Source organism: Eleutherodactylus coqui, chromosome 5 (assembly GCF_035609145.1).
Source record: "Eleutherodactylus coqui strain aEleCoq1 chromosome 5, aEleCoq1.hap1, whole genome shotgun sequence".
NCBI lineage: Eukaryota > Metazoa > Chordata > Amphibia > Anura > Eleutherodactylidae > Eleutherodactylus > Eleutherodactylus coqui.
Window position 1 is genome coordinate 60523669 of NC_089841.1, and position 72089 is coordinate 60595757.

General features: G+C 41.9%; 1 protein-coding gene across 2 annotated transcripts; it reads right to left on the reverse strand.

The window, feature by feature from the left end:
* Positions 1 to 18926: 18926 nt before the first annotated feature.
* SLC14A1 (solute carrier family 14 member 1 (Kidd blood group)) lies at positions 18927 to 50233 on the reverse strand. 2 transcript variants are annotated; one of them, XM_066602617.1, is made up of 9 exons: positions 50202 to 50233; positions 32068 to 32242; positions 29526 to 29715; positions 26088 to 26216; positions 25715 to 25907; positions 23334 to 23481; positions 22838 to 22972; positions 21931 to 21980; positions 18927 to 20597 (listed from the first exon to the last, which is right to left on the reverse strand). In XM_066602617.1, exons 2-9 carry the CDS (start codon positions 32219 to 32221, stop codon positions 20421 to 20423), a joined length of 1176 nt encoding a protein of 391 aa, XP_066458714.1. In that variant the 5' UTR covers positions 32222 to 32242; positions 50202 to 50233; the 3' UTR covers positions 18927 to 20420. The 2 variants fall into 2 exon arrangements, with proteins under 2 accessions (XP_066458714.1, XP_066458713.1); XM_066602616.1 differs by lacking the exon at positions 50202 to 50233 and adding an exon at positions 36051 to 36257.
* Positions 50234 to 72089: the final 21856 nt, after the last annotated feature.

The window sequence follows — 72089 nt, forward strand, 5'->3', positions numbered from 1 at the left end:
CAAAAATAGAGTGATAGATCAAATTCCAGATACTGTAAGGAATCCTACATGGTACAAGAATAATTTATCCCTCCCTACACAACCTTGTAAATGCTTAGCATATTTGCACACTGGTATCCCACTCAAATATTTCCCCAATAAACGTAGTTTTCTAAGAGAGTGGGATAGAGATCTAAATATTTCTCTATCAAGGGAGGAAGTTTACAGGATCCTTAGCAACTCACGCGGTTTTTCTAAATGTATATTAATCCAAGAAAATGAATACAAACTCCTAACAAGATGGTACAGGTCAACTGACTACCTTTTCAATTAAAAGGGTTTTTCTGGGCTTTATTGATGACCTTTCCTCAGGACAGGACATCAATAAATAATGGGTGGGAATCTGCCACTTAGGATTCCTGCCAATCAGCTGATCGCCTGGGCTGCTGTTTGACTCTAATGATGTCCCATCTCATTGCACTGAGGAGGAAGTGTAATAGGCGGCTTCACTACCATTGAAATCAAGAACTATAATGTTTTGTTTTTTAGTAGTACAAGGGCTTGTATTTTGTAGAATGAGTTATAGTTTTTAACTCCTTCCCACTGAAGATCTTTTTTGTTTTATCGCTTTCAGTTTTTCTCCCTACTTTCAAAAAAAATTATAGCTACTTTTTCTTTCTGGCAAAATAGCTTCATGAGGGCTTGTTTTTTTGTGGAACAAGTTGTATTTTGCAATGGGACCCTTTATAATACTGTACAATGTATTGAAAAACCTTTACAAATTTCACTATTTTGGGGAGTTTGTTTTTACAGCATTCATGGTACAGTAAAAATAACATTTTATCTTTATTATGTGGGCCAATACGATTACAGCGATACTGTCACGTCCTTGCAGCACACAAGCACCTTGCTCAGCACGGACGCAGGGTGATGTTTACAACTGCTGTAGCTGATAATCTTATGCACTGAAGAACAGTGCGCACCTCAACTGAAGTATGTAACCCAGATGTAAAACCCTTGTGACACCAGAGTACAAGACTTAGCACGGCGACAGAGAACATACACACTGCTGGAAATAGCTGCACACCCGCTATGCTGATCGGTAACACCACTCCAGGGAGAAAGAAGCCTGGCCCTAACCTAGCAGGTCAGGGGTGAAGGGTCCCTGCCCAAAAGCAGAGTAATCGCCTCAATAGAGGCGGCCCAATGGTCTTCATCCTTGGCCCTGATTGTTCCTATAGAGGCCCCTGGAGAGATGAACCGAACAGCAAAGCAAAACGGAAATGAAAAACAGAAATGCAACTGAATAAGAAACAGCAGCAATTTATCTGGAAGTAGCAAATACACCCACCACAGAGGAGCTCCATTGCTCTACTATGGAGCGGAATAAGCAGCACTGAGCAGAGGGAGAGGTGAGAATATAAAGCCACTCCACACCTGGAGACTGGCAGAGTGAATAGAAAGCCACACCTCCACCCCTCTCTCATTCATGACTAATTCAGCATGCATCCATGCAGCAAAGAAAGACAGCACCAGCAGTCTCTACACATGGTGCATTAACCCTTGTCCTGTACAACAAGGTGACAGGTCTTGGCCTGTGTCGAGGCCACGACACTGTCGCGACTGACAAGCCGCGACAGATACTACATTTATATAGTTTTGTAATTTAGTACTACTTAAAAAATAAAACATCTTTTTAAAAAATTTTGTTGCCATCTTTTGATCACCATAACTTTTTTTTTCTGTCGATAGGGGTGTGCTCGCTTTTTTTAGGGTGACCTGTAGTTTTTATTGATACAATTTTGGGGTTCCCTTTTTTTGAAATATTAAGAAAACTTTTGTTTTCACCTATTTTTACTTTTTTTAGAGTCCAATAAAAAGACTTGAATTTGTGATCCTTTGAATGCTTATACAATATACTGCAGTACTTCAGTAGTCCAGTAAATGGTTTTCCTGCACATTTCGCAGGCACATCTCAATAGGCAGAAATATATGGCATATCTCAGAGCTTTCAGAAGTCCCTCAATTGCCATGACACCCGCAGGGGGCTTTTTCACACCCTGTTAAAGCTGATTGGGGCATTTAAGGAGATAACAGCCGCGATCGGTGTTATCTTTAATTGTGGTTGTTAATGTCAGCTGTAAAAGATGACCGATATCTGCTGTGTGCAGAGTTGGCCCGGATCCTGAGCTTGCTCTATAAAACACTCTGCATGCACTGTATATGTATGGCGCATGTCAGAGAAGGGTTAATGACACAATTTCATGTACCATTTCCTGCAGGACAGCTTGTATGAGATACCTTTAATGAATTGAATAGCTTTTATCAATGTTTTCCCCTGAATAGTATATATACAAATATATTTCACCTTGCACTATATGTCTTCTCCCACAGTATGTAAATCCCCTCCAACCTTCCCTCCCCCACAGTATATAAATCACCCTACTATATCTCTCCACAAGTATATATCCTTCCAACAAGTATTTTCTCTACCACTCAACACTTCTTCCCCACAGTATATGCCCCCCCTCTACCAGAGGTATATATCTCTTCTACGACATACGTATATGTATATACTAGCTGTTATACCCAGCTTCCCCGAGTTAATTTGGTAGAGGTTGTTCGCACGTAAAATATTATGAAGTCATAGTTACTTCAGAGGAACTGAGGAATAAAATATGTATACACATGGGAGCGTTAGATTCTCCTCAGACTGCATGTACCGATGTGCCTCTGCAGAATGTGCAGCCCCTCCCTTTTAAGATAATGCCTGTTTTTATTCCAGTTTAACCCAGACTGGAGCCCCTTTTAGCCTTAAAAGCATGCTCCAACCCTGCAGTCTATTGCCGCTTCCTTATGTACTTTACAACCTTTCAGTATATGCACACAGAGGTCAGTTAGATTCTCCTCAGTATATACACATAGAGGTGAGGTAGATTCTGCTCAGTATATATACATAGAGGTGAGGTAGATTCTCCTCAGTATATACACATAGAGGTGAGGTAGATTCTGCTCAGTATATACACATAGAGGTGAGGTAGATTGTTCTCAGTATATATACATAGAGGTCAGTTAGAGTCTTCTCAGTATATATACATAGAGGTGAGGTAGATTCTCCTCAGTATATACACATAGAGGTGAGGTAGATTCTGCTCAGTATATACACATAGAGGTGAGGTCTCATCAGCATATAAACAAAGGTGAGGTAGATTCTCCTCAGTATACAAATCATTTCCCTAGGCTTTATTCTTTCTGAGAAAAGAACTATGTCATGTATCGTGCATTTTCACAGTTTTAACACATTGAATATTGAAATTGCAACTCTTTACTTTTCCTATTAGGATGTAAAGAATGTTTGTGGCAAATTTCATGTTTGTGCAGTTAAGATGTTTATTATTAGTTACATCACATAGGGGGGTCACTTACTTTTGCACTTAGAATTGAATAATCAAGTAGTGACCCCTTTACTTTTCCTTTTTACGACCTAAAGAATGTTCGTACGAAATTTCAAGTTTATACAACACTGGAAAGTTAAAGAATTAGATTATGTATATAACATTTGGGGTCACTTACTTTTGCACTTAGAATTGAATTATCAAGTTGCGACCCCTTTATTTTTCCTACTTAAGATTTAAAGAATGGTTGAGCCAAAATTCAAGTTTGTACAAGTTACGTAACATAGGGAGTCACTTATTTTTGCACTTAGCATTGAATAATCAAGTTGTGACCCCTTTCCTTTTCCTATTTAGGACCTAAGGAATGGTCGTGCCAATTTTTAAGCTTGTATGACACCGGGAAGTTAGAGAATTAGATTAGGTACATTACATAAGGGTGCCAGTACTTTTGCACTTAGCTTTGAATAATCGAGTTGTGAACCCTTTTCTATTTATGTCATCAAGAGTGGTTGTGCCAAATTTCATGTTTGTACGATACCAGGAAGTTAGTAACATTGGTGTCGCTTACTTTTGCACTTAGCATTGAATAATCAAGTTGTGACCCCCTTACATTTCTTATGTATGACCTAAAGAATGCTCATGGCAGATTTCCCGCTTGCACGACACAGGTAAGTTACATAACATAGGGGTGCACTTGCTTTTATACTTAGAATTGTATAATCAAGTTGCGACCCCTTTAATTTTCCTATTGAGAACCTAAAGAATGCTAATGCGAAATCTCACCTTGTGTCCATGCCCTGATGCATCCACTTGACCCAACACCTCCTAACAGTCTGGTCACAACAGTCTAAGTGGAGGGCAATTCGTCGATATGACTATCCAGCTTCTCGCATTCCAATAATGCGCCCCATCTCAAACTCTGTTACTGGGCAAAATATCTTCAATTGCATCATAGAGGCATAACTAGTGGTCAACAAGCTCTGTACAAGCAAATTAGGTTCACTACACACAAGTAGCTTCTGAAAGTCTTTTTATAGGCCGAGGGTGGAACTACTTTTAGGGCCTGACTTTTAGATGACAAGTCCATTCATCTAATCACACCACAGCTCTAATCATTTGCATATCTGCCTAAGATGTAACTGCATGCCGGGTTTTGCAGCACACTGACAACTTATTCTAGGTTCTTTATTTATTTATTTTGTACACTGTTCTCATTCAAAGGGGCACTAACTTTTCAGACAACATATACTCATGTAATAGCCTGTGTGTGTCTCATCAATCTTGTAATATGATTTCTGTCTTCACCAGCTCACTTCCCTGCATTCACAGGCTGACAGATCAGTTTACAGTGTACACAGTCTCCGCAATCTCTGCCTTTTCTGTTCTCTTGCTGTTTGCTGATCCTGCTGTGATACAGCATCCATTTGTGCATGTGCAATATAATGCGTTTGCTCACCATTTGGCCATAATATCTCTGAATGCTCGAATCATCCTGAGAAAGCAGAGGGGTGGGCATCAATACAGCCTCTTTGCTGATTGGACCAGAGACAGAGCAATGCAGCATGTGAATTGAGGGAAAGAAAGTACAGTACAGTGAACTACTGACAGAATGGTAGGTTTGCAATACGCTTCTACTTAAAATAGCATTGCAAGAAACAAGGCAGCAGAAAAATTAAGAAGACCACCTGAAAATCAAAAGCAAAAAATGTGAAACAGTGAAAACAGCAGCAAATGAAACGGTAAGGAGAACCGTTATATTTTAGAAATCTTATTGAAACCTCAGGCCACTTTTAATCATGTTTAGCATTTTATTCTTTATACTGTACTATACTATTGTATCACATGTTTAAACCAGATTCAACAACATACAATGTCGTAGACATTTTGGATGCATGGTACTTGCCCTTTGCTGGAAAATCCAGCCAGTCAGCAAGGGCATTTCACTGGTAAAATCGCTGTATTACTGAAGGGTGTACACTTACTGGCTATATAATAGCACCTTTCTATAATATTGTGTGGTACTACATGACCTGTACTGCTCTTTACCAGGAAGGGCTGTTTTTTAGACACCAGGTGAGACTGGTTTCATATTATATTTCTGGTACACTTGCGGTGTAGAGACCTTCAAGAAGCTCTTGGTCCATAGAAAATGATTTACAAGATCTTCAAGCAGCTCTCGCTGACTGTTATATGTAAGGATTTGCTTTATCTGTATTAGTTAGTAGCGTAATTTCCTTTAATTTTCATTTTGTATTATTGGTGGATAATAGAGATGAGCGAGCATACTCACTAAGGCAAACTACTCGAGCAAGTAATGCCTTATTCGAGTACCTGCCCGCTCGTCTCTAAAGATTTGGCTGCCGGCAGGGGGCGGGCAGCAGCTGGGGAGAGCAGGGAGAAACGGAGGGGAGATCTCTCTCTCCCTCTCTCCCCCCGCTCACCCCTGCTCACCGCCGCAACTCACCTCTCACCCGCGCTGGCAGCCGAATCTTTAGAGACGAGCGGGCAGGTACTCGAATAAGGCACTACTCGCTCGAGTAGTTTGCCTTAGCGAGTATGCTCGCTCATCTCTAGTGGATAACAGTTTTGGGCTTTAGAATCAATTACCAGTTTTCTATAGAGTTCCGATTTCTACAATGTTTTCAACTTCCAATGCTCACCCCAGAACCATTTAATGCTGTGTTTCAAGGAATCACTGTAATAAGTGGCAGTCGCTTTGTATTTTTACCCTGCATAGCACCACTATCGAAAATGCCAAGAGTGGACAGAGAATTATCTACACCCCCAGACAATAAGGGTCATGGTTTTCTGTTACGGTTGTTGCTTTCTAGACAAATCTGAAATATGCAATGAAAAACTGGTAATATTGGCCGGTCGCTTTATATCTTTATGGCAGTTGAAAGCATTTGATAACAATTTAATGTTCTACAGAACATATTTTTCTGATATATACCGTAAGTGACCTCAAGGTCACAATTTCAAGGATATCGCTGCTTCCTTGTGAATTGATAAGCTTTGAACCATTAGGTTTCCACTATTGTGTATTATCCACAGCTACTCTTTAATCATGTATTGCTTGAACATAACCCAAAAGCGTCCAGACACCGCAGTACCAGTAATTGTATGAATGTTTTGAACATCAGTTTTTCCACATATTGAGCCAGCTTCTCTATGCCTGTGACCTTTGCACGGAGATGTCAGCAACTCCCCGCTAATGGGAAAAATGTGTCTCCAGAAATAGATTTCTTTGTTTGGAGAAGTTATGTGATTTCACTTAACTAGTTTTATCTAATACTATTCAGGTAGGGAAGAAGAAGTCGTTTTTGAACTAAAGATTGTTCTTACCATGAACTGAGGAGGAAGTTTTCTCTTTGAGGCCAATATATCAAACTTGGGGTATCTACATCTCAAGTATTTGGATAGTAACATAGTATGTCAGGTCGAATGAAGACAATGTCCATCCAGTTGAGCCTGTTGCAACCTCCTTGTTGATCCAGAGGAAGGCAAAAGAAAACAAGAGGTAGAAGCCAATTACCCCTTTTGGGGAAAAAAATTCTTCCCGACTCCCTAATAGCAGTCAGACTAATCCCTGGATCAACCTCTAATAGTTCCTACCTGTCTGTAAGACCCGGATCAACAACCCCGCTGGTCACCTTAAATTTATATCCTGTAATATCCTTCTGCTCTAGAAAGACGTCTAGTCCCCTCTTAAATTCCTCTATAGATTTTGCCATCACCACGTCCTCAGGCAGAGAGTTCCACAGTCTCACTGCTCTTACAGTAAAAAACCCTTTTCTGTGTTGGTGATGAAACCTGCTTTTTTCTAGATATAGAGCATGCCCTCTTGTTACCGTTGCAGTCCTGGGTGTAAACAGATCACGGGAGAGATCCTTGTACTGTCCCCTCATGTATTTATACATAGTTATTTGGTCGCCCCTTAGCCGTCTTTTTTCCTGGGTAAATAATCCCAATTTTAATAGCCTCTGTGGGTATTCCATGTATTAATTTAGTCGCCCTTCTTTGAACCTCTTCAAGCACTGCAACAGTTTCCTGAGTAGGGGAATCCAGAACTGTACACAGTATTCCATGTGAGGCCTGACAAGTGCCTTATATATAGTGGGAGGATAATGTTCTCGTCCCTCGCCCCTATACCTCTTTTAATGCACCCCCAGACTCTATTAGCTTTTGCAGCAGCTGACTGGCATTGGTTACTTTAGTTAAATCTACAATCCACTAGTACACCCAGGTCTTTTTTCATCTCACTTTTCCCTAGCAATACCCCATTCAGTGTATATTGGTGACATCCGTTTCTCCCGCCCATGTGCATAACCTTACATTTATCAATATTGAACTTTATTTGCCATTTTTCTGCCCAAGCCCCCAGCTTATCTAGGTCCGTTTGTAGCCATACATTGTCTTCAGATGCATTAATTATCTTGTATAATTTTGTGTCATCGGCAAATATTGATATTTTACTGTGCAGCCCCTCTACCAGGTCGTTGATGCTTAATACTGAACCTTGTGGCACCCCACTAGCGACCGTGGCCCAATCAGAGTATGAACCATTTATTACTACGCTCTGCTTTTTATCTCTGAGCCAATTCTTTACCCAGATACACATGTTTTCACCCAATCCGAGCTGTCTCATTTTATATATCAGCCTATTATGCGGCACGGTGTCAAATGCTTTAGAGAAGTCCATATATACGAGATCAATAGACTCTCCCTGGTCCAGCCTAGAACTTACTTTATCGTAGAAGCTGATCAGATTGGTCTGACATGATCAACCCCTCATAAACTCATGCTGGTGAGGAGTTATTCAGTTGTTCTTCTTGCAGGTATTGTACAATGGTGTCTCTCAGAAACCTCTCGAATATTTTTCCAGTTACTGAAGTGAGACTTACCGGCCTGTAATTTCCAGGCTCTCTTTTGGTCCCCTTTTTGTACATTGAAACTACATTGGCAATGCGCCAATCCAGTGGTACAACCCCGGTCTTGATAGTGTACATAAATATTAGAAATAGCGGCCTAGCTATCTCATCACTTAGTTCGCTTAGAACCCTTGGGTGTATTCCATCCGGGCCTGGTGATTTATTGATTTTAATTCTCTTTAACCGATTCCGCACTTCCTCCTGTGTTAGGTATGTAATATTTTGCGAAGGGGTTCATTTTATTCCCCTGCATCTCGTGTGACATTTCTTTTTCGTTTGTGAGTACACTTGAAAAAAAACTGTTTAATAGATTTGCCTTCCCTCCACATCTTCAATGATTTCTCCTGCATTATCTGTTAAAGGGCCAGTGCTCTCCCTGCAAATCCTTCTACTGTTAAAATACTTGAAGAATAGTTTAGGGTTGTTTTTGGTCTCTTTGGCGATCAGACTTTCTGCCTCCTCCTTAGCAATTTTGATCTTTTCTTTGCATAGTTTACTTTTTTCCCTGTATGATTTTAGCGCTTCTTCACTGCCTTCTTGCTTTAGTAGTTTAAACGCTTTCTTTTTTTCATTTATTGCCCCCCCCCTTACTGTCTTATAGAGCCACAATGGTTTCCTTTTACTTGTAGTTCTTTTATTTTTAAAGGAAATGAACTGCTCACATGAGGTGATTAGGATGTTTTTAAACTTTTCCCATTTGTCGTTTGTACTGATATTCTTGAGGGTGTTGTCCCAATTAATGTTACCGATAGTAGTTGTGAGCTGATCAAATTTTACTTTACTAAAGTTTATTTGTCGCTCCCTGATAAGGCTTCTTATTGAATGCCAGTTGGAAGTTAAGTATATTGTGGTCACTGTTTCCCAAGTGCCCCTCAACCTGTACCCCCGTTATTCGGTCCAGTTTATAAGTTAATACTAAGTCCAGAGTGGCCCTCCCTCTCGTTGGTTCCCGCACAAGTTGGGCAAGGTAGTTATCTTTAATTGTTCTCAAGAACTTATCACCCTTGTGAGATTTGCAGGTCTCGTTATCCCATATTATATCCAGATAAATAAAGTCCCCCATGATAATTACTTCATTGCGGTTTGACACCTCTTCTATCTGCCTTAATAGTAAGTTATCAGTTTCTTCTGTTGCTTTTGGTGGTCTATAGAAGACCCCTATCAGGATTTTGTTATTTCTTCCTTCCTGTATTTCTACCCACAGAGATTCCATGTGTTCATCTCCTGCCCCTATATCCTCCCGTAGTCTCGGCATTAAGTACGATTTAACGTACAGACACCCCCCTCCCCCTTTCTGGTTTCAACGGTCTCTTGTGAAGAGATTGTAAGCTTGTAAATTAACCGTCCAATCGCACTTATCATCAAGCCATGTTTCCGTTATTCCTACTATATCGTAGTTTTCATCAGTCATTCTCGCTTCAAGCTCCCCGACTTTGCCGATCAGACTTCTTGTATTTGTTGCCATACAATTTGTACGGTTGTTTTTGTTCTTTAAATTCATTTTTCTACTAATAGTACTATTGGCTGATCTGTAAGTTCTAACTGTACTAACCCCACCCCCTGCTCAGCTCCCATTCCCATTACTTAGACCCAGGTCACTAGCTACACTGGTTACCTCTTTGTTTCTCTTTTTGCCTTCCCCCCAGTCCCTAGTTTAAACACTCCTCCAGCTTTCTAGCCATCTTCTCCCCCAGCACAACTGCACCCTCCCCATTGAGATGCAGCCTATCCTTACGGTAGAGCCTGTAGCAGACAGCAAAGTCAGCCCAGTTCTCCAGGAACCCAAATCCCTCCTCTTTACATCAACTCAGGAGCCACTTGCTTACCTCCCTAAGATCCTGCTGCCTTTCTAGTGTGGCTTTAGGTGCAGGTAGTATTTCTGAGAAAACTACCCAGGAGGTCCTCACCCTAAGCTTGGACTCTAAGTCCCTGAAATCATTTTTGAGGGCCCTCCATTGACATTTAATTTGTTCATTGGTGCCAACGTGCACTATGATCCTCACCAGCCCCTCCCAGTAATCTGTCAATCCAATCCACAATATGTCGATCTCGAGCACCAGGAAGACAACACACTGTTCGACGATCCCGGTCTTTATGGCAGATTGCCCTATCTGTCCCCCTTATAATTGAGTCCCCCACCACTATGACCTGTCTAGCCTGCCCTGCGCTCCCCGTCCCCATCTCACTGGAGCAGTTATCCCCCTGGCGTTTCAAGGGCATGTCGTGCTGCAGCAATACTGGCTCTGTAATGGGATCCCCCTAATCTGCCAATGTTGCAGACTTGTTGGGTTGTGCCAATTCAGGACTAGCCTTCCTGTTTTTCTTCCCTCTACCCTTCCTTCTATCTGTCACCCAGCTGACTGCTTGCTCTCCCTGCTCTTCCATACTACCATTCGCCCCTGCCTCTACCCCAGCGAGCCTCTGCTCAGTGAGCAGCAAACTCCTTTCCATGATGTCAATGGATCTCAGTGTTGCAAGTTGCTTATTTAGATCCAGGATTTGGGCTTCTAAATGTGCAACGAGCACACATCTTGCGCAACAGTATGCACTCTCGATTGGCTGATCAAGGACCAAGTACATTGCACAAGTGGCACACTGGATGACATTGCCAAGCATGGAGCTCATCCTAATAGGGATCTTCAGTTTACTTGTAGAAGTAGTGAAGTAAAGATAGTCTTGCTCACACTCCAAATGTCCCTTCGCCCGTGCACAACCGCTGACACTTTGCCGCCCGTGCGCAACTGCTCACACTTTTTTAAAATTTAAATATGCTCACACTCTCTCAGTCACCCAATCCTGCTTCATTTACACCTTACACACAGACACTTACACACTCGCACTCTAATACCCCCTCACTTAGTCACAGACACACACCCTAGGACACACACTTAGGTTTACACACACGCACACACTAAGACACACTAGATACACAGAAAAGACACACACTTAGATTCACACACACTAAAACACACTAGATACACAGAAGATACTTATCGGCTCCTGTCGGCAGCTCCTCCGCAGCTCTGGTGACGTCACCTGCAGTCTCACCAGTAGGACCTCTCTCCCGGAGGCCACGCTCTCTGTTCTCCTGCCCCTCCGGGACCCTCTCCTCTGCTTCTTCCCACTGAAACTTCAGCGGGCAATCCTCCAGCCGCTCCCTCGGACTCCTGGTGGCTTTCGGGCGCTGGTACTGGCTCCTGCGCCGCTCCAGTGTCCCCTTCCAATCTGCTCCTGGCTAGCTTCTGGCACCTGTTTCTGGCATCTTAGCAGCTGGTCATTAACAAGGTTCCTTAGAGGAAAGAATGAGTTTTGTTGTGTGGTTTCTGCAGGTTGCAACCCTTACGTTTGTCCTACTAATGACGACAACTAAGGAAGTGGAAAGACAAGATCAAAAAACAGACAAAGAACCCCAAAAAGATATATGACATGAGCAGTTCTAAAAAAGTTCAGGTCTAGTTGACAAGATTCAAAATGAAGAGGAGTACTAGAAATGGAGGCAGGTTGGTAACTAAGATCAATAGCAGATGAGACAAGAGGATTTAGGACCGGATTAGCTCTGGTTCTCATGATATATTCCTGTGGTCAAACATTTTCAAAATTATGGCTGAAGTAAATGATCCTGGAAATAGAAGCCTTGGGACCTCATAACATAACCCAGATTTGGACTCCCTCAAGCCCCGCACAGCATATATATTTTCCCTCCTTCATGTCCTGCACTCAGTACAGTATGCAACAGAATTGTGGGAGGCATTAGGTTATGGTCCGTAAAGCGCCAGGCACCATCAGAAAATACACTATAGGTAAAGAAATTAGTCCTACTGCTTCTCTCAAGAGTTTCCTTGCGAGGGCCCTGCGAATTGATGTTGGGACAAGAGAGGTGCAATTCAACCATGAGCCCCCGCTACCCCACAAGCCCCATCGAAATAGTCTGCCTACATTAGTGGCATGCCACTACCCTTGGGGTTATATTGTTATGAACAGATTATATGGATTTTCCAAGTCTAAGATATTGATGACCTATCATCAATATCAGATTTTGGGAGTCCACTGCTCAGGACCCTCCCTGATTAGCTGTTTGAAGTGGTCTTGGTGCATGGGTGATTCAGTTCTTACCAGGCACAGTGCTATAAATTGTATAGTATCTGTGCTTAGTATAACAGCTCCTTCACATCCACTTGAGTTAGACTGAGCTGTTCTGAGGTCACGTGACCAATAAACATGACATCACAGTCCTGAGAAGAGGCCGTTGCTCTTGCGTGACTGTCGCAGCCTCTTCAAACAGGGGACCCTGAGCAGCAGACATCCCACGAATATGATATTGATGAACTATCCTGAGAATAGGTCCTTAATATCTTAGTCCCAAAAAAACATTTTTAGAACGCTGATTAGGTGGCTCCAAGCTTAGCCATTTCTTTGGTTTCTCCCACATGTCGCGGCCTGTTCCTCCTGTCACTGTATCAAAATAAGAATAAGTGACAGAGTAGTCTGCGATCATTCCTATTTGTGAGTAAGAATTTGGTAGAACTGTATTAACTTTTTTGCTACTTTACTTTTTTCATGATACAGAATGTTTTGGTTTTTTTGCTGTTGTAAGGGATAGCAGTGCCTGTTGTATGGGATAGCGGTAGTAGCGGTATTGGTATTTTGGATGGACTTTACTCAAATCAACTATGATATACTCTAGCCTACCACCAAGGCTATGAGCTGCCGGCCTTTTCTTTAACCCTCTATCTGTTTGCTTGTGAGGGGAACCTTTGCTGAAAAAGGGGACAATATGTTCTATAAAGCCAGCAAAATCTAGTACTGTTTAGTAAAGTGTGAATTATGTAGCCTCATATATTTAGCCATAGTTATCTGAGATTGTGCTTTACCTCAATGTAGGAACTTGCATCATAAAGCCAGCCAATGCAGGATATACGCTAATAATTCACACAGAACATCCTCTTGCAACTACCTTTGAGGGGAATATTATTCACCATCCTGCCAGGAGGCTTTATTCTCTGGTTACATGAACCACTCTGTTGAGGATTCCCTGATTTCAACATCTTAGGGCAGGGATATTATTTTATTAAAAAAACACTTCTGCAATAGGCATAGTGAAACTTATTGATACCTCCTATTGCATATTATCCCCTCTGAGGAATCCATATGAACAAAGTTACACTACAGCAACAAATTAATACGAAGCTCACACAAAAACCAGAGGAACTGACACCTATGAATGGGGGATATTGGGGAATTGAGTTGTTTAAGCGATAAAATCCACAAATATGTTCTAGGTTTGACCAGTTGGAGACTAATTAGTCATACACAAAATTAGTTTATCCATGGTCCACCTTTACATTAAACCCCCTCCTCCTGTAAGACAGAGACAAGCCATATTACCAAATTAGGCATTATACAGCTCCCAATAACATTTAAGCGACTAAGTGGAAAATTGGGCATGATCCATCTTATGGTCGATTGAGCAAAACGAACTATATGTGTCGATTAGAAAATACTATCTATTAGAAATATACTCTGTGTTAATTTTCTAAACCCGTCTATAAGGGAATAAATATACTTCCTGATGAACCCGTAACTAGCGGGGAAACACGTTGAAGGTATATAGAAGGTATATATGAAGTTTGATACGAAATACAGAAGATATATATGAAGTGAGACACGAAGTGCAGAAACTGTCATTTGGTGAGACAATAAGCTATATCAGTAGCACCCATGGAGAATAGTGGCAGTTATCTATGAAGGAGAAAATCCACTATCCACGTTCATGAAGAATTGATATAAGTGATGGGAGGTTACCCGATCGCTTAACAACCAGTAATCAGTATAACTTTCCCAGAAGTGGGATGTTGGAAAATAATGGATCTTGCTCCACTAATATAAATCAGGGTGGCCCACTGATTAGAGTTTTTCTCCTCATGCACAGAATGGGGGAATAACCTCACCACATAGTCCTGGAGGGCTGCTAATGTTCGTATGTTTGGTGTGCCCTATGGGTTGTATTTTTTAAGAATTACAATAAAATTTAGTTTTAATTATTTAATCTATACTGTGAAGGGACTTTTCTCAACTCATGGTCATCAGGTTGGTGGCGTGTGAGCTTAAAATAATTTTTGCAAAAGTCAATTTAATGGAATTGGTAAAGAAATAGCCTGGAACTGTTATTGGACTTGTAGAGACCACTGTTTAGGTTGATGCAGGTCTTTCTTCAGAGCTGGTGTAAAGCTAGGCAGCACTTTTCTTCAAACCACATGGGATAATGTTAAAAGTAAAAAAATTGTCCAGAGGGTCTTGATGCACCAAGTCCGAAATGGGATAGAGTTGTGGCATATAGTAAGGCATATCTTAGCCACTGAGACCAAATTTGCCGGCTTTATTTAGCTCCACTTACGAGATGTTCAGTTCTCCTGCCTAATATTTCAATAGGCTCCTAAAAGACGAAGTAGGCAGATTCTCCTGCAGAGTTACCAGACATTTAGTAAAGATTAGAGATGAGCGAGTATACTCGCTAAGGCCTCAGTCACATGGGCGCATCAGCGCCCATGTTACTGCAGGAAGGAGACAGACGTACCGGAAGACAGCTGTCTCTCTGCAGCACCGGAGGAAAGAACATGTGACTGGCTTCATTGCCAGTCAAGTGTTCCTTCATCAGCGCTGGAGAGAGACGGCCGTCTTCAGGTACAGCCGTCTTCTGTCAGTCACACGGGCGCATCGGCGCTGGTGTACGGAGGCCGATGCGCCTGTGTGACTGAGCCCTCAGGCTAACTACTCGAGCGAGTAGTGCCTTAGCCGAGTATCCTCCTGCTCGTCTGTAAAGATTTGGCTACCGGCGTGGGTGACCGGTGAGTTGCGGTGGTGAGCGGACGGGAGAGAGAGATCTCCCCTCCGTTCCTACCCGCTCTCCCCCGAATCTTTAGAGACGAGCGGGAGGATACTTGGCTAAGGCACTACTTGCTCGAGTAGTTAGCCTTAGCGAGTATACTCGCTCATCTCTCGTAAAGATTATGGCGGATATATCTGTCCGCAAACACTTCTCTGCACTATAACACATTAACACAACTATAAAACAAATTCAAACTGATAAGAACTTTACAGTCATTGACACAAGAACTATTCAACACCTGGATTTATGACTCATTACATAACTTCACACCCCTTTACCACAGCAGACTGACTTCAGATCTCTAAACTTTTAAGATAGCATCTGCATTGCTCTGCTAGGATAGCTGTAAGAAAAAAACCCTCAGTTTAATTGCATTAGTTTTCAGTATCTTAATGATATTTTTAGGGGTGTGTAAAAGGTCAACAAGAGGTCTATTTCTTTACACGTTAACATGTTCTGTGTGTTTAGGGAACTCCCAGGGAGGTGACATGATTTGATTCAGCTCTTCTCTGATACAGTGCTTAAAGGGGTATTCCCATCTCAGGGATCCTTTAAGATGTTTAATCCTAAATTGTTCTGTTCTCCAGAAATTTCAGATATTGATTCCTCAGGTTGTTTACTGCTTGTTGCCAGGGAACCCCCCCCCCCCCCCCTTTTCTATAGAACAAAAGGAGCAGGAGGCCAGTGCTTGCACACTTCTTTCAAATCAATTGGCTAAGATCAGGAATGCATGTTCGCTAGCTTTCGGCCCGGGGAACAGCTACCTTCGAACTTTTTCTTTCAACAGAAGAGGTGGTTCATTTTCCTGGCAATAATCAGTAAACAACCAGAGGTCAGAGGAATCAATAGTTGAAGTGTCTGGAGAACAGAGCATTTTGGAATTAAACATCTTATAGGTTTATGCATTGTTTTGCGATTTTGAACACATTGAAATAGGATTCCTGAAATGGATATGTAGTGGCCCAGAGTTAATGGGGGCCCCTCTATAAGTATGTAATGTTAAAATCGCAATTGCGCAAAATCACAATTTACCGCAAAATTGCGATTTTAACATTACAAGTCCCATAGACCCCTGCAGAAAAAAACGCTGTGAATTTCGCTGTGAGCAAAACTGTAGTGGGTAGTCACCCTGATGCAGCAGTTTTGGGAGAGACTGTGATGCAGCTGAGCATGGACATCTCCTGACCCTGCGCAATGCTCTAGGATCACTTGGAAGTCGAAGCAGCAACTTTTGCACATCAACCAATTAGTAAGGCTGACCTCATTAAAAAGACACTAGGTGTGCACAACAATAGGGTTAAAATAGTTAGCCGGGAGGCCTGCCGCAGGAAAAGACTGGGACTACACTTGAAAATTTGACTTTTGCTAGATTTCTGTTGTTTGAACCCCCATTCACAGGCTGAGATATTTTGCAAGGGGAAAAAGTGGCACTGGTTTTGGAAGAGAAAGGTTGTTTATCTCCATAAGTGAATCAAGTATTGTGTTCTGGGATTTGTAATTTTCAAGAGAGAGAATTGCTGTTAGCAAAGAGTTATGGAGGCTGCTCACTGAGGATTAGGTTATGGTTAACTGCAGATAGTGTCTAAGTGCTCTAGGTGTGCTGAACGTCTGTGGAGAAAGTCATAAAAGTCCACAGACTTTCTCCACTTCAAATTTATGTTCAGAATCTACAATTGCCCTGCACCACACCAAACAAGATCTACTTTACCTCTCAGCTTCTCACTATCTCACAACCGTAAATGACACATTTTTTTACTCCCTCCTCAGCCATAAATTGTATCGTTTGACACTATTGACAACAAACTCCTCTATCGGCCTAAAGGACATTGCTCTTTCCTGGTTCTCCTCCTACCTATCCGACTGCTCATTCAGCACATCTTTTGCTGGCTTTACCTCCCCTCCTCTTCCGCTTGCTGTTGGAGAAGGAGGGGGCTGGGGACCGAGCCCTGGGGGACCCCATCTGCACAGCCCTTATTGGACAAATCAGGAGATTTGGCTTTCAGTACCATCTTTATGCTGACACCCTTAGTTATACACCTCTTGCCGTGACATCACAGCACCATTCCTGCAGAATGCTGCAGACTGATTTTTGCTATTTTCGGGGAGGCTTATAATATATATGCACTGCCCTGAAAATAAGCCCTAGCTATACTACATTATAAAAAAAACAAAACAAAAACAAAACACACACTTTACCTAGAAGGTGCGGTTGGGGCCCCTCCTGCTGGTCTCTAAAGTTCCGTAGCTCAGCTGCGTGTCTTGCACTCGGTCGGCTGCCGACAGAACATCACTTCCTGGTCGCAGAGTTCAACAATCCCGCCTCCAGGAAGTGATGGCTCTGATTGATTCAGGGAGCGCTGCTCTGAGCCAATCAATGCAGTGCTCGCTGCACCAATGCGACAGCTGTGATTGGCTGAGAGAAGCGCTTGCTGAATCAGAGACATCACTTCCTAGAGGCAGAATTTATCAAAGCCGCGACCAGGAAGTGATGTTCTGTCGGCAGCCGAGGAGGACAGGATGCGTGGTGGAGCTACGGAACTTCAGAGACCAGGGGGAGGGACCCGGACCGCGTCTGCCAGGTAAGTAAAATAAGAGATTCCACAAAAATAAGACCTAGTGCCTCTTTGTGGGCAAAAATTAAAATAAGATTGGGTCTTATTTTCGGGGAAACACGGTACTATGTCCTCTCTCTACCTAAAACTGAACCTCTCAAACACTGACCTACTTGTGTTTACGCCCTCTGCTAACAGACCTCCTCCTGACATCTCCATCTCAGTGTGTGGCACCCACCATAACTCCCAGACATCACGCCCGCTACCTTGGGGTTATATTTGACCCCGATCTCTGCTTTACCCCCTACATCCAATCTCTCGCCCCCAACCAGGTCACCTGCACCTCAAGAACATTGCAAGAATCCGCCCTTTTCTCACCATGGACACACTAAAAACACTCATCCACTCTTGGCTCGATTATTGCTGTTTGTTGCTGATCAGCCTCCCCCCGTCCCAGACTCTCCAATCTATCCTGAATGCGGCAGCCAGGCTCATCCTCCTGTCCAGTCAATACTCGGACGTGTCTGCCCTGTGCCAGTCACTCCTCTGGCTGCCCGTCAAAATACACAATTCAATCTCACTACCCTCATCCACAGCACCGCCATTAGTTTATCACGTGACCCACAGTCTGGCAGCTTCATTCTTCATCCTGTTATTTGTAGCTATATATTCCGCCTAATATAAGTAAGCTACCCACTGAACAGGTACTTTACTTACATACCGGCAGCGTAGTTCTGAGAGAACGATACTACGCAGGTGCAGCCATCATAGGAGAACCCTTTTAACATATGGTCAAAACTTAAATAGGTAAAGACAAATACCAGTACCCAATAAAATACAGTATATATATATTTTTGGAAAATACTGTGATGTTAGTGAGATGACTGCTGCAAAGCTTTTTCTACAGATCAGGAAGTGAAAGACTACTATTAGGCTCTGTGGTCAAAAGACCGTTTTTTTTTTTTTAACTACAGTTTGTGACCAAAATAAAAAAATAAAAAAAATCACCCCCCCAAAAAGGTCTTAAAAATGCTCAACACAAAAATGTGATATATAATAGATCACTTTCTGATGACTCATTTCCTTTAATTGAGCTTATGGTTTACTATACCAAGAGACTTACTACACTTTCTGCAAAAAGAATCAACCAGATTGTTAAATGAAATTTACTGGGTCAAAGGTCTCATTATTTTATTCAGTGCATTTCACAGAAAATTAGTGAAAATATAGAAATTTACAAAGTGTTCATATATAATTCATATTGCAATAATGCAGATGACATACTGTATGTGCACAAAAACATCAGAAAATGTATTAATCAGACTTTCATTAGAAAAAAAAATACTCTGTAGAGCACAGCTGTATTCCATTGGTCAAAGTCTTTTTTTTTTTAAATACCTTTTATTAGCTCAAGAAGTTTCAGATGCAACAATTTACATTTTGGTACAGGTAGATTGAATTCTCATATTTATCACACATACCCACTATTTACACAAGTGCCTAAAATCTTTTAAGATTGGCTATCCACTTTAGAGAAAATGGACTTAAATGTAGCTTTAAAATACAGGAAAACACCCCAAAAAATTAAATTTTTAATATTTTCATAATAGCCTATAGGGATATAACTTCCTACTCTTATAATGGGCAATATATGAAAAGGGGATAACATTTCTTATGGCAAAAAGGAAAACTTTGGAAAAATCAAAGTTATTCATTTGGGAGTCCTTAAAGCAATCCTCCAATCAGGAGATCAAGATTTATAGAAATTCACCTTTAGAAGATGCATAATTTCCATTTTTTCCTCAGTGCTTACAGCTTAGCTTCATTTTAACTCAACTCTATTAGGTCCGGCCTGTGATCTGTGGTGAAGGTTTAAGTACTGTGTTTGCTTTGAAGTAGTCTGGAACACACCCCTTTCTCATAATTAGTTCAGGCTGTAGTGGAAGAAGTCTGAGCCAATGATTAGAAAGGGGGTGTGTCCTAGACTATGTCAACTTAGGCACCATGGCTAAACTATAGTCAGAGTTTAAAAAAGCAACAAAATCAGAGGAAGATTAAGTAGCAGGTTAGTATAACATGTAGGTACTGACGTACTTATTAATTTTGAGCTCCTGACTGGAGGGTTGTTTTAAGACTAAGTTATGTGTTTATTTTTTAATTATTTGTTAGGCAGGAAAGATGGTTAGAAATAGGCATATTTGTCATCACAGTTTGAGTTTTTATAGTTAAAGGGGTTGTCCTGGATTGGGGAAAAAAGCTGCTTTTTAAAGTTAGCACCACATCTGTCTCAAAAAGTTGAGTCTTCTGTAGCCATTTTCTTAAAGGTTTTATCTCTGAAGAATCAGATTTCCTCTTTGTCAATCGCCCTAATCCTCGCTGAATAATGATATGGTCTAGCTGACGATTCCCTTTTGTCCTGTAGTTTTCAAAAATAAATATTTCATCATTAAATATTTTTTGTAGATTAACTCCCGATCTACAGGTGTTGTTCCTGTAAACTCTACACTAGTCTACTCACTACACCCGTATTAGACTTCCCAAGTGTCTTGGCATGTTTGAGATAGCAAATCTGGATGGAATTATAACATAGCTACAGCCTTGAAAATGCTTCAGTTAGAAAGGTCACTTTTGTGACAAAAGTATGCTACAAACAGTCGATTGTCCTTTTTTGTAGCGTTCAGATGTTGCATTTATCTTTCCTGCCCTTCTGCAGGTTCTGGAAATAGATTCTATTGGCTTCAGGATAGGTGACCTTTGATAGAGGTAGTTTATAAATGCCTGGATTATTTGTAGTTATCAAGAGGAAGGTGAGTGCTGATAGGCAGAATGGCCAAGTACAAGATGGCAGCCCGAACTATAAAAAATAAAAAAGTTGCGATTATTATAAGGAAGCAATAAAACAAGACCAAAAACAATTTTTAGAGTATTTGTACATAAACACATCACAAGCTCTCCTGAGGGTATTTATTGTCAGTCTTGTGATCTAATATTTTTCTGAAAGGGTGTATAACATACCATAAAAAACAAACACTTGCTTTTTATAGTCTCAGGAATTACATTAATTTAACTGGGTCTCTTGAAGTAATTATTATATTTATTACCAGAGCCCTGCGCCCGCCATTCGGAACCCAGAAGAAGCTTGAGGATTGTCATGTGCCGCACTTTGGCTGGGTGGTCATGTGCAGAGTCACAGGCTTTAGATAGGCATTGAAGAATCACTGCTGCACGTTGCGATTAGCTAAGCTGTCATGTACACAATGGCACTTGAATGCCTGCCGCTTCTTCAGGGTTCCGAACAGTGGGCACCAGGGCTCCAGCTAGACAGGGAGCCAATGGAGTAGGAGAGCATACTTTATGGGCTTAAAATGGTGTAAAATTAATTCCCAGAAAACCCTACTTTAAACACAATTTACAAAGCCCACCACAGTTTTCATTACAGTGGAGGCTATATAAGAATGCCAGTAGCAAAAAGGCCAAGTACAAGATGGCAGCCCACAGTATAGAAAGAGCAAATCATGCTTGTAAAGGAGGCATCATTAGGCAGCATTATACAGCCTGTACTGTAAACAGCATTCATGAAGTCCACTTCAAACTCTACTATGTTTTTAGCCTCCATGTTAAAAAGACTATTGTTGCTCAACTTGCGAATATGATTAGTCCAAAACAATTTTTGGAGAAAATGGGGGGGGGGGGGGGGATTGAATTTCCCATAATACATGCTCCAGTTGTCAGTGTGCAGCCAATCAGTTGTCATAAAGACTTGCCGATGTCACCAAATGTGTCCTCTAGTGGTGTAACTATAGGGATGCGGTTGCACCCGGGCCCAGGAGCCTTAGGGGGCCCATGAGGCCTCTTCTCCATAAAGGGAGCCTAGTACTATGAATAAAGCATTATAGTTGGAGTCCCTGTTACAGGCTTTGCATTGGGGCCCAGGAGCTTTAAGTTACGTCTCTACGTTAAGGGATTAGGAGAAGTTGCCCACCACCACTCCAAGATAAACTTTTGCACCTGGGCCCATGAGCCTTTAGCTATGCCCCTGAGAGGAAATATTGCTGTTGGTGTCAAGCATGTATACCAGCAGGGAACTTAAATTAGATTCTATTGGAGGGAGGAGAGAAAGAAGCTGCATCACGTTTATATGCCTATATCATTAAGAATATGTACAAGTAGATAAAATGTTTATTTACCACAGACATGAAGTTGGCCAGTGCAGCTCCTAGGTAAGCACAAAAGAGAGCTGGGGATAGGATACAAAAAAAGTTAATGTAATAAACATTGGTAACAGGAAGTCAACATTTTTTGTCTTGTAGGGTTTGTCCACTGATGAACACCATATTATGATTTACAGATAAAATATTATCCATATAATTATATGAGTCACTTTGCATATACCTTGACTTCCTTATCTTGTACTAATCTGAAGTGGCAAAAATTATACAATTCTCCAGAGCTGTATTCACAACTCTGCAGGCTGTCTTGCCATACAATGGACAAGGTTGTTGTCAGACACCCTTAAACTGACGTTAACGCCATCATTACTCCAGACCAACAGGGTTATTACAGCATCCTCCTTCACCCACACAGACCAGTGGGAATTGAATTTGTTAATCTATAAACCACTCTGTACCACAAAGAATATTAGTGTGGAAGGATTTTTTTTTCCACCAAAACAAATTGAGTGATAAGGGTCTAAACAGAGGAGGTTCAACCACTGATCACGGAAACGGAATCCTCAAGTCTCTGTGTATAAATGGAGAATGGTCATGTGTGCATACTACTGCTCTATTCATCTCTATGAAACCGTTGAAACTCCTCAAATACAAGAGCATGGTTATTTCTGGCACTCGGCACACTGTTTATGATTGGTGTAGGTTCCAGTGACTGTACTTCGCGACCAGACACTAATCACCTAGTCTACAGGAGAGGGACTTAAAGGTTGTTTTGGTAGGAGAAACATTCAAGCCGCCCTCAGCTGACAGGAAACCAAAATTAAAAGGGGTTGCCTTCATTTCACTAGGCACCCTCTCATGCTTTACTTTCCTGGAAGCAGTGGTGAAAGGTTTAACAAAAATCGAATCCAAAAAGAGTACCTACCACAAGTTATAGCGAGCAAGTGAGTTTGCCAGGTGAGAACATAGAACATCCCACCCACTGCAATGCAGGCCAAAACAGAGTTATAGCCCCACAGTCCAAAATAGATCTTCTCGAATGGGGTTGCCAAACTCAACCCTGAAAAAGAAGAAAGAAATGTCCTCAAGTTATCCTGGCAGTAAATAAGTTATAAAAGATTGTTCAAGACTGAACAAAGACACCTAGGTTTACTATGAAGGGAATGGATTTTTATACTGGAACAGAATAGTTCCGATACCAGTTCACCTGCCCATGCCTTGAATTGGACTTTCCTAAATTTGAGGCACCTGGTAGAGAAGAATAGCTACACAACACTTCACTTTGCCTGTATTCATAGGTAGGAGCGATGCACATGTCTTCATTCAAATATGTTCTTCAGGCATATTTAACACAATTGGGAAAGTGGGCCTCCACCAGATACTTCTAGCTATACAAGCCAGTCAGTCAGTCACATATTTACCTGCTATCATTCCCAAAGCAGATCCAATTGCTGCATGCATGCAGATAATGGGGGAGGATACACACAGAGCCACTAAGAAGATCCCTCCTGTCCAAGGATTATCACATCCATACACCTGACCAACACCAACTGGTATGGCTTTCAACAGCTGCAAGACAAACAGGGAAATATATCACACAAAAGCAGACATGCACCTGAGAAGCAATAGTTGAATAGGTGGTACATTTTTAGGCCTCTGCTATAGTGAACAGTTGCCCATTACATAGGCGGCAGCAGGATAACTTTGTACCCATGAAAAACGAAAATGGTTTGGCGGATGGCAATCCAGTTTTAGACACAAGCAGTGGGCAAGTTATAAACTGGTTAGGCCAGATCACCAATATGGTGGCCATCTTGATTCAATTTTCAGGACACCATGTACATCTAATGTGCATGGCCAACTTTAGAAGCAGAGTGTGACATTACTTGGAAACTAAACATGAAAACAGGGCCATCACAGAGGTTGGCTAACCAAGAGGGACCACTTACGAGTGGGAGATAGCATTAGAATATTTGTTCTTCATTCTGAATGCCCCTTTGGGGTATCCAGTGGATGCAGATTTCCAAATGCATTGGCTCCTGTTATTCCCACATGAATGTACATCACATAACAGTTTCCCTGCCATTCACCATGCTTTAGACTTATTAAAAGCAAATAATGGTTTTAAGGCAAGACGAAGCCAGGCAAACTTGTGTGATGCTCTTGATTAGCTTGGGCAAAGGATGCAATTCTAATAATGCCTTTAAGAGAAGGTTAGTTAAGGTCGAAAACCCAATTTTCTTATACCATATGAGAAATCATATTGTGGAGTGGAGTCAAAGAGCATCCCAGCCTAAAGAATCTGCCCCGTCCTGCATTACACAAATATCGACTCAGAAGGGTGTTGTGTAATGCTCATTTTATCCTCCGGATGTGCTGTAGTGAAATCAAACACTTATACCAGATTTCAGCCGGTCAGCTGAGTTGCAGCAAGGTTTCCCAACAGTGGCACACTGTGTCCCGCTTATTTTCGAGGAACCCCTCTAACAAGTAATGAAGAATATCCTTCATTCACGGGAAGCACATAAATGTATATTGTAACTCATAAGTAATGGATATAGAAAGCGAGAGTGGATGAGCTTTAAATCATGTTGTAGTGCCACCAAGACATAAAAGCGCAATATTTTATCTTGTACGTTTTATTGGTTCCTCCTTAGATCTTGGCACGGCCGGCCTGTACAGACAAGTCTCAAACACACATATATTTTACTATTTATGTTCACAGCTGGGGAGTGACCGGATTGTGCAAAAAACACACTTTTTATGTCTTCGCAATGTTTATGAGTTCCCAGCCCAATAAAAGCCGCCACAAGCCATTTCAAATAATTGCTTTACCTTAAGACAAATAAATCTCGTGGAATTATTTGCCAGGTGATAAAACAATCAGTGCATGATGATCAATACAGGGAGAGGGGTAGAGGCCATTGTTATAACGGATATAGTTTACAGAAGATCTGGGAATTCTATATCTACAATGCTGGGAAGTCGGTTACTGTATGGCTCTGTACACATCTAGTTTACGGGTTCCATTTAACCTCTTACAGACCTGCCAATTTTCTTTGTTCATTCTTGGTTTTTGTTGCAACAGCTGTAACTTTTTTTTCCTTCTAAACAGACCCATAAGTGGGCTTCAGTTTTGCAAGACAAGTTTTTTTCAAATGGATACATATATATTGTATTGGAAAACTGAAGTGACATGAACTGGAAAAAAAATGCAATTCTGTTTTTTTTTTTTTTTGGGGGGTGGACGTTACTACAGCATTCACAATGTGGTACAAGGGAGATGTTAACTTTGCTCCGTGGGTCAGTATGATTAGGAGTAGAGATGAGCGAGAACGCTCGGATAAGTCAGTTACTCGAGCGGGCCTCGCTCTTCTCGATTAATTGCATTCTTGTCCGAGTGTGCTCAGGGAGGCGGGGGTTAGTGGGGGAGAGAGAGAGAGAAATCTCTCTCTTCCCCCCTCCGCTACCTTCTGCCGCCTCCGAGCATGCTCAGACAAGAATGCAGTTACTTGAGAAGAGCGAGGCCCGCTCGAGTAACTGACTTATCCGAGCGTTCTCGCTCATCTCTAATTAGGAGAATACAAAGTTTATATATTTTACAAAAAAATAAATATCAAAAAACAAGATTTTCATTAGCTTTTGGTAGCCAAATCCTGATACACATCAGACCTGGGGTGTGGTCACTGTTGTCTTATCTTCATGTAAGATTAAAATATTTAGTAGCCAAAAATATTCACTAGACTGAAAAATCCATCTCATTAGTTAGGTGTGAGAGTAATCATATCAATACCAGGCTTACCGAAGTTATCTGAATATCAGACCAGGTGATGTTTGGAACAGCATCTATAGGTTGAATATCAACAGTGGGGAAGAATACATTGTAGTGACCGGTGGCCGCTATGTGCAGACAGACTGCAATGTTAAATGGCAGGGTGAAGACTGGCAGGTCCCATTTGCTGAATATGGAAGCCAAAGCACTAGACAAGATAGGGCTGGAGAAAGAAATAGAAAAAGAACAGGAGATCTAGATCAGAACATAAGGTCAAAGGAGATTCATTATATTGATTGGTTGACATGTAAAAGGATGATAATGGTAGCAATGAAAAACGTCAAGCATCATTCGACAATATTTGGTAGGTCATAAAAGAGTAAAGAAAGGCAGAAGAACTTACCAAGTCATTGACATGACCATTACGGGGATAAGAAGCCACCAATACCAGTCTCCTTTATCTGAAAACACAGCCATCAACAAGCCAACCAAGATTCCATTGTACCCATGTAAGCCCGCAGCTATAGCTGATCTGTGATTTAAAAAAAATGTACAGGAATATAACTACTAGAAGACTGCTTCCAATCTACAAGGATATAACTACTATAATACTGCTCTCTATGTACAAGTATATAACTACTATAATACTGCTTCCTATCTACAGGGATATAACTACTATTATACTGCCCCCAATGTACAAGAATATAACTACTATAATACTGCTTCCTATCTACAAGGATATAACTACTATTATACTGCCCCCAATGTACAAGAATATAACTACTACAATACTGCCCCCAATGTACAAGAATATAACTACTACAATACTGCCCCCAATGTACAAGAATATAACTACTACAATACTGCCCCCAATGTACAAGAATATAACTACTACAATACTGCCCCCAATGTACAAGAATATAACTACTACAATACTGCCCCCAATGTACAAGAATATAACTACTACAATACTGCCCCCAATGTACAAGAATATAACTACTACAATACTGCCCCCCTATGTACAAGAATATAACTAATACTGCCCCCTATATACAAGAATATAACTAATACTGCTCCAATGTACAAGAATATAACTACTATAATACTGCGCCCTATGTACAAGAATATAACTACTATAATACTGCCCCCTATGTACAAGAATATAACTACTATAATACTGCCCCCTATGTACAAGAATATAACTACTATAATACTGCCTCCTATGTACAAGAATATAACTACTATAATACTGTCCTCTATGTATGAGAATATAACTACTATAATACTACTACTATGTCCAAGAATATAACTAATATAATACTACCTCCTATGTATAAGAATATAACTATTATAATACTATCCCCTATGTACAAGAATATAACTACTATAATACTGTCCTCTATGTACAAGAATATAATTACTATAATACTGCCCCCTATGTACAAGAATAACTAATATAATACTGCCCCCTATATACAAGAATATAATATAATACTGCCCCCTATATACAGGAATATAATTACTATAATACTGTTTCCTATATACAAGAATATAACTACTATAATACTGCTCCCTATGTACAAGAATATAACTACTATAATACTGCCTCCTATGTACAAGAATATAACTACTATAATACTGCCCCCTCTGTACAAGAATATAACTACTATAATACTGCTCCCTATATACAAGAATATAACTACTATAATACTGCCTCCTGTGTACAAGAATATAAACTACTGTAATACTGTCCCCTATGAACAAGAATACAAATCACAGAAAACGACCATATACTTACTAACTAAGGAGTGCATATAGCTGCATCCTCTCACCATGCAAGCAGCAGACTACCAAATGAGGGAGCTAATTGCACCTGTAAGGAACACCGATGAGACAGCCACTCACACAGCCTCTTAATATAGAGGGCGGTAGCTGCTTGGTGTATAATCCCACATGGTGAGAGGATGCAGCTATATGCACTCCTTAGTCAGCAAGTACGGTATATGGCTGTTTTCTGTGATTGTTTTTATGTTTTTATATTTCCCCTCCTGTGACATACTCATTAGTGTAGGGACTAACTACATGCAAGGAACCTTGATGCGGTTAGTGAGCTGAAGTATCTTGGCCAAAATCCAACTAATGCCTTGCATTTATTATCTATCATTTACATGCAGCGTGGCTTTAAGACTCCAGGGGGAGCCCAGGGTGGCAGTGCCAATGTGGTTCACTGTTTGAAGTGCAGGGCAACCTGCCGAACTATTATGGCGTCATTAATAGGTTGGTGGTCTGCATGGTGTACTACATGTATCAGAAGGTCTGACACTCTGTATCCACTCTGTGTGGGATAATACACCAAGCAGCTCGCCTTCCCTATATTAAGAGGCTGTATGAGTGGCTGTCTCATCGGTGTCCCTCACAGTTGCAATTGGCTCCCTCATTTGATAGTCTGCTCTCTGCATGGTAAGAGGATGCAGCTATATGCACTCCTTAGTCAGTAAGTATATGGCTATGTACAAGAATATAACTGCTATAATACTGCCCCCTATGTACAAGAATATAACTACTATAATACTGCCCCCTATGTACGAGAATATAACTACTATAATACTGCCCCCTATGTACGAGAATATAACTACTATAATACTGCCTCCTATGTACAGGAATATAACTACTATAATACTGCCTCCTATGTACAAGAATATAACTACTATAATACTGCCTCCTATGTACAATATAACTACTATAATACTGCCTCCTATGTACAAGAATATAACTACTATAATACTGCCTCCTATGTGCAAGAATATAACTACTATAATACTACTACTATGTCCAAGAATATAACTACTATAATACTGTCCCCTATGTACGAGAATATAACTACTATAATACTGCCTGCTATGTACAGGAATATAACTACTATAATACTGCCTCCTATGTACAAGAATATAACTACTATAATACTGCCCCTATGTACAAGAATATAACTACTATAATACTGCCTCCTATGCACAAGAACATAACTATTATAATACTATCCCCTATGTACAAGAATATAACTACTATAATACTATCCCCTATGTACAAGAATATAACTACTATAATACTGCCTGCTATGTACAAGAATATAACTACTATAATACTGCCCCTATGTACAAGAATATAACTACTATAATACTGCCTCCTATGCACAAGAACATAACTATTATAATACTATCCCCTATGTACAAGAATATAACTACTATAATACTATCCCCTATGTACAAGAATATAACTACTATAATACTGCCTGCTATGTACAAGAATATAACTACTATAATACTGCCTCCTATGTGCAAGAATATAACTACTATAATACTGTCCTCTATGTATGAGAATATAACTACTATAATACTACTACTATGTCCAAGAATATAACTAATATAATACTACCTCCTATGTATAAGAATATAACTATTATAATACTATCCCCTATGTACAAGAATATAACTACTATAATACTGTCCTCTATGTACAAGAATATAACTACTATAATACTGTCCCCCCTATGTACGAGAATATAACTACTATAATACTGCCTCCCATGTACAAGGATATAACTACTATAATACTGCCCCTATGTACAAGAATATAACTACTATAATACTGCCTCCTATGTACAAGAATATAACTACAATATTACTACCTGCTATGTACAAGAATATAACTGCTATAATACTGCCCTTCTATGTACAACTCCTATAATACTGCCTCCTATGTACAAGAATATAGCTACTGCAATACAGCCTGCTGCACATGAGAAGACAATTACTACATTGCTGTGTAACATTTTTCTACATACCTGTCTTGGCTGAGAATCATTGCTGTTAGTGTTGAAATTATAGTCCCCACACATCCCGCAATTGCCCACCAGGGATTTTGAAGAAAAAGTCCAACAATAATGATGAGTCCACTGAATGAGTTGTTGACAAACATCACCTGCGATGTGCCACGCAAGACCCAGTCAATGAACTGGAATGGGACGGGTTTATCTGGAATGGAATGACTTGTTTTACACTTTTTTGCTGACATTGTACACTAAACACCTGTAATTCGTACTATACGTTGTGAGCTGGGCTCTCGGCCAATCCAATTTCTGTAACGTCTTGTTTAGTACTCGAGTCATTGCTGTATAATATTTTATGCAGAGTACGCTGCGACACTTAAAGACATTACAAAAAAAAACTACCGCAGGATTAATAGGAAGACATCAATACAGCATGAAATACAAGTAGAGATATAGCAGGTGTTAAATGTGAGCTAACAGTCATTCAGCGCTGCCTCTAATACCATGTAAATGAACGGCACGCTACACGAGTAGCAAAGGCAAGCTATAATAGTAGCGAAAAGGAACGATCACGGAATACATCTGTAGTATTGCAATTTCCTGTTCAAAAGGAATTCTCGTATTATAAAGTGATGGCATACTGCTAGGCTATTGGCATCACATCATCAGTGGTGGTCCAATCTCTGGAACCCTCACTATGCCGAAAAACGAAGGGGGACACAGTGCTGGTTTATTGCAGGGTCTTTTTGCAAAGTATTGATTTTGATATTGCCCATACCGGTAAAAGATGGTGAACTTGGACCCCCATCATGTGCATTTATAATACTAGGGTTCACTTATGTAGCAAAAGGTTGTTTGGCCCCAAAAGCAAGTGTTACTGTAACCTCTGCACTTCTTATGGCCATGACACTGGTGTACTTTGCAAAGGCTATTTTTTGACATGTTCCATTGTAGTAGGGTAGCCCTAAAAGTCTCCATTACCCAGAATTCTTAAGAAGCATAACTCCCATCTTCTTAGTTGTATCTTTATTTATTTAAAAGGGTTGTCTGGTTACCAGACAGCTTTCCTGCTATAGCTCCAAGTATCTTAAAAGAAAAAAACTGCAGTAATTGTACTCTGCCTTGGGGATCCTGGGCGATTGCACAGAAGCCTATTGAATTCAGTGAGCAACGACTCCAATCCTACTTTCCACCATAGTATATGCAGCATCAGGACAGTAATGATTGAAGGAGGCGGCGATTGTATGCAGCTCAGAATGAAAGAGCACTGGAGATGAGCGAGCACCACAATGCTCGGGTGCTCGTTACTCGAGTCGAACTTTCAGTGATGCTCGAGAGTTCTTTTCGAGTAACGAACCCCATTGAAGTCAATGGGTGACTCGAGCATTTTTGTATATGACTCGTGCTCTGCTAAGGTTTTCATTTGTGAAAATCCTAGCAAATCACCAAAGTCATGTAAAAAACACAGAAATGGATAGGGCAGGCGAGGAGCAACATGCTGGGCTGCATTTCGGGCTCCGAGGTCTCACTATTAAGTCACATTAGTGGCAAGAGTGAGACCACCCCCCCCCCCCCCCCCGCACTGTCAGCATAAAGATCGTTCTCCTCTGCCACAGCTGTAACAGCTGTGGCAGAGAAGAACGATGTTAGCCCATTGAATTCAATGGAGCCGGCAATACAGCCGGCTCCATTGAAAGCAATGGGCTGCCGGCGAGCACGGGATGTATTTTCGGGAAGGGCTTAAAAATATAAGCCCTTACCTGAAAATCATCCTAAAATGTGTAAAAAAAATAAATAAAATTTATACTCACCTTTCCGCTGCAGCCGGAGTTCAGCTGTGTCTGGCCGGCAGCTCTCCTGAATGACAGCTGAGAGCTGCCCCTGATTGGTCCCTGCGCTGAGCCAATCAGGGGCAGCACTCACCCATTCATGAATGGGTGTGAGTGAGAGCTGCCTCTGATCGGTGAGGCTGTGACCAATCAGAGGCAGCTCATTCATCAGGCGGGGATTTTAAATCCCCGTCTGCTGAATACTGCTCACAGCAGTTCAGGAGAACTGCCGGCCAGACGCAGCTGAACTCCGGCTGCAGCGGAAAGGGGAGTATAAATTTAATTTTTTTTTTTTTTTATACACATTTTAGGATGATTTTCAGGTAAGGGCTTATATTTTTAAGCCCTTCCCGAAGATTAATCCCGCGCTCGCCGGCAGCCCATTGCTTTCAATGGAGCTGGCTGTATTGCCGGCTCCATTGAATTCAATGGTCAGTGCTCGTTTAAGCGAGACGAGTATCGAGTGGTGCTCATCTTGAGTAACGAGCATCTCGAGCACCCTAATACTCGAACGAGCATCAAGCTCGGACGAGTATGCTCGCTCATCTCTAAAGAGCACCTTAACTGCTATGTAATTTTGCAATGCACAGAGCCACTCATCATGGCTATGCCTTGTATTGCAGAAAACATCAGGTGACTCAATACAAGTTCCTCGATGTACTATGGAATGTTGTAGAACAAGACTTGTCCCTGACTGTCATTGATGTCAAATACCATCCATCACTCACCTCTCAACCAGTCTCCAAATTCTTTCATCTCTCCAGAGATGTAACGGAGAGCTGTACAGAATACGCCTCCAACCCCATGGGGACAACGATCTGAATCCTCCACTGGCTTCTTCTCCCCCATTTCCACATTGTTTATGGGTATCTGACTTTCCATAGTTCCTACTCTTATATAATCCTAAAAAAGAGAACATATTAGACATGACCATTTTTTGAAGAAATTCTCATTTAAAAAATAAACAAACAACTTGCTTTATAGTAGTTCATGAAAGGTGTTGACAGTGTGAAACATAAGAAACAAACCCCCCAAAACACACACAACTATGTTACAATTCTGCTCTCATACAACACATCGACCAAACTAGTTGATATGCTGACAGATCTTAGTTATTACGCTTTCCTAATAATGACTCTTCTAATACAGAGTATTGGTTATCTTCATATGGGCCGGAGTGGGGTTCTGTGTTTATATGGGGTGTATGGTTCCATGCAAATATGGGAGGGTGCAGGACTTTTAACCCAGTCTTTGCACCAGACATGGGTTTTACCAGAGAGCCATTTCCCTTGTATGGATGAAGGTTTGCTCCTTTTTAAAAAAGTATTAATCTCCAAGCAGCTGATTCTATAAGGGAAGCTCTGATGGTCAAGTCACAGGGGCGTAACTTGAAGCCTCTGGGCCCTAATGCAAAAGCTATAACAGGGCCCCCAACTATAATGCTTTCTTCATACTACTAGGCTTACTATATGGAGACGTTAGGCCTTATGGGCCCCCTAAGGCTTCTGGGCCCGGGTGCAACCGCATCCCCTGCATCCTCTATAGTTACGCCCATGGGTCAAGATACACATGACCTCTGATGGCAGAAATTTATGTATATACACATTCAATGTGTAGAGGGTCTCAAAAGTGTGGAAACATCCATATAGAATGAACAGTTTGGCAGACAGTGATGCAATTTTGCATACCAACTGCGAGCAAAGCAGGTAAGATGGCTTAACTGGCTTCCAACATGTCGGCCGTTTTGAATTCAATTAATTGTGATGTATATCAAGCTTGCAGAGAAGGTCACCAGAAAGACAATGTATGCTTCATTTCACCATAACTATTTGTTCTCAGTGATTTTCTACATTACAGGCATTGTGAATGATGGTGTTATTTCAAGCAGAACATATTGAGATAGTCATTGTGTCAGGTGAACGAAGCACCCGTCATCACAGCAGATTTCAAAACGGTGACAAATACACTGTGTGACAGACCTTAGAGGGAGGTTTTACCTTAGACAAATTGTTAGGGCTCAGGTATCCCTAGGTAGCTTTCTTTCTGGGCGATCAGACTGGTGTACATTACAAGGATGTGCCACTGAAGCTCAACTAGAGACTAGGCTGCTTTTACCCCCACCAGTTGATCATAGAAGGTCCGGATAGTGGGACGGCCTGCCTGAAACAGACTGGGTGACGTTAAGGATAGATAGGGGTTCTCCATTCAGGACAATACAACCCCTTTTATGTTTTATGGAGATGCCATAATTGTGTGATCAATTGGGTGATTAATCACTGGTCCACCATTTTCACCACTTTGCCCCCTCCACAGCAGTTCTTCCACAAGAGGTAAACCAAAACCCGTACCAATTAGCATAAAATACAATTGCAAATTGTATTGGGAAATTTTAGTTCATCGGGCACAAGATTCCTACTGGACAGAATAAATAGGTGCAGCGCTCCTTTAATTTAAAGAGAAGCTCAAGGCAAACATTCCTGATTGATTTTAGCATTTGTCTTTAAACACACAGATTACCTATTGGGGACACCAGATTAAAGTCCTCACATGATAAATAAGGAAATTTCAATACATGTTTCTTTACCTATTTTGATGACTATTTGCACTGTATTGTTTGTGAACTGGCTGTGCCCTCTTGCATGGCATAACATATTTTGAAAGTTTTCCCGTATGAAACCAAACACACCCAGATTACCAAATCTCCCATATCAGAGCACTCAGATTCTGCGTTGTATGCCAATAATGGGAAGAGGCAATTAAAAATTAAGATATAACCTTGTACTCATATGCTCATTCTAGTAGCATACCGGTACAGGTGGAGTTCATACACGGCTCCGAGTTGCTTAGTAATGTCCTCCTGTAGCTGCACAAGTATGGAATATGATTGACCATATGTGCCACAGAAGACCCTTTAACTACCGAACAACTCCTAACCCTGAAGTTTCACTTTTTATGCAGAGCAGTGTCAGACAAAATTACTCGTGGCATCAAGCATGTTCTTATTTGCAAATATTGCCTATTCCATTTCATATTATGAGAATTGGTAGCTGCCATATAAGGCTCTAGTCGCATCCATTTGGAGCCTCTGGCACAGGTACAATGGAAAATAATGGACAATAGCAAAACCAACTTGCCCAATTCCAATAAAATTTTTGCCTAGTATGCTGGAAGCCAGAAGGACCCCATTATGGTCAGTGAGGTCCATTCTATACCACTCAGATTCAGCATAAGCCAATTCTGGGATTTTCATTGTTTGGTTCAAAGGATAGTGCCAAACAATGGAAATCAAGCAGGGCTGTGGATGCAGGTATAAACTGATCCCAAGCCATTTCCTAATATATGTTCAAGTTCACCAAGGGAGAAACTGACATTTTTTCATAGTCACTGGGGCCCATTTATTTCTGGCGTTACAGAACAGTCACAAAGTAACCTGGTTTTATAATTCACCCATACAGAAGCCACATTGTGCTAAATTAGGATGTTCCATATATCTGTGATGGCTGATTGGTAATCCATTTAAATGAGTTGCAGGACATTAAACTGAAGTGGAGTGCTTTTTCTAATAATGCATATCAGCCCTATATGACCTGTTGCATGCGCTTTCAGGTGTGTTCAGACAATTTTTTGCTTTCTTTGACAACTAGTTCAAAAATCAAGCATCTCTAAAAGTTTATTTGCCAGCATATAAAGGCTAGTTCATACTAGTGCTATGGGTTATGGAACCCACTGGCCAAATGGACCAGTCATGACGGAACTGGACAGACCCCTATTGACTGTAATGAAGTCAGTTTGGTTTCTGGACATCCATCTGACATTCTACAGGACAAAATAGCACTGCATAAAGCACCATTAGCTCCTCTTAAGCAGAATACAGCGACGGAAGCTCTGAATGGAGCCTTCGATACAGAAGTGAACTAGCCCCAATACTGATATGAACTTATCCACCTGCATCTGACCTATTACCAGTAGAGATGAGCAAGCATACTTGCTAAGGACAATTACTCGATCGAGCATTGTCCTTAGCGAGTATTGCCCCGCTCGGAAGAAAAGGTTCGGGTGCCGACACAGGAGAGTTGTGGCACTGAGCGGGGGGGAGTGGGAGAGAGAGAGATCTCCCCTCCATTCCTCCCCGCTCTCCCTCGCCGCTCCCCGCCTGCCGCCGAATCTTTTCTTCCGAGCGGGCAGGTACTCGCTAAGGGCAATGCTCGATCGAATAATTGCCCTTAGCGAGTATGCTCGCTCATCTCTAATTACCAGCATTTACTGAGAAGTGTAAAATAATTAATCATAATAACCTGCTCAAAAGGCCATTAGAAGAAAAAAAGTGCAATAATTACAGTTTATATGCGGCAGCTCAATTACAACATTTTTCTCATATTGATCTTCTTTAATAAGTGGAAAACTTATACTGTTGGACTGCTGGATGCAGTCTGAGTAAATATAACTTTAAAAAAAAACAAAAAAAAAGTGCATATAGTCCCCATTATATAACATATTACTTCTTTTGATTAAACTTTCTATAGAAAACTATCAAAAAAGCAGAACAAAACCTAACAGCTAGACTCAGCTCAAAAACTAGACAAAATAGCCCAAAACTACATGGAGATGTTTACCCCCCCCCCCCCCCCCAACTCACCCCTTCAAATAGCAAGCCACTGAAAAGCAATAGACTGCTCTCAAGTTATAGTCCAAAAGACCGAAATAGACTTACAAGCTTCTGTGTATTCCAAGACGTCTCAATGTCCACTACGACTGATGAGTCACGACTGAAGGTGATGACTTGGGTTCCAGCACCAAGGTCTTACTATCTCATCTTATATTTCCCCTCCTCCCTAGGGAACAGAGACTGGAGCTGCAGTAGTTACTCAGCAACTTAGCCAAACCATCACCAGCTTTGGGAGGTTTGCAGAAAAGACATCACAATACATCACCCTCATAAAAAAAGACCACTGTGGTCACAGAAATAGACTGCAGACCAGCAGCAGCTGTCACGTGTCTGTCACCCTGGGGAATTAATAGTGAAGTATACCAGATATAGATAACACCATCAATGTGTGACCAAAGAAAGATACAAAAATTCCAATGCAGATTCAGGAGGATGAAGAATGAAATATTTAGTTTTATTCTTGTTTAGTTCTGTTATTATTGATCTCGTTAGAAAGGCGCATTTACAGTTCTGCAGCATCTTATCAGTGTCTTGCCTTGTGCTCAATCATCCTGCTGTGGTAAAAGATAAAAGCTGTACTTCAAAGTCTAAAGACTAAAGACTTACATTAAAAAAAGCCATAGAAGACAGCTGCTAGAACAGACATACGCAAGAGCAACCTTTGGAGTTGCGCAGGGGCCACTAGTTAATGGGGCCCACTGCTACCATCTTTTTGCAGCCATCACTGACAGAAGCACAAAGTAATGCCTGTCACACAGATTACTGCAGAGATGTATTGCTGCAATTTTAGAGAACCATGCATTTAATTAGTAGCAGCCAGATACAGAACTAGTCCTGAATATTCATGAGATGCAGGGTTGCCACACCCACCCACCAAATAATGATTGCCCATTACTGTGCATGGTGTAGGAGTGAAGTGTACAGAATGGCCTGCAGAGGGCAATACACAGGCATTCTGGAACCTGACAAGAGGGAAAACACATGTGGGTTTGGCAGGAAGTGACATAAAAGATCAGTTCCTGTCACACTCAGGGGGACGTTGATAGCTTGAGGTCCAGTGTGGAACTGTGTGGGGGCCTCGAGTCTGACAGGGAGGCCACCCCTAGACTCTTACCCCGGTGGGGTACAAATGAACTGTATTGTATGCTGTACATAAGTTTGCTGTGTTGTGGAATAAATCTGTCAGGCACCAGATTTAAAATAAAGCCAACTTTCTGGAGTGTTTCTACACGTGTGTTGTACATTTTTAGCTAAACACTGATAAGGGAGTGAAAGTTTATGGTCCCTGAATTACTGTTGATGGGGGTCTTATCTGTGCAATAAATGTCTCACACTTCCCATTCACGCATAAATCATGGGTAATACTATAACCCACTATTCAGCGAGTCAAAGGTTGTTATCAATTTATATTCCCAAATTCTTCTATGGTTTTGTGACTTGAAACCATCCTTCAATATTAAAACTCTCATATCTCCTATGTTATGTCCATGGTTAGAGAATCGCTCGGCCATAGGCAATTCTCTTTTTCTGTGTTTAATCGTGTGGCGATGAGATCTCATCCTCGCTTTTACTCCCTTATCAGTGTTTAGCTAAAAATGTGTGTGTACCTCTTGTAGCATTTCTAGCCTGATGACCTTTCCCCCCACCCAACAGTAATTTAGGGACCATAAAAACTTTCACTCCGCTATCAGTGTCTAGACAAAAAAAGTTTGTTTGCTGTTGCAGAATTCCTTTTAAGTGCAAACCAGATCCAATCCATTTAAGCCTAAAGAAGAACCCTGCGTTGTTTCGCAAGCTCGCTATTACATCAAGTACTTTTGTTAGCCATTAAAAGGTATCATATCTACAAGATTACTTGGTTTCTCTTGCTGGGAACAATCACATTTTGCTCTACTGGCTAACACAGTACCAGATCTTTGTTTTCATTATAGCAAATATGCTAGGCACGCCGGCAGCATGCCGCGGGCATGCGTCGTGCACACTTTTTAAAAAAAAATCTCCTGCAACACAGCACAATGACAGCTGCGGGTGTGCCGCGGGTCCGGACGGCTCCCATTGCCGCACGCCGGGGTAAAAAAAAATAAAATAAAAAAAAATTACATTCGCATGCATTTATTTGCCCTGCAGATGCTAATGCATCCCTATGGGCTTCTGGAGCTACAGACCTCCTGTACGGAGACACGCGTGGATTTTATAATTAAAATCTGCACGTGGACATTGTGCCTTCGTCTAAGTACAAGAAGAGATGGAAGAGGCTGAGCAGATATCCCATTAATGCCACAAACCCCTTCTTCTCCTTCCCCCTCTTTGATGGAGTACAAGTGGCGTTTGCCCGCTGTGCAGTGTGAGGTGAAAAGGTAGCAAAGATAAGTGAGAGTGGACCGGTAGAGTTTCTCAAGAGTCAGTGTCCGGGACCAGGGAACCACAGTTAACTAGGCCTGTGTAAGTCACTCTTTCTCCCACGTTTCCACCCTGTTGCTTCACGTGTTCTGAACCCTCACTATTTTGCTGGTGGATGTAAAGAGGACTGTTGAAAGTAGTTTATTCAAGTTTCTCAGTAAACGGCTGCTTTACCAACCGTTCCCAGTTGGACCTTTTGAATTCTACCCAGTGTGTGGACTCTTATTTATTCCCCGGAGAGATCACCGTGAAGGAAGCAATAGTGGCTTCACGAGTGACAAGAAGGTCTAAGGTAATCCACTTGTGGGTTTCCCTATTTCATATAGTCTGCCTGCGCCTGTTGGGCGTGTCCCTGGTTACCCTCCGGGTGGGAGACAGTAGAGTCACCGTGACAAGTGAACTACTCTACCCCCGCTTTCTCCTGGGCTGGGGCCCACTCTGGATGCTGCACTTGTACCACTCCAGGTCTTTTTTCGGTATATAACAGAGGTCCTGAAACCCACCGTCTGATGGAGCCTGTATGGCAGGGCATGGAGGCTATATGACTCCATACTAAAGGACAATACTCTAGTCCAGACTTTGTGGACAAGGTCCTGCTGTCTACATAAACCTTTATATGACTATACAGTTGTGGCCAAATGGTTAGAGTCTGACACAAAAACTTTTTCACAAAGTTTGCAGTTTTAGTGTGTTTAGATTTTTTAGTCACATGTTTCTATGATATACTGAAGAAGCCATTATCAGCATTTCATAAGTTTTTAAACTTTTGACAAATCAACTTTAGGCAAAGATTTAATATTTATAGTGTTGACTTTCTTCTGCATTTCACATGCTCGATATCAGCTTCTGGGCCAAGTCCTAGCAACCAGTTATGGACTAGTGCTTGAAGTTTATCACAATTTATGTGTTTATTTACCCACTGAGGACTGACCATAGGTTCTCAATGGGATTAAAATCTGGGAAGTCCCTGGCCATGGACCTAAAATTTGAATGTTTTGTTCTTTGAGACACTTCGTTATCATTTTTGCCTTGTGAAATGGTGCTTCATTATGCTGGAAAGGACATTGTTCATCACCAAATTGCTCTTGGATCGTTGGGAGAAGTTGCTCTTGGAGGATGTTTAGACACCATTCTTTATTCATGGCAGCATTCTTAGGCAAAATTGTGAGTGAGCCCACTCACTTGGATCAAAAAGCAATCCAACACATGAATGGTCTCAGGATGCTTTACTGCCAGCATGACACAGGATAGCGCTCATCATTTCACCTCTGAAAATCATTCTTCTATATGTCCCAAACAGTCTGTAGGGGTTTCGTTAAAGAAACAAATTGTACAGAATACTGGGTAAAATTATCTTCTGTTATGAAGCCCCCATCAGACTGTTTGGATGGATGAATGAATGAAGGCTCTTCAACGTCAGCCAGAATCATGGAGCCATGTTGGGGCCCATTGTTTGTAGGGCTTTTTTTTTAATACCATTGTTTCACCAAAATAAGCCATTGTGCCTTCATACGATTACTAAAGTACATGAAGCAGATGTGTAGGAAGCCTTGTATTTCTAAGGCTAGTATCTAAGACACAGGAAATCTCGTTGATCACAGTTCTTCTGTGTGCAGTTAGTCTAGAAAGTCTGCACAGCCCTGATAACAGACAGACATACTGTATGTGGCCTCTCAGTACAAAGCTGTAGGAGCAAGGCTTCTTTGGCTTTTAGGTAAAGGTTAGCTACAAGAGGGGTGCAGAGGAAGTTGTTGCATCTGGACACTAGTACTTGAGGGTTCAAATGCCCCTCTGTCACATAGTACAACACCAGTATTATTTATATATGGCACATGTTAGTTGGGAGCCTTTGTATAGTACATAGAGCTAGCTTTTCATATGCCGTATAATTGGGAGCCTGGAACATGACCGTATGAAAAGTAAGCTTAAGTATGGGATTATTAACAACAGGTAGCAGTGTTCTTGTCTGTGCCTCAAGCAGTTTGTTTAAATCTCTTGAAATATATAATTGTGGGATTACTACAGTTGGCCATTGTAAAGGTCTCAGCTGACTTGAGCTCTTAAGAAGTCCTGACGTTAGGACGTGTGCAGGTCACTCCAGGGCAAACCTGCACGAGAGAATGAAAATTATATGGAAACCTCAGTGCTTTCAGGCACAGACCATAAGTCTTACATTACTGCATAATTGTCATAATATTCCAAAACTGTAGGGTTATACCTACCACCCATCAACATTCCCTGTTGTACTAAAGAGATGCAAGCATTTCCTGTTCTTGGTCCCTTGCATCTTTCCGTGCCTCTAAAAACTGCCGTCTGTGTTTAATGCCTGCATGTCATAACTCTGACTTGGATAGAGTAGGGTATGCCGCCGCCATCCCCTTTATGCAGAAAGGGATTTTTTTATAACACCCGTGTCCAATGGAATGTGTCTCCTTCTCTAGGTAATAGTTTTCCTCCTCCTTCCCCGGTTCTTGAAGGTGTATCTTGCCCGACCTGTGGACTTTAGTTACCAGGTAAGGACTTCATGGAATAAAGATTAAAAAAAAAAAGCCTCTGAAAAGTAAACCCATTACACTGGATTGAGAATTGTAATTATCCACTCATTAATAGTTGAGGAAAAAAAAAAATATTGCAATCCAGAGATGGGAACTGAACTGTTTACTTCTAGTTACAGTATATTAAAGTTTAACATTAGTTGCAGGGATGTCAACTCCCAAAACTTATGTAAGCTTCCCATGGAGCCTCCAGCCCATTTCCAGACTCAAACCTCTTTTTGAGTGGTCTGGTTGAAATCAGGCCTGAATATTAGGACAGGGCACCAAAGCCCACTACTACCAAGACTACTGTATCCGTTCCTCTGGAGGATAAAGACCCTGAGCCCTTTCACAAAAAGCTGGAATCCCAGTGTCTTAAGGGGGTTGTCCAGTATTAGAAGAACATGGCTGTTCTCTACAAAAAACAGCACCACTACTGGCCATGACTTGTGTTGGGTATTGCAACTTAGACCTATTTACTTCAATGGAACCAAGCTGCAATACCACACACAACCCATTGATAGGGGTGTTGCTATTTTTGGAAGAGAGTAGCCATGCTTTTTTAAATTCTGGACAACCCCTTACAAGGAACCTATAACATTAAACATGCAGTCTCATCTGTAGGTAGCATATTATAGAGCAAGAGGGGCAGAGTAGATATATAGTTTTATGAGGAATGATTCATTGTATTCTAGTTAAATCTTTTCTCATTTTGGGCATAGGAGTCCAGTGGGTGGTGCTTCTCATGCAGGGACTGCTGTCAATCACCAGTTAGGACCGCCCACTGGACTTTAAAGCTCAAAGTGAGCAGAGATTAAGTGAATAAAGTTACAAGTTATACTGAACCTTTCCCCATAAAACAATATATCATTTTGCTCAGCTTCTCTTCCTCTCTAACAATCTGTCCATAGATTGGATTGCATGTATAAATGACAGGTTGGCTTTAAAATCTAAGCAAAGATTAAGTTGAACTCTTGTACATCCAGGAAGACTCCCATCTATACAGGAACACCTCTACCTTACAAAAATGGGCTCAGACTCACAATGTTAAGCCTATACATTGCAACACATATGTGGCAAAAGTGAAGCCTCAACAGCAGTGATGTGCAGTACATCAAAGAGCCACAAGCAATGCATTTTTTTCACTTGGCTCATTGCCTGACATACCAAGGAGGAACAATGGAATCTGCTACTTTTACGAGAGCTTACAGAAGCGACCAGACCGTCAATATTGGCATCATTGAAAGGTTTGTGATTCCAGAGTTAACATTGTGTTCTCAGCAGGAAAGATAATAGATTCTCTGAGTCAGGACAAACACCACCGGGCGAAGGACGGGATTACACTGGAATGGACTGTCAGGCCGGCTATGTCATTCTTGGCCAGAGATGGACATTTTTTCCTCTAATAGCCACTGAATTTTTAGGAGCACATCAGTCTGGGTATTTGTAGATGGCATATCCTGAATACCTGAGCTGACCCTACAGGTATGGCAAGGGTATGCCCAAAAAGATTGTGCTCCATTTTTTTTTTCTTGCAGCGAAGGGGAAAACCCCCCCAAAAACGCAACTTGTGTAGATGAATCAATTCAAGAGAATAGATTGTATATTTATGCAAGTTGTGTAAATATGCCCTTATAGTAAAAATGTCATTTGTTGCCCATAGCAACCAATGAGAGCTCAGCTTTTATAGTACTAGAGCTCATGAATATATGAAAGCTGAGCTCTGATTGGTTGCTATGGGCAACAACAGTCATTCTTAATATACAACATTTTGAAAAATCTCCCCCAATGTCAATGAGGAAGCAGGGGGGACATAATCTGCACTTGATCCCATCTGTCTACATCTGGAGGAGGACAACATATCCTGATCAGGTGTAGCTCATATAGATATGGCTACTTACGGTTTATTAGGAACCTTTTACATGGGGCCAAAATTCGCTGCAAGACGCAGTCAAATCCGCAACTGTGGAATTGCACATTGAAACCTGCAGGTCTAACTGCGGATTTTGATGCAGAATTGCAGACAGGTTTTGCGCCATTTTCAGTTCTGCATCAAAATCTGCAGGTAACCTATGGATTTTGGTGCATAATTTACAGCGGCTTCCGTGGCATCATATTCCATCCCGTGTGAAAGGTCCCTCATAGTCCATCTTGTAACAAACCTAAGCGCTGGAGGTGAGCGGAATGGGATTTACAATTCATCATCAACAAGTCTTGTAAATAGTGAAGAATCGAAACAAGTGCAGAACAATGAGGAAGCTTTGTGAGAACAGAGGACCGGCGTGAAATCCCACCTTATGAAGGGCTTGACCGTATTTGTAGTCCGTGTGCTGTCCGAGTCCACAACGGACTAGATCCTGAGACACAGACCCCTAATAATGAAGCCGTCTCTGCTGTCTTTTGCCCATAGCAACCAATCACTGAACAGCGTTCATTTTACCACAACCGTTTGAGAAATGAAAGTACTGCAATTGGTTGCTATGGGCAACAACGACAAAGAAACAGATTTAGAAAAAAAAAATTAAAAAAATAAAAATACGCTGCATGTCCTATTTTTTCACGTCCCCCCTGAAAACTCCATGCTATGTGATGTTAGCCATTGAAATCAATGGGAAACACTTGCTGATTCTCCGACGTGCATGAAACAAGTGCCGGAGGATCGGAATATCCAGAAAAGTGATGTGAGGGGTTTTGCATGAAACACACATGTTGACAAGCGGTTGGTGCATAGACAAATATAGCAGCCAGCAGGGTAGATAATTATCTTTAATTGTTAGTGCATGATTGGGAATGCTCTTAATTGCCCCCTGGAGGTCATTGCTGTGATTTTTTTCTAACTTTTCACCTGGGACAATTTACTTGGAAAAGTCAAATGCCCTTTAACACGGACCGATAAGTGGTTCAGCATGCCCCGACCGAATGCTGAATGATAATGCGCTTCTTGGTCATCATTCAATTTCTGCATGTAGAAAGCTGAACGACGTATCAGGCGTGTCAATAGGCAGGCGTTCATCTATGAATGACTGCCTGCTTACTGTGATTGGAGAAGTTCGGGCTTTGGCCCGCTCACTTCCATTGTATGATGCTCATTCATGAGTAAAGACACAGAAACCACTATCACTGGGACCGTCCCTGTAAAAGGCCCTAAGGCAAGTGTATCAAAAAACAATTAAAAAAATAATAAATTACGTGCATTCAAAGAACAGAATTGTAGGCAAGTGACTTGTTTAACCAGTTCCTTATATTGTACCATGTGTGTTGTACCCTTAGGCTGTCTGTAACGATTAGTACTTGATGTTCTTGCCCAGTCCTATATACATTGGGTCACATTATTGTGCCAAATTTTCTGAACCTGCTTATATGACGGAGGATACACAATGTTCTGGCAGAAAACTGGCACCCAGGCAAATGTATCTGCCGTCAACTGATCTATTGTGCGCAGAGTGGAGTGATACTGTGGTCAATAGGGAAGAAATCCTTGAGAAAGCTTCCAAGGAGTTAATGTAACTCTTATGTAATAAGCCAAATAATTATGTTCAGTTTTATAATCTAATCTGTTGGAGGTTCCACTTGTCAGCAAACTGATGAACTAATTATTAAAAAGGTTACCCAGCTTTTAAAAAGTGGATGATCTATCCTCAGGATAGGCAATCAATAGCCGATTGGCAGGGATGCTGAGTGGCAGACTCTTACCAATCAGCTGATTAAAGGGGATTTGCAAATTACTGCCAAATACAATGCTACAAAACCAATATGTTCATCTATTATAACCCATCAGTGCTAAGAAATAAGTGACCAGTTCTAGCTCTATTGCTAAGAGAAATGGCAAGGAAATACTCCAGTGGACAAAAGAGCACCGAATTTGCATCGCTGAACAGTGGAAAACCATCACCTGGTCAGATGAATCCAGATTTTTGTTACACCATGCTGATGGGAGGTCAGAATTTGGCACAAGCAGTAGAAACCAATGACCCTTTCCTGTCCGCTGTTCAGATCCTCCATCTAACTGGTGGCAGCTACAAGAATTTTCCTGTCCATATGGAACAATTACATGACCTAGTAGATGAATGATGAACTACTGCAATTCTGGTGACCAAAGAAGGTCCAACGCACCACTAGATGGGTGCACTAGACACCCACCAAGCAATTTTCTACAGATGCAAAAAGTTGACTCCTGCTTCCTGGCAGAAATTAACATCACTTATAAAGTTTTAGCTCTCCTTTTACTGCCCCAGGGTTCAGAGACATGACACGTCTTCAGTGTCTGCGGGTTGCGCTTTGAATGGAATGTACCGGGAGAGGAAGCGCTTGGGATCATTGTTCTGTATCGGAGCAGAGCACGGTGAGATGAGCACAGATCTTACACCAGATGTGGACCTCCATGAAGTTAACTTGTTAATTAGTGTCATGTTTGGAATGACATCAATGGTAACAGGTATACCATTTGACGGCTAGTTGTTTAATAGAAGACATTAAGTAACTATAGTATTGTTTAGTGTAATGACATAAAAACAGCAAAGCAATAAAATACAGTCCGTAGTAGACAGCTCTTGTTGGCTGGATTCCAGATAGATACATACCGTAGATGCACAGTGCCGGAAAAACTAATGGAGAGGCAAAAACTACTAATTATGAAACTATTTTTTAGAAAAGCCCATAAAAAGTATTTATTAGTCATAATGGACTGAATGTGGGGTGACTGGGTTGTAGAGAACCTCTTTTTGTTAAATGGGGCATATGGATACTGAGGGGCACCGCAAAGGGATGTACAATGATTCATTTACTTTCTTTGTCATCTATGATCACAGCTAATTTCTTGGGGTTCTGGAAGTGGGAACCTCTCTAATCAGTACATAGTTGGGGAATTAAAGGGAAGCTTTAGATCCAACGTCAAAAACTTTATTCTGAAATGCCACAGCATTTCCAAAGAAGACATACACAGGGCCAACCGGTGTCCGTGTCATGGGGTCATGCTGCCCGTGGGTTTGACAGCATGAACCTGGTGACACATTCCCTTTAAACAGATAAGGGCTGTTTAAACCACATAAGATCTTTAAAGCTGTCCCTACATATTAGATAGACATCCAATCCTAAAGACTTTGTTGAGAATGGTTGACAATCTATGATGGTGTCCTAACTTTCCTTCAATGGTGAATGTACAAGGACAGAAGGTTTGAGCATGATGAATTTCAACAAGCCCAATCTTCTTGTTCTGAGGAGAGATATGCTCCCACTAGACTGCCGGCCAAACCAACCATCTATGCCATGATGAACTACTGCAGTTCTGGTGACCAAAAAAGGTCCAATGCACCACTAGATGGGTGCATTAGAGACCCACTAAGCAATTTTCTACAGATGCAAAAAGTTGGCTCCTGCTTCCTGGCAGAAGTTAACATCACTTATAAAGTTTTTGTTTTACTGCCCCAGGGTTCAGAGACATGACATGTCTTCAGTGTCTTTGGGTTGCGCTTTGAATGGAATGTACCGGGAGAGGACATGTTTGGGATTATTGTTCTGTATTGCAGTAGAGCACGATGAGATGAGCACAGATCTTACACCTGATATGGATCTCAATAAAGTTAACTTGTTAATTAGTGTCATGTTTAGAAGGACATCAATGGTAACAGGTATACCATTTGACGGCTAGTTGTTTAATAGAAGACATTATGTAGCTATAGTATTGTTTAGTGTAATGACATAAAAGCAGCAAAGCAATAAAATACAGTCCGTAGTAGACAGCTTTTGTTGGCTGGATTCCAGATAGATACATACCGTAGATGCACAGTGCCGGAAAAACTAATGGAGAGGCAAAAACTACTAATTATGAAACTTTTTTTAGAAAAGCTCACAAAAGTATTTATTAGTCATAATGGACTGAATGTGGGGTGCCTGGGTTGTAGAGAACCTGTTTTTTTAAAATAGGGCATATGAATATTGAGGGGCACCACAAAGGGATGTGCAGTGATTCATTAACTTCTTCTGTCATCTATGATCACAGCGGATTTCTTGGGGTCCTGGAAGTGAAGACCTCTCTAATCGGTACATAGTCAGGGAATTAAAGGGAAGCTTTAGATCCAACATCAAACTTTATTCTGAGATGCCACAGCATTTCCCAAGAAGACACACAGGGCCAACTGCTGTCCCTGTTCTGGGTTCATACTGCCTGTGGTTTGGACAGTATGAACCTGTTGACAGATTCCCTTTAAACAGATAAGGGCTGTTTAAACCATATAAGACCTTTAAAGGGGTCCCTACATATTAGATGGACATTCAATCCCAAAGACTTTGTCGAGAATGGCCAACTATCTATGGTGGTGTCCCAACTTTTCTATAATGGTGAGTGTCCGGGGACAGAAGGGTTGAACATGATGAATTTCAACAAGCCCAATCTGAATGTTCTGAGGAGAGATATGCTGCTGCTAGACTGTTGGCCAAATTAACCAGTTTCGTCTACAGCGGCCCACTTTCTCCCTTGACAACAAATGGAGTCTGTTAGCAGCCCCATCTCTCTCCCCATTAAAGACTAATGCATAGTCAATGGATAATGCATGTGTATGGGGGAGTAGGGAGGAGCAGCTGTTGGACGAATAACCAACAGCCATCTATATGTATGAGTAGCCTTATAGAAGGTGCTGGGCTATGCCATAAATGAGAACATATACGTTCCTTAGGCTGCTTTTACATGGTCGTGAGATTTATATGAGAATTGGGCACGCCGACAAGTCCCCTGAAATCAATCAATGGATTCTATTTTCCGCATATTGCGTGAGAGAAATTTTCATGCACGTGATACAGTCCTAAGGCTACCTACACACAGACGTATTTGCACATAAAAATTTTTCATGCCTCCCAGCACTTCTGTGAGGCAGTGATCCTGCGTTGCATCGCGTGCGGCTAGCACGTGGTGCGCTGCTGCCGCCAACCCAGTTGGTGAGGATTGTCGCTGCGATGCAAGAGCATGCAGAGAGATCAAACATATTAGGGTTTGTTTCCCGCATTGCATTGCTGTGCCATACAGGAATACATCGCTCATCGCAGCCTTAGGCTGGGTTCACACAGGTTGTATTCCCAGCGGAAATCCTTCGGTTTTGCCACAGCGAAAAACCGTGAGATTTCTGCTGGGAAAGCGCATCTACAAATCCCGCAGCACTTAGTTGCGGGTTTTAGAGCAGCTTGGCTGCATGCTTTTCCGTTCCGGTCGGCCCTCTCATAGAGAGGAGCGCAGTCCCAACGGAAAAAAAAAAAAAGAAGACATGCTGCGCCTGGGGAATCCGGATTGGCCGTCCTGTTTGGAAGAGATTTTTGACAAATCTCGTCCACATGGCTGGCCAACCATGGGATTAGCGGCCGCAGGCGGATCTACCGCAGCGATATTCCACACGGAATTTCCACGGCAAATCCTCCCTGTGTGAACCCAGCCTTCAGGTATGTCCCCATGGAACGGAGTCTGCTGCAGATTGTCTTCTGCGCAAAAGCTACACTATCTAGTCAGGAATTTACTGGATGCTATAAGCGACATGCTGCAGAAGCAAAATCCGCCCCACAGATCAATTTCCTTCAGATGATATTTGGGCACCAGGACCCCAAATACAACTGCACCCCCAATGGTATGTCTACACTGATCCCCGCAGCATCCCTTACACAGCATCAAAGTCATTAAATAAATGTGTCCCTAAATGCTGTTGGAGCTGCAGCCAGAAGTGAGCAGACCTGCCAGTGACGGCATTGTTAGCCTGCGGGAAGGAATTCAGGTGCACCGCTGCCAAGACTTAAATAGTTTCCAGGGAGATGTGCGGCTGAGCCGGTGTATCTAATCCCTCCGTGTGGAGTATTCTACTCAGCTGCTGTATCCAAGCCTATTAGATGTGATACTGTCTCAGAATCACACAGCTGTGCACCCTCCCCTCTTGTAAATGCCATTATAAGTTACTGTATAGGAGCAGTGTCTTGTTGAGCTGCTGTATCTAAGCTCATGATGGATGATATAATACTGCTTAGCCTATGTATCCAAGCCTATCACTGACATGACCTTTCTCAGCTGGTGTAGCTACTGCAACCTGATAAGGTCTTATTTTGTCCTGCTGACTAGTGTATCCAAGCCCCTCTTATATTGAAAAACTCTGCCAGCCAATGTATCTAAGCTGATCCCGTGTCATACTGTCCGTATCATTGGGATATTGGGGCAGGGCTCACATGAACGGGTTAGCGCATATCTCTTTCGTGCATTAATTTTTTGCCACTAATCCCCATCATACACTACTTTAACGTGTAGGCGTAATTAAAGTCTATAGGATTTTGCTACTGCGTGTGTAACATGCAATGAGCATACGGTGAGCCCAGCATGAGTTGTTGCAACGGAGGCTGGATTCACACAAGCATATGCATATTTACATGTGCATTTGCGCTGTGTTTTTTTGCAGAATGGGAATTACATATTTGCACATGCAACTGTTTTTTGCTGTACTTTTTGCACACACACAATTTGTGTGCACTTGCAAAAAAAATAAATAAATAAATATATATCTATGCTCTATGCCATTGAAAGGGCCAATTTCCCTGAGCAAATGTGAATGAACCCATTGAAATAAATGGGTTCTATATTTTGCATATTGCGCACGCACATACATCTGTGTGAGTAAGCCCTAAGGCTCTGCTCACATTAAATTCAGAGCAGACATTAGGAAAAGCTCTTAATGCATACACCTATACAATGGGATATGACACATCCTGCCATTGGAAGTATACATTAGGAGATCCTTCCAACATATAACCCCCCCCCCCCCCCCCTATCATAATATACATAGAGCCTAATCCCATCATGTAGGATATGCTTTGAGCTGCTTTAATCCTGCAGCGGTTGATATTATCCACATAAACCCTCCGCCTTGTTCTCGTCAGGTGCTGGCATTACACTTCATCGTTAACAATACAATTTACACTTGAGCCTCGAGCGCTGCCAACATTTCCATTTGGCTGTCTGGCAGACTACATAAAACTTTATATAATATTAAATCATAATTCTTGGATTAGATCATAATGCGTCTAGTGTCTTGCAACAGCAAAACCCTGGCTGAACTACAACTCTCAACATTGCAGGCACTAGTGCATGCTGGTAGTTGTAGTTCAACAGCTCTTGGAGGACTGCAGGGGGACCCTGATATTTAACCATGGTATTAGTAGCAATAGCAATATATTCAATATGTAAAAATGAAATAACCTGCAATTACATTGATGCTCTAACTCCTCATCATTATAGCCTTACCTGTTGCTGTGCCTTATTTGGGGTCTCTGGACCTCTCATAGGTTCTGTGCTCCCACTAAACCCCATAGAGTCCTTATATATCAGGATTTGAGTTTAGTGTCCCTCCCATTACTGGGGTCTGCTGGTGAAAATGTCAGAAGCTCCTACCTCCTATCTGGGACTGGGCTCCTGCCAAAAACTTGCCTGTCTTCTTTTATTAACTAGGAGTCCTACAGAGTCAGGTGAGAGAAGAGAATATCAGGTAGTCATTATGTGCCATAGACTATGCACTAATCTATCCACTGGGCAGTATAGTACATAGAGAAGTAACTATATTAATAGTATATGCAGTAATATGGAGGATTATTGCAGCATAGTGTCACATCAGAGCCATTATACTGTCAATATTACACTATAGTGAAAAGAAATCCATTAAAGTATCCTATAGCATTGCTGCTTATAGATGGCATATAATATGCTCTATTACTATATATAGTATATAAATCATTATCATATAATAGGTACTGTCCTTTGTATAATGTATTAAACTGGATTTACATGTCCGTTAAACCCATGAAAGTTCTGTACTCTCCTATATGAACAAAACTCACACGGAAAATAAATCCATTCATTTGAATGGGTTCATTTATAAAGGATTTTTCACTCGGACCCATGGACTGAGATTCAAAGATCGCTGCATGCCGCAATGCCGTGCGAGTATCATATGAGAATGGAGCATGAAATGTGCAGTGTCCTCACATATCACATGAATAGGGTGTCTTTGGCGCAACTCGTGGGGCCGGTGTAAATACAGCCTGGGGCTTCTTTCACATGAGTGTATAGACGGTGATGTTTTAACGCCCGGCCGATATATGCGGCCACCTGAGCCATTGGTTTCCAATGCATTCGTTCACATGGGCGAATATACGGCATGTAAAAACGTTGACCGGCTGAAATTGGAACATACGCGACTGAAATTCGCGCCAACACATATACGGCCGCCGAAAAGATCGTTCTGGCACGGTGGGGGCTCCCATAGACTCCTATGTGAGCTGAAACAAAAAAGGGAGGGGAAGACATTTTAGCAGTGTCCAATGCTGCGAAAAGCTTACAGGTGCCTTTATATAGGCATTGGAAGGCATCCTGAGGATTTCGGCAAATCGAGGGTATTCCGGGGTGCGGCGTATTTTTCGCTAAACAACATCGCTCCCGGTCGTGTGAATGAGAAAACGCTGGCTGTGAGCTCGAAAAAATGGTCGCTCATGCAATTTTATGGCGCAGCTGAGAAAATGTAAAAATGCTTACGGCCGTGTGAAAGAGCCTTATGGCTTATTCAGGCAAACGCATTTGCACTGCATATTAGACATGGAACATTTGTGTTTGCAATATGCAGTGAGTACAGCCCACTGATTTCAATGGTTTGGGTCATGTGCATTTAGGTCACGCAAAAAGAAAACCGCAGCATGTCCTATTTTGGTGCACCAATTAGCTCATATTAAATTTAATTGGCCATTGGAATTAAAGGGAGCATGCTTGCAAAGTTGCTTGTGTGAATGAGCCCATTTAAATGAATAGCTTTGTTTCCTGTGTGAGTTCTGTCCTTTTGGGAACTGGACCCAACTTGCAAGAGAAAATTGCCCACGTGAATATACCCTCATATAGTGGCATTACGTAATACTGCAGTATATAGTACAGATATACACAATTGAGTTACATTATTATGACCACCTCCTATTTTCAACGTCCGCAGCATGTAGCCCATGAAGAGACATGTCGTTGGCTGGTTGGGTTGGTGAGCGATGGGCTGTCTGCTCACATATCACTCGATGTTGTCAAGGGTCAGAGGGGCGATTTATCAGAGTTGTAAATGGGGATGATTATTATTATGGGCGGTATTTCTCAAACAGCGCAGTTTGTGAACAGTCCGTGTGCTGCGGTGAAAGTGTATCGTGAATAGACAAATGCCACCATTGGAAATAACCATTGATGTGAGTGGTGAATGCTGGTTGTGAAGGTGTAAGAGGGCCGACCGATACGCTACAGTGGAGCAGCTCACCGCGAAAATGAACCGAGGGGCAACCAGACGTGTCTACAACAACAGTTCAGCGAACTCTATTGCGTATGGGGCTCCGAAGCAGACGGATGGTCAGACGGAAGGTGCATCGGAACAAAAGGCTTCAATTTGCACGGTCAGATCAGAATCGGACCACCACTGATTGGTAAAGGGTTGCCTTCTCAGATAAGTCATAATTTCTGCTTCATGGAAGTGATGGCATGTCAGGCGAGAAACATCAGAGCACAGATACCCTGCAGCTATTGCTGGAAGAACGCAAGCCGGAGGTTGTTTGCGGAGCTGCACCAAAGGGGGAGTATTGAACATTTGTAGTGTGATTAGCTACAGCGCCACCTATCTTTTTTACCAATTTTTTTTCTCATAAAGAGCGAGTGCATTGTCTGAATCGGCCGTTGTCCGAATTTCATCTCATTTGGAACAGCGGAATGCCCTTCAGAGTCCTCTGAGTTGGGGAAATTTGATTTTGCTAACCTGTATATACCATATAAATGACTTGGATAGTACAGTAGACATAAAGCTGATATAGCATATATCAGACACAATGTATGAATAGTAGAGGATATAGCTATAGTATATTCTGGTATGTAGACCTCTAGTATAGCATTGACATTTACACTATAGTAAAATATAGTAAGTTCAGTATAGTAAATACAATATAAGCCACTTCATGGCTATGTTTAATGCCCCTCTCAGTGGCCCCCATAATATTAGTGTCCACTTAGTGCCCCATACAGTAATAATGCCCCTAATCCTGGTTCTACTCCTCTCACATACTCACATTCTGCCCCTGACCCTACTATCCACACATGCTCACAATTTTCCCCATGACCCTGCTCCCCTACATACTCATATTCTGCCCCTGACCTGCTTCCCCACAGGCTCACATTCTGCCCCATGACCCCACTCCCCCACATCCTCATATTCTGCCCCTGACCAGCGCACAATTTGCCCCCTGCCCCTGCTTCCACATATACCCATATTCTGCCCCTGACCTGCTTTCCCCACAGGCTCACATTCTGCCCCATGACCCCACTCCCCCACATCCTCATATTCTGCCCCTGACCAGCACACACTTTGCCCCCTGCCCCTGCTCCCACATATACCCATATTCTGCCCCTGCCCTGCTTCCCCCACAGGCTCACATTCTGCCCTGGCCCTGCTCCCCCCAGCCCCAACAACTCCGGCGCAGGCTGAATGAACTATACCACCTACTCATACCACCGTCGGACAGGACACATAGCGTGTATAGAGTGTGAGACACCTTCCGCATGTCCTGGCTGTCTGAGTACTGTATGAACGCCAGGAAGGCAAGAGATGGGGAGCAACATTATTTTATTATAGAAACCATATTCTATTATATGACAGTAGTGTAGCATATAACAGCATGGATTACATGCTAGCATAGTAGAAAGCTAGGCATACAACAGAAAATAAATGCATGCCATATGTAGTATATTATTGGATCCCATCAGGTACACACATAGTAAACATAAACGTGCCCCTACTCATATTTAATGTACCGTTGAAGCAAACTTTAACTTGACTTCTTCATTGGCTTTTGTTGTGCGAACTGTCATTTTAAAGTTTGTTGGAAATGCGTATTTAACACATTTTAAGTGTCAAGGTATATTTTCCTACATCTGTACTATATTAAGTCTATTGTAACACACAGTATAGTACCATATTGCAGAACTGTATGTTGTACTGTATATAATATATACATATACATATAAAATACAATCTTCAGCTTTTAACTTACAGACCGGCAAGGAATGTCGGGGTTAGTCATTCTGCCAACACTAATTTTACAATGTTCACAACATGACCAATATTGATTATGTACTGATCATTTTATCATATACATTTAGAAATACACAGACTTGCATTTTCATAATTGACTCCTACCTGACCCCCGCCTATTTACCACTGAACAAAAAAGTGACAAAAACTCCAGTAACTTTCCAAAACTTTCAAAGCTGAAAGGTATTGTCATTGCCGTGTTGATAAGCTCTTTGGCCGCGGGCCAGCAGCCGGCAGACAGGAAGCCCTACAAATAACAGTCCATCAATGTTAATATCCACGTTATTCACTTACAGGATACCTAGTGAGATCTTTTTAAGATTCCTTTTGCGTTGCTTGTAGCGATGGAGAATTCCACCTTACTGCCAAGTTCAGCTGCTTCTGTAACATGATGTTCGGTAGAGTCGGATCACATGGCAGACTTTTCTCCCCAAATCTCTAACAATGCGTTGTTGTGTCCAGGAGAGGAGAGGATGGGGCACGTTGCAAGAATTTGTTTAAAAGGTCACAAAATTTAGCATAACTACATAAAAGCTGCATAAAAACTAATTACAGGGATTTTGGGGGTGTATATGGGATGGGGGTGACAAAACTGCATGTTCTGTATAAGATATTGCAAAGGCAAGTCCTTGTATATGATGGAAAGCGGCATCTCTCTTGGTATCATTAACATTATTCCCATTCCAGTGATATACCTAGAGCCTCGTTAATAGGTGCGATGGCAAGAAAGGGTGAAGTGTAAAAGATTGAGAGATCTAAATGGAGACGTGTAAAAAAAAAAAAGACTTCTCTAAATCCTGTTATGAATTCTAAATGTCACTCCCATCAGGCCTCGGGATGAAAAACTGATTTACTAAGCTCTTTATCCTCACAGGAGCCTTTTCATGTGCACGATGTTGAGAATGTTCTACCAATGATGATAAGGTGCAAAGTTACAGAGAAGCTAATTCAATAGTGACAACCAATGTAGCTGTTATTGCTATGACTACCACAGACTGAATTAAAAATGGCAATATCTGTAAGAAAAAGAGACAGAATTAATAAAATACAGCTGAAATTTCAGGTGTGTTTAGATATGCTAAGTAGTAGAATTAACCAGCTTCTCAAGGGTCTATTTCGTGTTTGTGTCTGTGGTTAAAAACTTTGTTTGCTACTAAGATGAAGCCAACATAATAAAATGCAGTCCATTCAGGGTGAGTAAAGAAAACAACTGAGTTGTTATGCTCAAAAGCTTGACATCTCACCAGTGGTGTCCCGAAAAGTTTTTAATTAAAGTGGTTGCCCAGTTACTGGACAACCCCACTTCAATAAAGTGAACTATAGTTACCCCTCTTTGACCACTGGGAATCAGCGCTGCAGCCGGGCTGTGGTCCCAGTGATTCTTGTGACAGATGACGTCAAAGGAAAGCAGGGGACCCGTTCAACTAATGAGAGGCTGCAGTATCACCGCTCTTTCTCCTGGCATCGGTGCTCACATCCTGTGCACCGTCATGCCAAGATATCAGGAATGTGATGCTTCAGCCTATCGTTTCCTGCAGCAGTTACCTGATTTCCATGACATCATCTGTCATAACAATCAGTGGGACCACAGCAGAATTTCATTGCTGGACACTGGTGGCCATGGAGGGGTAAGTATAGTTCACTTTATTATTTTAACACATAGGGTCGTATTGAAGCAGGTTAATCCAGTTGGCAAACAGACCCTTTAATATTTTGATTTCTATTCTGATTTTGTGCGAATATGCTGAGAATAGTAGGTCCTAGAGAGCTGAAACTCAGTCCAAAGCTTCCAAAGTGCCTGATTTATCAATATGGCAAATTTGGTGCAGATTGGTCGAGTAATTTGGCCGTGCATAAAGAACAGCCAAAAGAAATACATTTTTATATATTAGGTGGAAATTCTCTTTAAGCACATAACTGCTATAATACTGCCTCTATGTAGAAAAGTATCGCTACTATAATGCTGACCCCCTATGTGTAAGAATCTAACTACTATAATACTGCTCATGATGTACAAGAATACAAGTACTATAATACTGCCCTCTATGTACAAGAATATAACTACTATAATATTACCCATATGTACAAGAATATAACTACTATAATACTGCTCTCTATGTACAAGAATATAACTACTATAATACTGCCCCCTATGTACAAGAATATAACTACTATAATACTGCCCCCTATGTACAAGAATATAACTACTGTAATACTGCCTCCTATGTACAAGAATATAACTACTATAATACTGCTCCTATGTACAAGAATATAACTACTATAATACCGCCCCCTATGTACAAGAATATAACTACTATAATACTGCCCCCTATGTACAAGAATATAACTACTGTAATACCGCCTCCTATGTACAAGAATATTACTACAATAATACTGCCCACTATGTACAAGACTATAACTACTGTAATACTGCCTCCTATGTACAAGAATATAACTACTATAATACTGTCCCTATGTACAAGAATATAACTACTATAATACTGCCTCCTATGTACAAGAATATAACTACTATAATACTACGTCCTATGTACAAGAATATAACTACTATAATACTGCCTCCTATGTACAAGAATATAACTACTATAATACTGCCCCCTATGTACAAGAATATAACTACTATAATACTGCTCCCTATGTACAAGAATATAACTACTATAATACTGCCTCCTATGTACAAGAATATAACTACTATAATACTGCTCCCTATGTACAAGAATATAGTCTGTCCAGAAGACATCTGTATTACGGACATAGAAATTCTGCCATATTCTGATGTTCTGTTGCCTTCGGCTGCTTCGATCATGTGTGGCCTATTCTATTTCAGTCTCTTTCACCAGTCATTTGACTTGCTTTGAACTCAGGTCTGCTGGCTTTCACTTGGGCTTCCTGCCATGTTGGACTGGTTATCTGTAGCTATCATCACAGGAATCATTTGCATTACTCACTTTCTTTACCCATGCAGTAGAATCTGCCCAGGATTTTACCCTCGATACCACTGGACTGCTTTGGTCTCTCTTCTGGGCCTACTCGCTTGGCTAGATTAGGCCCTTTTGGTTCTCACAGTCTTTGCTGGGCTGTTCAACTTCACCTGCTATGCTTGTCACCACAGCAGGCCTTCTAAAAGACCCTTCACACTTGGGGGACACTGATTGCATTATCAGTTGAGCCACATAGTCAAAGGTGGGGGTCCCAGGTTCAGACCCTATGGATAAAACATGGATGAACTATCCTAAGGAAAGCCCTAGCACCAACAAAAAAAAACAATTTTTTTCAAGTGTTTGTTATGACAGTCCTGTAAATGATTACATCTGATAAAACCAAAAGTATTTGTACTATTTGGCATCACATGTATATGCAATCTTATCATTCTGTTTCTGTTTAGAGCTCAAATATATCTCCATTCTGCTGAGCTTTATGATAATTCTCCCAATAAAAAGCTCTACAGAGATCTTAAGATGTAAAATATCAATCCAAGTATCTGCTGCAATGTTTATTCTTTACCACAGTACAGGACAAACAGATATTCTTGACCAAAAATAAAGACAGTACTATTGAGAAAGTTAAGAAAACACTTGGGTGGTAGGGGGAAGCAAAGTGGGGCAATTACATAATGTTCCTGTCTACTGGAGATACCATGAGGGCAGGAAATCAAGAACAAATCTGAAATAACCATTTGGGCTCCTTAACTCCTAAGGCTAGCTTCACATGAGCAAAAAATTGTGTAAGATTTGTGTGTTGCGAGACCCACAAATCTCGCAAGAACATGATGCGATGTGGGAAATAAATCACGGCATGCCCTATCTTTTGTGCATGCTCGCGCATTGCATTTCCTATTGTTTTCAATGGGGATGGTGGCAGCATCACACCACGTACTAAGTGCATGCGATGTGATGCGAGGCCTCCCATCGAAAACAATGTGTGATTCACAGCCCGATATCGTGCTCACCTGTGTGAAGTTAGCCTTATTGATGTGGCTTTTTTTTTCTTTCAAAAAACTCATAAATCTTTTATTTTTTCATCAACGTAGATGTCTGAGGGCTTGTTTTTTTGTGGGACAAGTTGGATTTGTTACTAATTAATGTACCATATAATGTACTGAAGAAGTTTTAAATACTTCTAAGTGAAGTGGAAAAAAAATCCAAATTCTGCTATCTTTGGGGGGGGGGGGGGAGGGGGTGGTTGTCTTGTTTTTATTGCAAAAATGATATAAGTTTATCCTTATAGGTCAGAATTAGAGATGAGCGAGCATACTCGGTAAGGCGATATGCTCGAGAGAGCATCGCCTTTTTCGAGTACCTGCTGGCTCGTCCCTGAAGATTCGGGGGGACCGCGGGTGTGAGCGGGGGGTTGCAGAGGGGATCGGGAGGGAGAGAGAGAGAGAGGGATCTCTCTCACTCTCCTCCCCGCTCCCCCTTTGCTGCGCCGCCCCCGCCCCCCGTGCCGCCCCCCCCCCCCCAAAATCTTCAGGGACGAGCCAGCAGGTACTCGAAAAAGGCGATGCTCTCTCTCGTATATCGTCTTACCGAGTATGCTCGCTCATCTGTAGTCAGAACGATTACTGCGATACCAAATTTTTATAGGTTGTTTTTTTGTACTACTTTTAAAAGTAAAATATCTTTGGAAAGAAATATAATTATTAAATAAAATTTAAAATATTCTGACAGCTGTAATTTTTTTTTTTTTTTTTCTGTCACTTTTTTGTGTGAGGGCTCATTTTTTGCAGGACATCTTCTAGTTTTCTATTTGTACCATTTTGAAGTACATTACCTATTTTATTGCTTTTCATTACATTTTTTCTTTAAGACGGGTCACCAAAAATGTGCACTTCTAGCATTGTATATTTCTTTTTTGACGACATTCACCGTACACGATAAATAACATGTTACTTTGATAGATCATACTTTTACGAACACGGCAATACCAGATCTTTTTTTTTTTTTTTACTTTGATTTTTATTAGCAATATGGGAAAAAGCGTTTTTTTTTTAAACTTATATTACTTTTCTATCTGATTCTATCTGAAACTCTTGACATCCTTCTCCGCAGATAGTCATATGATCTCAATTCTGACCAGCTCTGATTTACTTGGAGTCATGTGTTCAATTTCTAGTCAGTTTCTCAGTCTGTGTGATGCTATTACAGTGCCCTACCACAGAAACTGCCAAGAAGGGGACACAGACAGTCCTATCACAGTTACTGATGATGATCACACTGCTCCTGTCACACAGTTCTAATACAGGACATCACAGCTCATACTTCTAACTATATACTTATGGGCTGTAGCTTATTTAGAAGAATATAGAAGGTAATGATAATTAAACTGTCCATCCAACAGGCAGAAATGGTACAGCCATGGTACAGCCCCTTGCTAGTGCATCATAGGATAGATGTGAAACTGAATGCTTTACCATCAAGATGGTGCCTGATAAGCCTGTAGAGACCTCCAGAGTGTGTCAGGCAACCGGACGAAGGGAACAGGAATGCAAAAATGTGTTTTCACTGGTCTGCACTGGTCCTTTAATTTATAACTTTGTAAATATATTACATTACTTATACTGATCCTGAGTAACATACTGTATTATACTCTAAAGATGCACTCACTATTCTGCTGGTTGTTACTGGAAATGGTCAACAAACTTGTTGTCGCACAGAACCCTAAAAGCATAGCTGAACTCCTATAATGCAGTTGGTTTTTCATATATAATAGTGGTTGGTTTTAAAGGGAACCTGTCATTATGTTTTTTATTTTTAAACCACCGGTATGGTGAAATACGACTTCTGAAGGTATTCTAACCATGCTCTTGTTAAAGTCATCAAGATAGCTTTTTTCAAGAACAAGGACTTAAATTAAGGCCTTCAGTATATGCAAGTGACATACCTGAGGTCATCTGGCTGGTACCACAGCTAAGCAGAGTCATAATATCATGTCTTCTAATAATACCCTCAATGATATCCCCATTGCTGTCTGATGTCAGCACTAGGGAGGCGCAGTCATCCATCAGAGTATAAAAGTGAAGGGACCATAACAGCCCACGCAAGGCATTTCAGCAGCTAGCACTGACTGAAATGACAAAGGGGATGGCAGTTACAAAGGAAAGGATGTGATTACAAACCATTACTCCTTTGCATTGTACAACACCAAAATCAGACATTTCTATTTTAAATTAGTTGGGGTTTCTATGCCTATACTATATATTCTATCTTGTATACTACATCCAAGGTGCACAGGCCATGGGTTCATTGTACTTGCTTTAAGCTGTGTTTATGCCCATTTTCTGCCCAGAATTTTTTGTCGATTTTTAAATGTATGTATTTTATTTTAAAACCTAAAAGCCCACTAACTATATGCCCTCTTACTTACAAGAAAATAAGTTTAAATATTAGATGTCTCGGGGTACTGCCATGGGTCCATCATCAGGCCCTCACCCTAATCTAATAGCAATTTCAATTGTCTGTGCCTTCTTATATGGAAAATTTGTCCTGATGTCCATTACAATAAATTGAATCAACATATAAACAGGGTAATATTTTCACTTGATTTAGTTTGCTGATTAGCTTAAGTCTGTGTTCTCATTCCAAGACTGCATGATCATTCTAATGTTTCTCAAAATCTATTTTGCTAAGATTCTGAATGGAAATTTTATTAACATCAAGGACATACATTCTGTCTTGTTTTCATAGTTTTTATCTAGATTCTATCAAAATTTCCATTCCATGAAGCTGGTGTACAGGACTCGCACATATTGTTCCTAAAGTGCTGACACACGTCAGTTTTGTCTACAATAAGACTACGATTACGTATCCTAAGCATGTACAGTTTTAGAACAATTCTTGAAGGAAGCTTTGAATAAATTAAATAACATAGATGAAAGATTTCACAGGATGCCTGATACACTATGTTTAGTAACCGAATTCCTGGACTAAAAAAGTCTATCTAGGTGAAAGTTGCACAGGATCAAAAAATGAATATCCTACTCCCCCATGGTTTCAATAGGGACCAGAATATATTTCACTTTTGTATAAACTATAATCTGGAAATATGACAATGTTTTTCATTCTATGGAAAAATTATAGATACTATACATTTGCCTATTGTCATTACTTTCTGAGTGATTTTACTTCATAAGGCTGAACATGAATGTATCACTTTATGAATGGTCACTTTATTAGAGACCCCGCCTCTTTCACAATTGGAGCTTCCCTGTATAGAAATTAGACCCATGATGCTGGGGGGCAGCATAAAATCATGTGACAAGTTTTCAATGTGATTCCACATTAGAATGTGAAAATGCCTGGAATCTAGTCTAGAATCATCGATGCTAGACTAGCGGGGGCCAGATTTTCACTGCTAGCCTTGTGGAGTTTTCTCTTGCAGTGGTGTGGAAAGCAGGCCAAGAATCATGAGATCTAGAAAGAACATCCATAGAAAGAGGATCCTGTGGACATAAAAATCTCATTGCAGTAAAGGGTCAGAGGAGGATGTCAGAAATTGTTGTGATAAACAGGCGCTGTACTATCTGTCAGGTCCGGCGGCTCTGCGGGTCTCCGTGCCCGCACTACCGGTCCTAGTACCTGGGCTGCCGGGGGTGCGGTGCAGGGGAGCCCCAGTCTTTGTGACCTCTCCTAGCCACTGTGACTTGGTACACTGGCTCCGGTCGCGTGCTCCCGTGCGCAGGGGGCTTACGCCTAGTTAGTCGGGTTGCTGGGGACACAGCGGGTGTCAGTGTGTGTTTGGTCTCCAGCTACACCCGTGTTCCTTAGTATTGATCTCCTGCTTTGACTTACCTGTTCTGGACTTTACTTTGCCTTCGCCTGACCCCTTGTACCGCGTTCTCGCCCGTTGCTGACCCGGATTGCCTGGCTTGCCTTTGTGTTTGTTTGTTTCTTGTATTTGTCTGTTAGTCTGACTCTGCCCCACATCCCTAGGGAGTCAAGGGACTGTCCCCCAGTTGTCGCCCTAGGGCCTAGCCTAGGGGGGCAAGTAGGTAGGGACAGGGGTTGCAGGAAGTATTAAGGGACTCCCAGTTACCCGGACCCAGTTCCCTGACAGATACACTGGTCCAAAACAGGTCAGGCATATTTTTTTGACTGGCTACTTTTTGTTCCTTCTATAGAGGCTGCGTCTGCCTTGGGAAACCAGGTCCTGGACCTAACTACCCTGGTTCAGGACCTGGCTACCCGTTTACAACAATGAGAACAGGTGTTGGCTATGGGTCACCCCCTCCCCTTCCCCCCCCCCCCCCCCCTCAGTACTGATGAAAGCTCCTGAACATCCAGCTACTTTGCCGGATTTCTTTGCTGGTGAGAGGAAACTGTTTTTTGCCTTCCGGGAAGGCTGCAAAATGTATTTTGATCTGCAACCCCACTCTTCTGGCACTGAGTATCAGAGGGTGGGGATTGTGATTTCCTGACTGAGAGGAGACCCCCAAAACTGGGCCTTCTCTTTACCCTCTGACTCCCTACATGTCAGTCTTTGGACGCCTTCTTTTCAGCTCTGGGTCAGATCTATGACGAGCCCGACCGGTCTGCCTATGCTGTCTCTCAGCTGTTGTCCTTGCATCAGGGTCAGAAAAAGGTGGAGGACTACTGCACCCAATTCAGACAGCACTGCATTGAGTCAGGGTGGAACGACTCGGCCCTCAAGGACCTGTTTCTGACCGGCCTTTCAGAAGGCAACAAGGATCTGCTGATTGCCCATCCTGAGCCTAGTACCCTGGAGCAAGCAATGTCACTGGCGATTTGAGCTGACTGTCGACTGAGAGCCAGATGATCCGTTAGGACCAGTCCGGTCCACCCGTCCACCTCCTCTGTAAACCAGACTACTTTACCTCCCTCCGCTGAACCCATGGAATTGGGAACCATGTCACCTAAACAGCGAAGTGAATACCAACTAGAGAAAGACCTTTGCTTGTATTGTGGAGAGTCTGGTCATCGGATCACTATCTGCGGTAACAAAGCCTCAGCCGGAAGAACTTCTGCTCCTAAACAGTTGTCGGGAGGACTGTCTAGGAGCCAAGGTACTCCCAGTTGTATCTAAGTTGTTCTTGCCCTGCTCTTTAGATTACCTCGCATTCTCTCGTGCTAGACAAGCTTTTATTGATTCTGGGGCCACAGCTAATTTGGTTAATTTTGATTTTGTGGCTCAGATTTCTGGTTCCTTGGTATGTGTAGATCCTCTGATTCAGGATTCTGGGGTAGACTCCACTTCATTGCGTGCTGGCCTCATCTATCTAGCTACACCAGTGGTAAAATTCACTGTAGGAGCCTTGCATACTGAGTCTTGTACCTTCCTCATCATGAAAGACTTGTCCGTGGACATAGTCTTAGGGCTACTTTGGCTAAGAGAACACAATCCCATTATAAATTGGGACACTCTGGATCTGGTCAAGTGGGGTCCTCCGTGTACCAATCACGTGTCCTGTCAACTTAGATACCTCTGGGTGTTGAGTTACCAGACTATACCTCCGAATTTTCTGACGTTTTCTCTAAGCAGCTATCTGACGTTTTGCCTTCCCATAGAGATTGGGACTGTAAGATTGATCTGGTGCCAGGTGCCAAACTTCCTAAGGGTCGGATCTACAACATAACTGTTCCTGAGAGGGGGTCCATGAAGGACTATATTCAGGACAGTTTGGCCAAGGGGCACATTCAACCATCTGAGTCTCCTACCAGTGTTGGGTTTTTCTTCATTGAGAAGAAGGACAGGGGTCTCAGGCCCTGTGTTGATTACAGAGAGCTCAGCAAGATAACCATCAGAAAACAATACGCTCTTCCTCTCAATTTACAAACTGTGCTGACTCGCCCCAGGCCTAACATATTGTTCGCTAAATTGGAGAAATGTGTTTTTTTGTTTCCAGAAAATATCATTCTTGGGGTACATCATTATACCAAGCGATATTCATATGGATACGGTAAAGGTGAAAGCTATCGCGGAATGGGCTCAGCCACTCACATTGAAAGCTGAAAAGCACTTCCTTGGGTACTCTAACTTGTATCATAAATTTATTAAGAATTTCTCTGTGGTAGCTAAGCCTTTAACTGATCTCACCAGAAAGGGGGCTGATGTGAACACCTGATCCTCCGATGCTCTTGCGGCCTTCTCTACCCTGAAGGCTGCCTTCTCTTCTGAGCCTGTCCTAATCCACCCTGACCTATCCTGTCCGTTTGTGATGGAAGTAGACGCCTCTGAGTTTTGAGTTGGAGCGGTACTGTCTCAAGGTCTCTCCACACTCACGAACCTTAGACCTTGTGCTTACTTTTCCAAGAAGTTCTCGGCTACTGAACAAAATTACAACATAGACAACATGGACGTACTAGCTTTTAAGTGGGCGTTTGAGGAATGGAGGCACTTTTTGGAAGGAACACTCTATCAGATTACTGTACTTACAGACCATAAAAATCTTGTTTATCTTGATTCCACTAAGAGGTTGAATGCTCGGCAAGCCCGCTGGGCCTTGCTCTTTTCACGGTTCAACTTTGTGGTGACTTACAGACCTGGCTCAAAAAATGTTAAGGCGGATGCCTTGTCTAGGAGTTTTCGTACCCCGGAACCTTCTGAGTCTAAGCCTGAGAGTATTTTCTCCCCTGGTGTAGTTCTCACTGCTGTCTCCTCCGACCTTTCACCTCTTATACACATGGCTCAACAATCGGCACCTGAAGCCCTTCCGGAAGGCAAACCTTTTGTTCCTTTGTCGTTGAGTTTGAAGGTGTTAGAGGAGACGCATGGCTCAGTCCTAGCTGGTCACCCCGGTATCAGGGGAACTTAGGAACTTCTATCCAGAGTTTATGGGTGGTCTCATTTGGCCAGGGATGTACAGTTGTTTGTGTCCGCATGCCCGATTTGCGCAAGGTGGAAGAATCTCAGGAAACATCTTGAGGGTCCTCTTCTCCCCTTGCCCGTTCCATCAAGGCCATGGTCCCATCTAGCCATGAACTTTATAACTGATTTGTCACCCTCTCTTGGGAACATGGTCATTCGGGTTATAATTGATCGTTTCACCAAAATGTCACATTTTGTCCCTCTATGCAAGTTACCTAACACCAAGTTACTATCAGAAATATTTATCAAGGAGGTTCTTTGACTACATGGGATTCTTGTAGAAGGATATTGTCTCGGATAGAGGGGTACAGTTTGTCGCTCACTTCTGGTGAGCCTTTTGCAAGAATCTAAGTGTTAATTTGTCTTTTTCTTTTGCATTCCATCCTGAGTCTAACGGACAAACTGAACGCATGAATCAGGAATTAATCCAGTACCTACAACTTATTGTTTCTGATAATGAGTTTCAGTGTGCCAACTACTTACCTCTCGCCGAATTTGCCATAAATAACCATGTTAATTTGTCTTCCCAAGTCTCACTGTTTTTCTGTAATTATGGGTTCCATCCCTGGTTTACATTCTCTACTCCTTCATTTTCCGACACTCCGTCCGCTGATATTTCTACTGATGAACTGTGCACAGTTTGGGCCCAGGTTCGTACGAAACGTCAGGGTTTCCAGGAGAAACGACCTAAGCAGTCAAATAAAAGACGCACTGTCTCTGCACCTTTTAGCGGTTGGCGAGCAGGGGTTACTATCTTCTAAGAATTTGAGACTTAAGGTTCCATCCTTAAAACTTGCTCCGCGGTTTATTGGTCCATTTTCTATTTCTCAGGTTATTAACCCAGTGGCATGTGAGTTGTCTCTTCCTGGGTCATGGAAGATTCACAAGATCTTCCATAAGAGTTTGTTGAAGAGGTACGTGACTCCAGTTCTGCCTGCCCAGAACCCGCCCTCTCCTACGCTGGTACAGGGGGAACTAAAGTACGAGGTTGAGTGAATTGTTGATGCCAGAAGGGTTAGAGGTGTGCTACAGTACCTGGTGCACTGGAGGGGGTTTGGCCCAGAGGACCGAACGTGGGTTCCCGCCAGGGACGTGCAATCACCATGATTGGCCTTCCCCCTCAAACCTGCTCCTGGTCGTGGGGGTCCGGTGTCCCCCCATAGGAGGAGGGGTACTGTCAGGTCTGGCGGCTCTAGGGGTCTCCATGCCCGCACTACCAGTCCTAGTACCCAGGCTGCTGGGATGCGGCACAGGGGAGCCCCAGTCTTTGTGACCTCTCCTGGTCGCCGTGACCCGTTACGCCGGCTCCGGGTGCATGATCCCGTATGCAGGGGGCGTACGCCTAGTTAGTAAGGTTGCTGGGGAAATGGCGGGTTCCATCCCGCACCACGTTCCTGTTGCCATGACCCCTAGGTACGCCTGCCTGTCTTCAGCAGGTACCAGGGGCTGTTTCTTCCAGCCTCTGGGTTGTGGCTCCTGCTGCTGTCAGGCTTCCAACCCCATTCAGCTGCTGGGGCGGGGGTTCTCGCAGCATTTAAACATCTCAGTTCCTGTCAGTAGTTGCCAGTGTGTGTTTGGTCTCCAGCTACACCCACGTTCCTTTAAATTGATCTCCTGCTTTGACTTACCTGCTCTGGACTTGACTTTGCCTTCGCCTGACCCCTTGTACCGCGTTCTCTCCTGTTGCCGACCCGGATTGCCTAGCCTGCTTTTGTGTTTGTTTGTTTCTTGTATTTGTTTGTTAGTCTCACTCTGCCCCGCATTCCTAGGGAGTCTAGGGACTGTTGCCCAGTTGTCGCCCTAGGGCCTAGCCTAGGGGGGCAAGTAGGTAGGGACAGGGGTTGCAGGAAGTTTTAAGGAACTCCGAATTACCAGGACCCCATTATGCAAATTGTAGCAGAATACAATGCTGGTGCTCCAAATAATGTGTCCAAACACACGACTTGTTGCAGCACTATATCTTTTCCTCTTTTGCAAAAGTACAATTCCTCATTCCATAGCTAGACTATAACAGCAGATGACCTATTCCAGCACCATTGTGTCTAAGAGAAAAATAAAGACGAGATTCCAGAGAGCAAAAATTGTATTAGCGAGCAATAGAAATACATTGCCAGGTCAGATTAGGGCAGATTTTTGTTGCACCATGCTAGAATTTTGCTCAAGCAGCATGAATCGATGAACACTTCTTGTCAGCTGATTATTATCTAATTTGCGGCCACTACAAGAACTTCCTGTAAACAAAGTTGGGGAGACCACAGGGATTGCAAGATGGTTGTCACGGTGGCTCAGCAATCTCTCCCAACAATGGCGGCAGTGGTGCTCTGCTCAGCTGTCGCACCGTGGCACGAATGACATATAAGAATACATTTAAACTGAACAGTGGTTTTGTCTTGGGTGACAACAGTAGTCCAATCTGAATTCTAAGTTGAATGAAGATGAAATAACTTCACATGAGTCCAGTTAGCTTGTCTTAGTAAACTCGGAGCACACAGTTTTATTTAAGCTTTGAAATGAACAGTTGTTATACACTCAGATTTGCAGCATTACAAGGGTTTAGCAGAGCCAATAATGATGCAGTTAATCAACATGTTGAAAACAGTAGAATTGCAATTGATCAACACTTTTCTTCAATGCTCTCTCTCTGTATAGGTTACTCAGTAATGATTCCCCACAGTTTTGACTATCTGATGGGCTTACTGGAAGTGTAAGATGCAGGTGACGGATGAGAGTTGTAATGGCCTCTGAACTAATCCTGGCTTTGAATTCACCAGGTAGTTTAACTTACTGTTTTAATCGAAGGATGACCTCCAACTCTTTTCCTCTCACTGCTGGTAGGACAAGGAAGCAGAAAGGACCTCTCTACCCTAGAAGGCTTGCTGAATCACTGCACGCTCGGCTGTACTCGTGACACACACCTTCTTCTCCGACCACGACTCACTGCAGAATCTCCTCATGACTCCATGCCAACTCCTTCTTTACTTCCTCTCTCTTCCAGCACTTTCTTGATCTCCTCCCCCTCTGCATAGAGACCCATACTACTGTTTCCCTCTCCCACCAATTAGTGGAGGCATGACATATTGCCAATAGGCAACCAGCTATTGCCAGAACTAAGCTTTTAGCTTAGAAATGGGGAAACAAGGCTTCTCTGATGTATGGCAGATTCTATGCCTCCAGGAAGCACATGGACAGGTGTGACACGACAAATGTAAGTGTGACTATTCTGGAGGACCCTCTGGGCCACTACATATACATCATAGTTGGATAAGTCAAGAGTCGGTAATAGTAATATATTGTTAGTTATGTGGTACAGTACTAGATAGTGCAGGAGGGTAGTCGGATGAGTCAAGTTGTATCAATGGATGTAGCAAAGCCATATGAAGATAAAGGAGAAGACTCAAAGAAGCCAGTTTAACCAGGAGTCAGATAGCAATACACAGGTACAACAAGCCTAGGTTGGGAATTACACCTAAAACTCACATTGAAGTCAATGTTTTGCCATTATCAAGTCTCTGCTTGATTGTGCACGTATGTGTTCAGGGCATGTGCCTTGTTGCATCCTTGCCAACTCCACCACAAAACTCATTGTGGTGACTGGAGAACTGACAAATGGAGATCAATTGAGAACAGCATCATGAAAGAAACATTTAAGGGAGATTTATCTGGAAAAAAAATGACTCATGAATAATTACATATGAATACTAATTATATTTATGTGATTTTTTTTTTTCCCCATTGGATTCACATGCCCTATAAAATAAGATTCATCTCATTGACTGCCATCAAGTAGAAGTCTACATCCAGTCATCGAAAAGGTTAAAGCAAGATGTTGCTGTTCTGGTGAATTGGTTTGATCATTAATAGGCTCTTCATCTTGAAAGCCCTTAAATATTTATACCTGTGATACTTTCTGTCACCTATCTTGATGCTATATCAAAAAGCAGATCTGTAATTTGCCAAGTGGATAATTTATAAGGTACAAAACGCTATAAATTTCACAGCTATTGACTTCAAACAGGCAGGACACACTTGATTCTGCCAGCAGAGATTTACAGCTCTGAAGATGGTATTTAAAGATAGGAGTGAAAAAGAGCAAAAAGAATACAAAGAACCCACAAACAGGAAAACAGTAGCTGCTGTGGGAGGTAAAGCCGAGGTGAAATATGCCGGCAGCTTCCCTATCACAGGTAACAGGTGTTGATGATGGAGGGAGAGAAGCGATGACTATGAACTCTACTATTAATATGGAAACTCCATGTTTAAACAGTCTCATTTATAAACCTTCTGAGAAGAGTTACACCCAATTTTTATTTTATTGCTATTTTTTATTGCTTGTACAAATTGAATCACTAAGTTTTTCTGGGTCATGATGGAATTTTCCATTAGGAGGGCCAAACATTACTTATTCTCTAAGATGAACAAAGTCACTTTAGAAACTTTTTACTATTCAACTTTGGTCAAGCCCTTGTACTTGATCTCTTTGCTATTGGGTATGGAGGTTAATAGAATCAAGGGCACATGCTTCAGAGTTTTTATCTGGTAGCCTGCAAGCTAGGGCGAGCAATACGTTTAACTGTGTTCACCTATGTAGGCTGTAGATGTAAAAGATGTTAGCACTTTAGGTCTACAGCAATGTTTCCCAACTCCAGTCCTCATAGACCCCCAACAGGTCATGTTTTCAGGATATCCTATAGTAAGAACACCTGTGGCAATAATTACATCAACTGTGCTACACTGAGGGAATACTGAAAACTTGACCCGTTGGGCGTCTATGAGAACTGGAGTTGGGAAACACTGGCCCACAGCTTATGAGAGGCTGGGCCTCTGGCGCCAGCTAGACATCACAAGTAACACATTACATGCCATTGAAAATGTCAAGTCAAAGTTTGCTGCATTCGTACATAGAATGATAAGATATACAATCTTTGTAATGGATATCATTGACCAATTGAACTAGTAAGAGTCTTTGGATTAATCGTACATTTCATGCTACAATCATTGCTATTGGAGTATACTATTAAAGGAGCTGTCCAGTTCGCAACACCCATTTTCATACACCATGTTACAGTATTTCTGCCTCTTTATTTTAAGGTCAGTCCACTGATTGACACTGTTTCTTACGACTAACTCTGAAATTTTTGCAGTATGACCATTATTCTTCAGGATTACAGGACTCTTAATAACTGAATTTTCAATTATGAAAGGGGTTGATGCCATATATAGCCAGTACACATTGAGGAACACATGACAGAAGATGTCTGTCCGCAACTGTACAGGCTCTAGATATTCAGAAAACTAGCACATGTGCAGTGGCTTCCATTGAAGGTTGCAGACGGACATCTTCATCATGTGTTTCTTGATATGTGGCTGTATTGTGTGAAGGGGACTCCAGAGGAGAAAAGTCCGCTACCCGGTCTGTCCATTGACTTACTGTGACCATTGGGCTCTTTATGATGGAGGGTAGAGGCATCATAGAATGGTTGAGTTGGAAGGGACCTCCAGGGTCATCGGGTCCAACCCCCTGCTCAGTGCAGGATTTACTAAATCATCCCAGACAGATATTTGTCCAGCCCTTGAACATTTCCATTGAAGGAGAACTCACCACCTCCCGTGGTAACCTGTCCTACTCATTGATCACCCTCACTGTCAGAAAGTTTTTTCTAATATCTAATTTGTGTCTCCTCCCTTTCAGTTTCATCCCATTGCTTCTAGTCTTTCCATGTGCAAATGAGAATAGGGCTGGTCCCTCTGCACTGTGACAGCCCTTCAGATATTTGTAGACCGCTATTAAGTCTCCTCTCAGCCTTCTTTTTTGCAAGCTAAACATTCCCAGATCCATTAACCAGTCTTCATAGGACATGATTTGCTGACCGCTCACCATCTTGATAACTCTTCTCTAAACTTGCTCCAGTTTGTCAATGACTTTTTTAAAGTTGGATGCTGAGAACTGGACACAGTATTCCAGATGAGGTCTTACTAAGGAAGAGTAGAGGGGGTTGATTACCTCACGTGATGTAGACTCTATGCTTCTCTTAATACATCGCAGAATTGTGTTTGCCTTTTTGGCTGCTGTATCACATTGTTGACTCATGTTCAGTCTCTGATCTATTAGTATACCCAAGTCTTTTTCACATGTGCTACTGCTTAGCTTAATTCCTCCCATTCTCTATGTGCTTTCTTCATTTTTCTTGCCCAGATGTAGGACTTTGCATTTCTCCTCGTTAAATACCATTCTGTTAGTGCTCTGTGCATTTGTGTAAAAGCATTTTAGTTTGTGATCGGTGTCTCTTGCTCCTCTACTTGCCTTCTGAATTTTTAGTCTTTGTTCTTTCTTTCTACTTTTAATAGCGAGGTTCTCAAATGTATTCATTAGCTATATATTTGTACCTGACCTTTCACTTCCCTTCCCATATTGTTCTAGTTTAAAGCTCTCCTAATGAAGTGAAGCAAGGCGACCACCAAATATATGCTTAGCTGTTTTTGTAAGGTGCAACCCGTCTCTAGCAAGCAGTCCATCATATAGGTAATTCACTCCATTGTCTAAGAATCCAAATCTTTGCTGATGGCACCATCGACGTAGCCAGTTGCTCACCTCTAAAATCCTGTTCCATCTTCTTATTCCATGGCAATCCACTGGAAGGATGGATGAGAAGACCACCTGTGCTCCTAGTTCATTCACCTCCTTTCCGAGGTCTTCAATGTCTCTGCAGATAGTTACAATGTCCTTTTTTGCAGTGTCATTTGTCCCTACATGTATTAGTAGGAATGGGTCGTGTTCTGTAGGATTGAAGAGTCTTGACAGCCTATCAGACACATATTTGATTTGTACACCAGGAAGACAGCACACCTCTCGTGAGTTGTCAGGTCTGCAGACAGCGGCCTCTGCTCCTCTCAATAGGGAATCCCCTACAACCACCACTCTCCTTTTCTTCTTCACAACAGCACTTCTTTTTCTCCATTCAAGAGGACTCTGTGCGCTTACTACACAGTTCTTTGTGGGTACAGTCATTTCTTGCTGTACGTTTTCCTCCTTCTGCTCAAGAACCTGGTACCGGTTCCTGAGCAGTATGGGTACTGGCTGACTCCTGATCCTCCTGCTTCTTTAGGTCAGATGCTTCCATTCCTCAGCTTCTGTAGGTACACTGGACATTTCTTTTCCTTCAACATTTTGAAGACTTTCTTCTACTCTGTCAAGGAAA

Excerpts from the sequence above, each read along its gene's own strand:
- SLC14A1 (XM_066602617.1), bottom strand. The coding sequence starts at position 32,221 with ATGGAAAGTCAGATACCCATAAACAATGTGGAAATGGGGGAGAAGAAG. Across the intron at positions 23,482-25,714 it reads CTGATATTCAGATAACTTCG|CTGTTGAAAGCCATACCAGT; the intron begins GTAAGCCTGGTA and ends TTTGTCTTGCAG. Across the intron at positions 21,981-22,837 it reads CTTGCTCGCTATAACTTGTG|CTCTCTTTTGTGCTTACCTA; the intron begins GTAGGTACTCTT and ends TCCTATCCCCAG.